Below are 61,460 nucleotides of genomic sequence, written 5' to 3'. Positions count from 1 at the left end.
CAGTCCATGGGACCAAAAAGAGTCAGACATGACTTAGCAACTGAACAATAAACAACAAGAAAATTTTAGAATCAAAAGGAAAAAAGTCTAAAATTCCAAAGTTTCCATGAGAAAAATGGAAATAGGACTTGCAGATTTCAAAACAGCCAGGAGAAAACTGAAGTGAAGAAAAATTGTGCCAACAAAAAGCCGAAAAGAGAAAAAAGATGATAAATGAGGAACACAAAATTAGATGACAGGAATAAACTCAAACATCTGAGTAATCAGAGACATGATGGAATTAAAATCATCTATTAAAACACAGAGACTCTCTAATTAGAATGTTGACACAGTTAAATACTAATTATGAGAAACACACCCCAAAAACGTCACCTAGATTGAAAATAAAAGGGTGGAAAACATGTATCATGCAACTTTTGTTCCTCAGAAGACCATAAGGAGAATGAAGAACTGAAAACTAGAAGATATTTGTGACACAAACACCTTGCAAATGATTCATATCCACAATAAAGAACCCTCCAAATCCATTAGAAAAGACAAGCCAAAAGAATGATGGGCACGTCTATCATCAGTCTCAGAGAAGATCATGGAAAAACCTCCCTGGCGATTTTGGAAATACAAACTAAAACCACACCAAATGAACACAAACCCTGCTGGCCAGAACTCCAGGTGACACAATTATCTTGTAAACGATGTGGCATTCTTCAAAGAAACTGGGTGTGTGCGTCAGCTAGCCATTGCCGCATAACAAACCACCCCCAAACTAGGAAGCTTCAAACAACAACAATCACTCCTTTCACTCAGGAATCTGCTACTTGTGAGAGATTTCAGCAGCACTGCTCCTTGCTGCACCCCTGGTGCCTCCTGGAACACCCAGCACCTGTGTGCCGGACAAGCTGGCTCCTGCTGTGGGCTGCCGGCCTGGGGGAACGCCCTCAGGGGAGGGTGGCCAGGTTCCAAGAGCAAGAGTCCCGAGAGAACCAGGGGGCCCCGTATCACTTTTCAGACGTCGTGTAGCATCCCTTCACAAAGCTGACCCGGTTCGGTAGATAGGGGGACAACGACCCCTACTTCCTGTGAAAATCAGTATCAGGGTCACATTTTAAGCAGAGCACGTGGCAGAGAGAAGTGACTGTGGCATTTGGGGAAATGCAAGCTGCCAGGGTATGCACACCTGTTCCCAGCGCTAGGGTTCAGTCAACAGATACTCCTAGGGACGTCCCATGCCTGGCCGCATGCCAGAGAAACCTGCACCAACCCATCAGGAGACCAGGCAACATTTTCAAAGCAGCACTAGTTTTAAGAGCAAAAACACTGCAAAGTGAAAGTGTTAGTCGCTCAGTCGTGTCCAGCTCCTTGCCACTCCATGGACTGTAGCCCATCAGGCTCCTCTGTCCATGAAATTCTCCAGGCAAGAGTACTGGAGTGGGTTGCCATTCTCTTCTCCAGGGGGTCTTCCCAACCCAGGGATCGAACCCAGGTCTCCTGTGTCTCCTGCATTGCAGGCACATTCCTTACTGCTGAGCCACCACGAAAGCCCAAGCCATCAGGGAAGCTCCCCATTAGACGCATCAAGCTCGGCTCAGCTCTGGGTACATCCCTGACCCTCCCGCTCCACAGCCCTCCCTCCCCACCCCACCCCATTCTATCTTTGCTGAAAGCTTAGGCCTGACAAAGGCAAGGAGATGGTATCCGTGTTACTCTGTAATGTTCTATCGACACTTTTTGGCAGGAGTAAGATTAAAATCCTTCTTCTTAATCTACCTCTAACCTTTCATTTAGTAGACTGTGCTTTTGCAAACAATATTCTTTAAATGATATTTTCTTACTTTGGAATTCAGGGAAAATCATTTTTACCCACAATTAAATTCTAAGAGAAATCTAGTTATTTGCATAGGTTCCATAGAAATCAGTTCTCTTTTTTACCAGGATGTAATTAGACAAATAGAGAAGGAAATGGCAACCACTCCAATGTTCTTGCCTGGAGAATCCCATGGACGGAGGAGCCTGGCGGGCTGCAGGCCATGGGGTCTCGAAGAGTCGGACCCGCCTGAGCGACCGACGCTAATTAGACAAAAGGACTGTGCCGCCATGGCCTGACACGGGTGTCACATTTGAGAACACGTCTCCTGTGATTCGGGATGACCTGTCCATCTCTGGAACCAGGGTTGTAGCCTCTGCGATGAACCAGTGCCCACAGGCCCACAGCAGGGCCTGAACGATGGTGTGCCTGGGTTCCGCTTCGGATGCAGTCAGGCAGACGGGAACTGTGCCCAACCCCTATGTCCTTGTGAAGAAAGAAACTCACCCACATACATGCACAGGTGTTGCAGGCAAGAGAAATTTGAATCTCAGGTGTACTAGAGACTCAACCCCACATTTCTGGTGAGGACATCTCCAGACAGAAGTGGATTTTCCAGCCTTGGTTGTTAGGTAACCCCGTGTGGCTTAGCTGTGCCAGCCCAGCAAGGAGGTGCAGATGTGTTAATTACCACTCCTTTCAGCACCTGTGTAGGTGAGTCAGGTCCAAACACAAAAAGACTGGCTTTCTGTGGAGAACCACCTTTGGAGAAGATGTATCCTCATGGCGGGGGGACTACTTAAAAATTTCCAAAACATGAATGAGCGAGAGGACGGCCGTGGGTCCTTTTGGTGGGAGGCTGAGTGTGTTCCAGCAGACCCGCCAAGGTACTTTTTGATTCTCTAGGGTGTGTATCTGTTTTACTTGCTGTTTACTATTGATTATGATTTTTAATAACTCAGAAAAGGTAGATTTTAACTGGCAGAAAATGGATGGGTAGGTATTGAGATTCTTGTCTGATAGCAATGCAAATGAATTTTCCCAGCGGTGATAGAATTTATTTCTGCAGAAAAGGTTAGTTGGAAGAGGTTGCAGTTTTACAGCCCCGTAGAACATTAACCAGGTTTTAATCTAAATCAGCGTGCTTACTCAAGCAAGCTTTTTTTCAGCCACTCACTACACATCCTTCTCTCCCTCCAGGGTTTTGAACCAGCCTCAGCATTACGCTGGTTTCCTCATTAACGAGGTAACTAAATCTTGGACACATCCTCACTTCAGAGCTGGGGAGTTGTATTCTTAACTTTTGAAAATCAGAGTTGGGCAGCTGCGTATCTCTTTGCGTCCTCGGCGTCTCCAATAAGACATGTAACAGATGCCCCTAACCAAACACGCCTGACGCCCGGCTCCTGGCCTCCGTCCCCAAACTGCTCCCCTGGTGTCCCCCCATCTGTTACGGGTTGAATTGTGTCCCCCCCACAGAGATAGACTGGCACCCTCACGCTCAGTACCTGTGGACGTGACCTTGCTTGGAAATAGGGTCCCTGCAGGCGATCGAGGCCACTGGGGGGCCCTGAGCCCATGAGTGGTGTCCCCACAAGCAGAGGGAACTGTGGACGCAGACTCCAGGGGCGAAGGCCACGAGACCACAGAGGCAGAGGCTGGAGGGATGCGGCTGCCCACCCAGGAACGCCAGGAGTGACCCCCCCCAGACAGGAAGAGGCAGGAAGGATGCTCCCGACGGGCTTCGGGGGGAGGCAGCCCCGACGTCTGACCTCAGACATCCCGCCTGCAGGGCTGGAAGACGACGCGTCTCTGGGGTCGAAGCCTCAGGGCCGCCGGGTCTGTGGCGCTTTGTCAGGGCGCCTGGCACACTAATGCACCTTCTCAGGTGGTGGTGACTCCACGCCTCCTGAGAGGCGCTCCTGCTGCTCACGTCTGTTGTTGTCCAGCTGCCAAGCAGTGTCTGACTCTGTGACCCCATGGACTGCAGCATGCCAGGCCTCCCTGAGCCATCCCCGAATCCTGCGAGCTGCCCTCGGAGGCATCCGGAACCAGCCCAGTGTCTCCGCCCCTGCTGCGACCCGGCGCCAGGCTTTCCTCTCTCCCCTGCCATCCAGGCGTCCTGCCGGGGCTCTCCGCCGCCCCAGCATCGCTGTAGCTCTTCTCTGCACAGAGCCCACGTGATGCTATCACCCCTGCGCTCGGAACCTCCCAGTGGCTCCGCAGTCTCTCTCAGAATAAAAGCCAAAGTCCTCAACTCGACAACCAAAAAATAACCAGATGAAAGAATGGACAAACGAACTGAATAAACACTTGCCTGGAGAAGCCCTGCAAATGGCCAATGAGCAGACGAGAAGATGCCCAGCGTCCCTGGCCGCCATGGAAAGCAGACCAGATCCACAGGGAGGAGCCCTCCGCTTGTGCAGGGGTGGGGCAAGCTTCCAGTGAGGGGGCACGGGCTCCATCGCTGGTCCCGGAATATTTCACATGCCCCGCACCGCTCCCGTGCCCACGCACCTCGATCCTATGCTCACAAGAGAAGCCACGGGAGTGAGAAGCCCGTGGCCACAGTGAGGAGCAGCCCCAACTCGCCCCAACTAGAGAAAGCCCGCATGCAGCAACCCAGACCCAGCACAGCCAAAGGAACAAAGTGATTAATCTGAAAAAGACGCAATGAGATACCCCCTCACACCCTCTAGGGTGCCCAGAATCAAAAAATTAGGGGACTCCCCTCACAGCCCAGTGGTTAGGACCCCAACCTTCCAGTGCTGGGGCCGGGGTTCAGTCCCTGATTGGGGAACTAGGATCCTGCAAGCCATGTGGCCAAAAAAAAAAAAAAAAAAAAATCAGATAATAACAAGTATTGGTGAGGATGTTGGAACCCTCTTGCATTGCTGATGGGAGTGAAAAATGCTACAGCTACTTTGGAAAACAGCTGGGCAGTACCTCAGTAATTCCGCTCCTAGGTATGTGCCCAAGAAAGAGGAAGGAAAACACAGGTACACACAGAACATGTACACATACATTCACAGCAGTGTTGCTCATAATAGCCAAGAGGTGAAACAAACCAAGTGTCCATCAGGGGATCAATGTATAAATGTGTCCCCATGCATGTTGCTGCTGTTGTTCACTCAGTCGTGTCCGACTCCTTGTGACCTCGTGGACTGCAGCACGCCAGGCGTCCCTGTCCTTCACCATCTCCTGGAGCTGGCTCAGACTCCACTGAGTAGGTGATGTCATCCAACCATCTCCTCCTCTGTCATCCCCTTCTCCTGCCTTCAATCGTTCCCAGCATCAGGGTCTTTTCCAATGAGTCAGTTCTTTGCATCAGGTGGCCAAACTATTGGAGCTTCAGCTTCAGCATCAGTCCTTCCAATGAATACTCAGGACTGATCTCCTTTAGGATGGACTGGGTGGATTACCTTGCAGTCCAAGGGACTCTCAAGAGTCTTCTCCAACACCACAGTTCAAAAGCATCAATTCTTCGGCACTCAGCTTTCTTTATGGTCCAACTCACATCCATACATGACTACTGGAAAAATCATAGCTTTGACTAGACGGACCTTTGTTGGCAAAGTAATGTCTCTGCTTTTTAATATGCTATCTAGGTTTGTTGTAGCTTTTCTTCTAAGGAATAAGTGTCTTTTAATTTCATGGCTGCAGTCACCGTCCACAGTGATTTTGGAGCCCAAAAAAATAAAGTCTCTCACTGTTTCCATTATTTCCCCATCTATTTGCCATGAAGTGATGGGACTGGATGCCATCTTATTTTCTTGAATGTGGAGTTTTGAGTTTTAAGTCAGTTTTTTCACTCTTCTCTTTCACCTTCATCAAGAGGCTCTTTAGTTACTCTTCACTTTCTGCCATAAGGAGGGTGTAGTGTGCATGTCTGAGGTTATTGATATTTCTCCCAGCAGTGTTGATTCCAGCTTGTGCTTCATCCAGCTTGGCGTACATGGAGTATTAGCTTATAGTGCTCAGTTACTGAGTTGTCTCCAACTCTTTGCAACCCCATGGACTGTACCACGCAAGGCTCCTCTGTCCATGGTAGTTTTTCAAGCAGGAAATACTTGAGTGGGTTGCCATTTCCTCCTGGAGGAACCAGGGATCAAATCCACATCTCCTGCATTGGCAGGCAGGTTCTGTACCACTGAGCCCCCAGGGAAGCCTGAATGGCGTCCTCTTCAGCAATAAAAAGGAATGAGGTACTGAAATGGGCCCCAACAGGGATGGACCTTTAATAACGTTCTGCAAAGTGGAAGAGACAAAACGTCACAGATCACATGACTCCATTCACATGAAATGTCCAGAACAGTCAAACTCATGGAAACAGAGGGCAGATTAGTTGTTGCCAGGGCCTGGGTCAGGCCGCGGGTGTGGGGTTTCTTGGGGGAAAGAAGTTTCTTCTAAAACTGACCGTGGTGAGGGTTGCACAACTTTGTGCATAAACTAAATACTCTTGTGTTTCACTTTTTTACCGCACCGTGTGGCTTGGAGGGTCGTAATTCCCCAGCCAGGGATGGGGCCTGGGCACAGCAGGGAAGGCACCGAGTCCCAGGCACCAGACCGCCAGGAAACGCCCTTGAACTGTACGTTTCAAATGAGTGAACTGTGGGGCATGTGAATTACATCTCAGTAAGGCTGTCTTCCCTGATGGCTCAGATGGTTAAGCATCCGTTTACAATGCAGGAGACTTGGGTTTGATCCCTGGGTCGGGAAGATCCCCTGGAGAAGGAAATGGCAACCCACTCCAGTACTTTTGCCTGGAAAATCCCATGGGTGGAGGAGCCTGGCAGGCTACAGTCCATGGGGTCACAAAGAGTCAAACACAACTGAGCAACTTCACTTTCACTTTTTTCACTTTCTTTCAAAGCTGTCTTAAAATACACTGAATAATCACATAAATTAAAAATCCTAACACTAGACAGTAGATGATGAAGACTTGTCTCTTCCTGCTCCTGAACTAAATATAACTTTAAAAATTGGGAAAAGGGCTTCCCGGGTGATTCACTGGTAAAGAATCTGTCTGCCAGTGCAGGAAACAGGTTCAATCCCCAATCCGGGAAGATCCCGCATGCCACAGTGGACTAAGTCCCCGCGCCATGACTCCTGAGCCTGTGCTCCAGAGCCTGGGAACTGAAACTACTGAGGCCCCACGCCCTAGAGCCTGTGCCCTGCAAGCGAAGCCGCCGCGGTGAGACGCCTGCGCACCACAGCGAGAGAGTGGCCCCTGCTCGCCGCAGCCAGAGGAAAGCCCAGCTCAGCCAAAATAAATAAATAAAAAGATTAAACATTAAAAAAGAAAGAACTTACAGGAGAGGAAAACGATCAACAGACACCAACAGTGAAATGAATCAGATGTTGTGATCATCTGACAGAGATTGTAAAGCAGCTGCCACAAAATGCCTCTATAACCGATTACAAATTATCTTGAAACAAGTCGAAAAATGGAAAATCTTCTTGCATAGAAACAAGCTATTAAAAAGTCAAATGGAATCACAGAACTGAAAAATACACCAAAATTTAAAACTCACTGAATGGGCTCAATAACACAATGAATATGACAGTTGAGTCTATGAACTAGAGAACAGAAGAGTAGAAATTACCCAATCTGAACAACCAAAAGAAAACAGGCTGAAGGAAAACAAACAAACAAAAATAAAAATAAAAACACAACCAAAAGCCTCTTGCAAGCAAACAGAAATGATACACTGCCTATAAGGGAAGAACAACTGGAATAACATTGGCTTTTTTTATCAGCAACCACAGAGGCCAGAAGGAAGTGCCCCATTTTTCAAATGCTGAAAGGAAAGGACTGTCAACCACGAATTGCATATCTAGCGAAAAGAACGAAGTGGGGCTTCCCTGGTGGCTCAGCGGTGAAGCGTCTGCCTGCGAACGCTGGAGACGCCGGTTCAGTCGCCGCTGCCGGAGACCCCACCGGCCGAAGAGCGGCCACAGTCCTTGAGCCGGTGCTCTGGAGTCATCCACAGCTGCGGAGCCGTCGGGCCCCCGAGCCCGCGCACGCGGAGCCGCTGCGGCGAGAAGCCCGCGCCCCGCAGCTGCAGCACAGCCCCGCCCACAGCGGCTGGAAAGAGCCCCCGCGGCAGCCAAGACCCAGCACAGCCAGGCAAGGAACACAGAGCGCCAAAGCCTGAGCTGGCGGAGAGGAGGAAGTTACACAAACGAACAGAAGAAGGAAGCAGAGGGACCTGACTGGCTGCCCAGCGGGGAGGCTTTGCACTTCACTGCCAGGGGCCCAGGTTTGATCCCTGGTCGGGGAACCGGGACCTCCCTGACGCACAGCACAGCCAAAAAGAGATGGAAGGGGAGACAAAGGCATCCACAGACAAGGAAAACGAAGAGAGCTTGTCACTGGCGGGACACCCCGAAAGCATCGCTAAAGGAAGTTCTTCAAACAGAGATGAGGCCACAAGGCTTAGACCCTCAGGAAGGTGAGGAAAACCACAGAACGGGTGACACAGAGGGACGTGTAGTGACTATTCTCATCATGACCCTCTTATGTCGCGCTGGGTGGCTGAAGCAACACTTGTAACACTGTCGGGTGTGGCGCTAGGTGTACATATAAGAAAGACTTGGGCACGTCGAGCTTTAAATGGGAATAGTAATGGGAGTTAAATGTAAGGTTTCCACACATCACTCAAAGGGCTGAGATTATATTCGCAGACTCTGATAACTTGTGTTTGTGTCCTGTAATACCCAGAGAGTTGAGGAAAACTGTACAAAATGTTATACTCAAAAACACTCTTAAAAAACCAAAATGGAATTCTAAACAGTGTTCAGTATCCCACGAGAAGGCAAGAAAAGCGAAAGAGAGGAATGATTAGAGAGGAAGCAAATAGGAAACAAATGATAAAATGGCAGAGTTCAGCCTTAATATATCAAAATTTTATACAAAAATGCTTTAAATACACTGAATAAAACACACAGATTGTTGGAGTGAATTAAAAAAACCCACAACCTGACTCTATGCTGCCTACAGGACAGCAAATATAACTACATAGTGGGATAAAAATAAAAGAATGTAAAGAGTATTAATTCAAATATTAGCCAAAAATGTTGGGGTGACCACAGTATATTATTTATTACATATTAATGCATTATTTATCATGTTATCATTTATTATATATTAAAATCACATAAAGTAGACTGCAGAGCAAAGAAAATTTCTAGAAACAAAGAGGAATACCACATAATGATAAAAGGATCAATCCAGTTGGAAGACATAATGATTGTAAGTACACACCAAACAACAGAGTTAAAAACATATAAAGTGGGACTTCCCTGGTGGTCCAGTGGTTAAGACTTTTCCCTTCTAACGCAGGGGGTGTGGGTTCGATTCCTGGGTGGACAACTAAGATACCATTTGCAACATGGTGTGGCCAAAAAAAATACATATATACATATGTGTGTGTGTGTGTGTGTGTGTGTGTGTGCGCGCGTGTGTAGCAAAATATAATAGAGCTGAAAGAAGAAATAGCCAAATCTAAAATTATAGCTTTTACTTAGGGACCTCCACACTCCACTGTCAGCAAATGATGGAATGTCTACACAAAGTCAGCGAAGATTTAGAAGAAGGCAGAACCGTCACCAAGCAACAGGGCCTAAAGGGTGTTTACAGAGCTGTCCATCAAACAGCAGCAGAATAAACACCCTTTTCAGGCATCCAGGGAGCACTGACCAAGACAGACCACATCCTGGGTCACAGAACAGACTTCAACACACTTGAGAGGATTGAAATCACGCACAATATGTTGTTGGATCACGCGTGCGTGTGCTGCCACTCAGCTGAGTCTGACTGTTTGCGACCCCGTGGACTGTAGCCCGCAGGCTCCTCTGTCCATGAGATTTCCAAGGCGAGAATACTGGAGTGGGTTGCCATTCCCTTCTCCAGGGGATCTTCCCGCCCCAGGGATTGAACCAGAGTCACCTGTATCTTTTGCATTGGCAGGCGGATTTGTTACCACTGAGCCACCTGGAAAGCCCCTGTCCAGTCAGTAGAAGACCAAACAGAACAAAGGCTGACCTCCTCCATGCACGAGTAACTTTTCCAGAAGACTGTCTTCTGATTTCATCTGCAGCATCAGTTCCTCCTGATTCCATGGCAGACTCTCTTTGGACTTGAACTTTGACTCTTTCCTGAGTCTCCAGCCACTCTGATCAGATCTTGGACCCACCAAGCCTCTGCAATCTCATGAGCCAATTGCTTAAAATAAACACACACACACACATTATTTGTTGTTTCTCTGGAGAACCCTCATATAAAACAGAAGGAAAAAAAGAAAGATAAATTAATAATATTAGGAAGAAAATAGGGGTGTTGCTACAAGCCCCACAGGCAGTAAAAGGATAACAAGCAAATATTACGAGCAACTCTGGGTCTTCCCTGGTGGCTCAGTGCTACAGAGTCTGCCTGCTGACACAGGAGACTCGGGTTCAGTTCCTGGTTGGGAAGATCCCCTGGAGGAGGAAATGGCAACCCACTCCAGTGTTCTTGCCTGGAGAATCCCATGGACAGAGGAGCCTGGCGGGCTACAGAGTCAGGAATGACTTAGTAGCTAAAAAACATGAGTAACTCTACAGACAAAATTTGACAACTGAGATGAAATGAACTAATCTCTTAAAAAACACAAACTACCACTATTCACTCAAAATAAAACAGATGACTTAAAGAATCATATAACTATTAATGAAGTTGAATTCATAATTTAAAACTCAAACAAGGACAGAAATCTCCAAACTTTCTGTGAAATCCCCATGGTTTCAGTGAAGACTTTTCCCAAATATTTAAACAAGAATTAAAACCAATTCTGCACAATCTCTTCCAGAAAATAGAAAAGAGGCACATCTCCAAATTCATTTTATGAAGCTAGAATCATCTAATACCAAAACCAAATAAAGACAGTATCAAAAAGAGCACTACAGACCAAAGTCCTTCATGAACATAGACACAAAAATCCTCAACAAAGTAATAGAATTCAGCAGTGTTTAAAAAGAAAAATTATACACCATGACCAAGTGGGATTTATTCCAAGGCTGCAAGGATGGTTCAATATTCAAAAGTAATGTGATCCACCATATTAACAGTCTAGAGTAGAAAAATTACATAATTATCATTCAATTCAGAAAAGGCAGTATTCAACATCCATACATGATAAAAAAAAAAAAAAAAAACCTCTCAGAAAATCAGTAGTAGAGGGGAATGATCTCAACTATAACTAACATATTTCATGGTGAAAGACTGAATGCGTTCTCCTGAGATCGGGAACAAGGGAAGCACGCTGCCCTCACCACCTTCACTCAGTCACGTTCAGGCTGGAAGCGTCAGCCAATGCAGTAACCCAAGAAGGGCCGTCTCTGGTGCTCCTGTGGTTAGAGTCTGCCTGCCAATGCAGGGGACACGGGTCCCGCCCCTGATGCAAGAAGACCCACACGCCTTGGGGCAACCATTTTTTTTAAATAAGATAAGAAAAGGGAAAAAATGCATTTATCTCTGAAATGAGGAAATAAAACCACCTGCATTTTATTTGCAGATGACATGATTATCTACGAGAAGATCCCAAGGAATCTATCAATAAAATTCCTAGAAATAATAAGTGAGTTCAGGCAGGTCTCAGAATACAATATAAGCAGTTTTTTTAAAAAAATCAGTTGTATTTCTACATATTAGCAATGAACACAAGGACACTGGAATTAAAAACATAACACTATTTACAATGTTTCAGAATGAAGTTAAAACTGTGAAAATAATATACTGCTGATTGAAAAACTCACAGATCTAAATAAATAGCGAGCCATACCATTTTCATGGTTAGAAGACTAAAAATAGTGAAAATGCTAATTCTCTCCAAATGGATATACAAGATAAAACAAATCCTATCAAAATTCCAGCAAGGTTTTTTTGTAGATACAGACAAGATTATCCTCAGATGTGTGCGGAATGGCAAAGCACTATAATAGCCGAAACAATGTTGAAAAGGAGCATAAAGTGGGGGACTCAGCCAGCCCAACGCTGACACCTGTGTGCTATGCCCGTGGACAACAGCCCCCCAGGCTCCTCTGCCCATGGGATTCTCCAGGCACGAATACTGGAGTGGGTTGTCATGCCCTCTTCTAAGGGATCTTCCCAATCCAGGGCTCAAACCCAGGTCTCCCACATTGCAGGCGGATTCTTTACCATCTGAGCCACCAGGGAAGCCCAAGAATACTGGAGTGGGGAGCCTATCCCTTCTCCAGGGGATCTTCCCAACCCGGGAATCGAACCCTGGTCTCCTTCAATTGCAGGCAGACTCTTTCCCAGCTGAGCTACCAGGGAAGCTATGGTAATCAAGACTGCGGTATTGGTGGAGGGAATAGACGCCCAGATCAACAGAACAAAACAGAAAACCCAGAAACAGGCCCATACAAATGTGTCCAAGTGATTTTTGACAAACGTGTAAAAGCATCTTGATGAAGGAAAGACAGACAGTCTTTTCAACCAGTTGTGCTGGAGCAATTAGATGTGCCTGGGCTTCCCAGGTGGCGAAGTGGTGAAGAATCCGCCTGGCAATGCAGGGGCTGCCGGATGTGGGTTCAGTCCCTGGGTCAGGAAGGTCCCCTGGAGGAGGGCACGGCAACCCACTCCAGTGTTCTTGCAGGAAAAATCCCATGGACAGAGGAGCCTGGAGAGCTATAATCCATGGGGTCACAAAAGAGTGGGAACAACAACAATTAGACATGCGCGGGTGGGGTAGGGGAAGGGAGGGGAGGGGAGGTGGGGGAGGGAGGAAGAAGGGAAGGAAACCCAAGGGTTTCACAATTCACACAAAACTCAGAATGGATCATGAGCTTTAACATAAAGCTAGAAAACATTTTGGAAAAGTGCAGTAGAAGATCTTTGGGATCTAGGGCAAGGCACAAAATTCTTAACTTGACACCAAAGGCAAAAACACAAAAAAGAAAGCATTGATAAAGTAGATCTCATCGAAATTTGAAACTTGCTCTGTAGGAGGAAAAGACAAGCTGCAGACTGGGAGAAAATATTTGCAAGCCGTCCATCTGACAGAGGACTAGCATACAGAACGTATAAAACCCTAAAAACTCAGCAGTAAAAAAATAAGTCATCCAACTTTAAAAATCAGCAAGAGATATGAAGAGACATTTTAAGGAAAACATACACAGATGTCAATTAAGCATCTGTAGGGGCTTCCCTGGCGGTCTCCCAGTGGTTAGGACTCCGAGCTTTCACTGCAGAGGGCAAGGGTTCAATCCCTGGTTGGGGGACCAAGATCTCGCATTAGCCTCTAAAGCACAGTGAGATATCACCCCCTATTACAGTGACAGAGGAAAAAGTTAGGACCACAGCTGATGCCGGCCAGGACGTGGAGAGACGAGATCACTGATGCCTGCTAGCGGGACGTGAAAAGGTAGAACTTGGCGGTTTCCTCAGAATCCAAACATGCAGGCCCATGTGACCCAGAAGGGACCCTCCGGGCATTTACCCCAGAGAACCGAAGACTTCTGTCCACACCCAAACACATACGCAAACATTCCTAGGATCTTTATTTGGAACAGACCCAAACAGGAATTAACACAGATGTCCTTCAGCTGGAGATGGCTGAGCCAACCGTGGATGCCAGAACAAAGAGTGGTCCATCCACCCCAGGGAACACTGCTGAGCAACACGGGAGATGGGCAGTGACACTCAGACCCGGCGCATGAGTCTCCAGGGAATTATCATGCTAAAGTCACTTCAGCGGTGTCAGACTCTTTGCGACCCCTGTGGACTGTGTCCCACCAGGCTCCTCTGTCCGTGGAATTCCCAGACAAGAATATAGGAGGATGCCCTCCTCCAGGGGATCTTCCAGACCCGGGGATTGAACCTGTGTCTCTTACATCTCCTGCGCTGGCAGGCAGGTTCTTTACCACTAGAACCACCTCAGAAATCCCATGCTGAGCAAAACAGCCAATCCCAAAATGTTCCTCACCCTGGATTCCAACTTTGTTGTTGTTGCTCAGTCATTAAGTTGTGTCTGACTCTTTGCAACCCCATGGACTGTAGCATGCCAGGCCTCCCTGTCTATCATTATCTCCCAGAGTTTTCTCAGACTCATGCCCATTGAGTCGGTGATGCCATCCAACCATCTCATCCTCTGTCATCCCCTTTTACTCCTGCCTTCAATCTTTCCCAGCATCAGGGTCTTTTCCAATGAGTCAGTTCTTCACATCAGGTGGCCAAAGTATTGGAGTTTCAGCCTCAGCATCAGTCCTTCCAATGAATATTCAGGACTGATTTCCTTTAGGATGGACTGGTTGGATCTCCTTGCTGTCCAAGGGACTCTCAAGAGTCTTCTCCAACACCACAGTTCAAAAGCATCAGTTCTTCGGCACTCAGCTTTCTTTATGGTCCAACTCACATCCATACACGACTACTGGAAAAAACATAGCTTTGACTAGATGGACCTTTGTTGGCAAAGTAATGTCTCTGCTTTTTAATATGCTGTTAGGGTGGTCATAGCTTTTCTTCCAAGGAGCAAGCATCTTTTAATTTCATGGCTACAGTCACCATCTGCAATGATTTTGGAGCCCAAGAAAATTAAGTCTGTCACTGTTTCCATTGTTTCCCCATCTATTTGCCATGAAGTGATGGGACCGGCTACCATGATCTTAGTTTTCTGAATGTTGAGTTTTAAGCCAGCTTTTTCACCCTCCTGTTTCACCTTCATCAAGAGACTCTTTAGTTCTTTGCTTTCTGCCAGAAGGGTGGTGTCATCTGCATGTCTGAGGTTGTTATTTCTCCCAGTCATCTTGATTCCAGCTTGTGCTTCATCCAGCCTGCATTTCTCATGATGTACTCTGCATATAAGTTAAATAAGAAGGGTGACAATATATAGCCTTGATGTATTCTTTTCCCAAATTGGAATCAGTCCATTGCTCCATGTCTGGTTTAACTGTTGCTGCTTTACCTGAATACAGGTTTCTCAGGAGGCAGGTGAGGTGATCTGGTATTCTTATCTCTTTAAGAATTTTCCACAGTTTGTTGTGATCCACAGTCAAAGGTTTTAGCGTAGTCAATGAAGCAGAAGTAGATGTTCTTCTGGAATTCTCTTTCTTTTTTGATGATCCAACAGATGTTGGCAGTTTGATCTAAGGAACACTAAAATGACAAGATTTTGGAAGGGAGTTCAGATCAGCAGTTGCCTTTCCTGGGTTTTGGGACGAGGTGGGGCAGTGTGGTTATGAAAGGACAAAAGAACAATCATCGGTGGGACTCTTCAGTGTCTTGATGGAGATTTCTCAAACCAACCTGGCTGATAAAACTGTATAGAATTTACCACACACACACACACACACACACACACACACACACACACACAAGTAAAACAAAACTAGGGAAACCGGAACACCATCACACACACACACACACACACACACACATACACACACACACACACACACGTAAAACAAAACTAGGGAAACCGGAACACCATCAGTGGCTGTACCAGCACCACCATCCCAGATGGGATCTTCACTTTCAGTTTATAAATGTTGCTTACTACTGGGGAGTCCTGGCTACGGCGTCCCAGGGCACCCCTGTATCATTTGTCAGAACTGCAAGTGGACCTCTAGTTATCTCAGTAACATTTTCATAAAAAATAAAACAAAACCCATTGCTAGCACTGTTTTCTGAAGAAATGACCAAAAGGCAAACAGCATGAGCACCCCATGCTCCTCAGAGAACTCTTGCCGCCCGGGGTCAGGACGGCTGGCCTCCTCCCACACCACGCTCAGCATTAACGTGACCTGCGCAGCGATCATCCATGTGTCCATGTGGAAGAAGCTGTTCTGTTAAGTGAAAACAGTAGACTTGAGAAGAGTACATATAGTCGTAAAATTTTAATCAACAGCCTTGTATGTAAAACCTGGGCCAGATATCTGTCTAATTGTTTTCAAAGTCATCCTTTGGAGGGGGTGTGATCATACACAGTTCTCCATTTTCCTTTCAGTGTTGGCTGGGCTGTTAACAGGGACGGCCCTCCTGTTAAGATTGGGCTTCTAGATGAAATACAGTTCACCCAGTTACATTTTAAATCAGATAAACACACCTTTTTAGATCTGCTAAATCTAGAAATCCTAGTTACCCACATAAACCCCGAATTGTTTCTGCCCTGGAAAATAAAACAGAGCCAGTCATCATGGACAGGTGCCTGACGTCTGGGGCCGGTGCCTGAGCCCACCCAAACCCTCCGCCCAGTCAGGGCCTGCTCCCACCTGGGCATGCCTCCCCAGGCCCCCCGTCCCACACACTCCCACCGAGGACGCCTGCTGGGACCGCCACAGCTCTAAAACCACAGCCTCTCCACGGGGCCTCTTCCTTCCTGGCCCGTGCCCACAGCCCCAGGGCCTTTGCACCTGAACTCCCCGCGTGCCCACCCCAGCCCACTGTTGCTTTTTCCTGACTGCGGCACTTACTGCCGCTATGTTTCCCTGCCCCCTCCCCACAAAAAAGGTAAGTCCAGTTCTGTTCCCCCCCGCACTCCAGTCTCAGCGTGGTCACCACCACCTGCGAGGAGCCCCACCTGCAGCTGCTCTCCAAGCCCTTCCTGAGTCCTGCCTCTCTCTCTCCTAAAGCCCTCGGGGCGCCTCCTGTAGAGGCCAGGGTCCCCTCACTGACTGCCCCGCACCCCGAGTGGTCTTGCTAACACAGCCATCCCAGCCCTTCAAGCCCCCTCTTCTGCAGCCCAGGAAGCGGCCAAACCCCAGTGGAGAGCCCCAGGAGCCCCTGCGCCTCAGCGGTGCGCCCTCGCCCTCACCTTCTCAGGAGCTGGGTGGTCCTACCCTTGGGCCCCCACCTGCGCGGGCCCCCACGGCCTTCGAGGCAGGAGTGCAGGACTGGGGGGGCACGTGGCAGACATGGCTCCCCACCCCCCCCCACCTCTGGGTCCCTCTCCGCCCCGTCCAGGGAAGCTGGCGCTGCCGTCACTCGGGAAGGGCAGCCAGGCCCCTGGCGATGCCGGCTCAGGGTGGGACGGGCCTCGGGCTGTCCCGCTGTCAGTGAGGCCTCGGGGTCAGCGTTCCCGGCGCAACCGCCCTGCGCTCAGGCCCCTGGACCACTCACTTCTGGCCGTCACTCCCCAGGCTGGCGGACCCACGACAGCAGCACGGCCTCCTGCGCAGAGTCAAGGACCACCCGGGGTCCCTGTAAGGTCCCGGGGGTTTGGCGCAGGCCCCGGAAGCTCCTCAGCACCAAAGGAGGACGGCCTCGCCCTGCCCTGGGCCCCCTCCGCCCAGAGGAAAACCACGGGAAGCCACCGACAGCAGGGCGCGAAGTGACGATGAAAAACGCCGAGGCGTGGAGAAGTGGAAGCCGCAGAGGTGCTTCCTTTCAGTCCCACTCCCGGCCTCGCCCACCCCAGGAGGCCACGGGGGTCCTGGGGGGTACCTGGTTGCTGGTTACCTGCGTGGGGGTGGTACCGGGACTTACCCCCTCCCCCTGGCTTCCTGGGGCGTGGAGCCTGGAGCAGGCGCGAGCCTGTGGGAAGGCAGGTAGGCGGGCTCCGGGCGGTGGGCATTAGACTCAGGTCTGCAGCCTTGACGGGCCTCCCACCCGTCTCGGTCCCTCGGCAGCCCAGACCCAAGCCTGGGGGCTCACTCTACCCCCCACCCCTCTTCCACCCCCCAGTTCCCACTGCCTCCCTTGCATCCCCCCTAAAACCCTGACAACATCACCCCCACTGGAACAGGCGACCACAAAAACCTCCCCACCCCAGGCTGCCCATTGCCCCCTGGCCCTCCAGTGCCCCCGCGCCCCTCCTCCCAAACTGCAAACGCGCCAACTCCTGGGGGGCTGGGGCGGGCGCAGGGTGGGGAGGGCCAAGGCCCCCCAGGTGAGGAGTGGGGTCAGTGTGCAGAGTGACTCCAGGGTCCAGTTCAGAAGAGCCATGTGGGGCCCCCAGGTGACCCGCTGATGCCTGCCTGGAGAGGGTGGTCCTCGGAGGGATGCCCAAGCCCCCGCCCACCCGGGCCCAGAGCAAATCCTGAGACCTGGACAAACTCCCCAGCGCCCTCCTGTCCGGGCCACTGTGTCCAGCAGCCCTGATCCACCTCTGACATGGGGGGCCGATGCTCAGCTCCCAGATCTTGTGTGACCCTGCTGTGCCCTGCCGGCTCCGCCCCCTCGGGGACGCCCCGCCTCCAGCTCCAGTCCTCCTCCCCAGAGGAGCAAGGATGTCACTGTCTGCCTGGGGTGGGGGTGGTGCTCCCAGGGACAATGGGGACAACGCGGACAACGCGGTGAGGGTCTGGTGGGTGCTCAGCACCCAGAGCCGCCTCCTGCAGCCGGACGGCTGCCCTTCCCCCTGGGCCCACCTGGGGTCTCCTCACCTGACGTGCTGGCAGTTTTCCCCTCCTGCACACACACACACACACACACACACTCACACACACACAGCATTCCTACTGCCCCAAAGGGAAGGCAGGGACATGTGCTGAGGACAACGGAGGGGGCCCATTTTCAAGGTCCCAGAGCCACAAAGACCCGCACCCCAGGAAGAGGGAACCGTGGACTCTGGGACTCAGCCGGAGACAGGCGGGTGTCTGCCCCAAACCCCTATGCAGATGGGGCTCCACGGCATAGCTGCCCTCACTTCAGGCCCAGCCATCAGGACCCTTGATGTGGTCACCAGGGCCGGGCACCCAGCAGCTTCCACACGTGACACCATCAACCTCCTGTCCCCTGAGCTGGGCTTGGAATCAGCGTGGGGTGAACCCCTTCCAAGGACCACAGTGCAGCCCGTGTGGGCAGAGAACCACCAGGGCGCCGCAGGCCAGCCCGTCCTCGGCCTCGCTGGCCTCAGAGCGGGTGGCTGGGCGCTCTTTATTCCACACGTTGCCTAAGCGTGGACTGCACACCGCGGCCAGCACCAGGCAGGAAACGTAACCCTCCCTCTTTCCTGGGGCTTCAAGTCTGTGCTCAGAACTCAAATAAAACACAGGCGCTCATGCTTCTCTTGTTTGAGTTAAAAATAAAGTCCAGCATCTTGGGCTCACAGAAAGTGCTCATCCAGGGTTTGGTACATGAATGGCCTGCAGCTGTTGACAGGGTCATGAGGTGGCCCGAGTCACTGGAACGGTCCGGTTTACGCTGGTGCCAGTCTCATGAGTGCCGTGCCCCATCTCAGGCCCACGGTGCCCCATCTGGGCATTTACGTTATGTTGTTGTTATTCAGCCCCTCAGTCATGTCTCTCTGTGACCCCACGGACTGTAGCACGCCAGGCTTTTCCGACCTCCGCTGTCTTACAGAGTTTTCTCAGATTCATGTCCATGGGGTCAGTGAGATATGAAACAAAAACCCTTCCTGGAAGAGGTCAGAGCAGGCACACCCGGCCAGGCTGCAGGTGGGAGAAGCGCACGCAGACAAAGGAGGGAGGGGGGAACTGGTGAGGCCCTTGGGGAAGGGTTGTCGTCACCGGCCAGGGGAACCTTTTACATCCATTTCAGATCAGTGCCAGGCCACACTGGGGTCGCAATCAGCCCACCCACCAAGATGCAGGGAACTGGGCACCGCCCATCATCACACAGGAAGAGCAGGCCCTGGCCCCTGGAGCACTCCTTCCACCCTGAGAGGCTGACCACAAACAGGTCAATGTCAGAGGAGAATGAGGCTGGGAGATGGGGGGGGTACTGCTCTGTAGGGAAAGACCAGAAAGAGCCACCCCTGCCCCAGATGACATCTGGGCAAAGATATGCAGAGGTAAAGGGTGAGACAGGCAGACGTGTGGGGAAGAGCATTCCAGTTCAGGAAGAGCCTGTGCAGAGGCCCTGAGGTGGGGCCCAGGAGACCACCTGGGCTGGAGCGGAGTCAGCGAGTGCGGGCAGGCGGCAGGAGCTGGGCAGTGTGGGCACCACCACCGAAGTTTTAAGATCCAGCATTGACCATGAGACAGCAACCCCCGTGAGACAGTCAGTGGAGGAATGACAAGCCATGGGACCAGGTAAGAGGCTGCCGGTTCATCTAGGGCACGAGCTGATGACTTCTTCCGCAAAGGGCCGGAGAGCAAATACTCCTAGCCTTGCCTGACACTGGGTCTGTGCCCCAGCTCCTCAATGTGGCCTGCGTGGTGAACACAGCTGGAGGTGGCCCGTGAAGCAGAGGTTTCCCCCTCTGTTCTGAGAAAACTCCGGTCAGGACACTGACATTTGAATTTCACAGAATTTTCATGTCATGAAATATTCTTTTTTCTTCCCAGCCATTGAAAACTGAAAAAACATGCTTAGCTTGGGGTCAAATAAAAAACGCTGGAGGCAGGATTTAGACCGCAGCCGTCCTTTACTGTCCACCCACCAGCCCCCAGCTTTACAACAGACCTCCACCACCGTCGTGGGCCAGACAGAACCCAGCAGCCGCTGGGGTAGGAGAACAAAAGGAACAAAACCTGCTGCGACTAACTTAAGATTTGATAATAATCAAATTAAAAGAGGGTGGGAGAAGGTCCTAAGTTCTCGCCTGCCTGTCGCAGAGAGGTCAGGCCTCTGGGGCTGGAGTGCGATCAGAGGCCAGACAGGCAGGCAGAGGGCGGGGGTCACGGACGGGCAGGCAGAGTTGGGGGGCGGGGGTCGTGGAGGCCGTTGTGGGGGCAGACACGGAGGGCTCCGGGCAGACGGAGACATGGCCAAGTGACCCCACTGAAGCGGACCAGTCATTGTTGAACCTAAGACGTCCTAACCGTTACAGTGAGACTTAGGGAATGAACCTGTGTCTCGTTCTCGTACCAAGTTGTAGTCTAGAACAGGGTGACAAAATCAGTTGCAGAATTTATTTGGTTAGTGAATTACTGTGAGTTAGGAAACTGAGTGTCCGGGACAGACACGGAGAGCGAGCCCTGCCCGCGGCTTTCCCGAGACGAAGGGCCCCCCGGTCCCCACACGTTAAGCTTTAATCCCTGCGCCCGGCGCACTCGCGCACGGCTGCACCTTATCGCCCTTGACTCCAGCGCCTAAACGCGCCCGGCGCGCACGCAGAGCCCCCTGGAGCCCCTCGGCGGGACGGACGCCGTCCGGGTAAGGCCCGCGCGCCTTTCCTGGCTCCGCGGCCGGGGGGCGCCGCGCACCTGCGCGCACCTGCAGGCGGAACCGGGCGCCCGTCGCGCCGCAGCTCCCGATGCCGCGGCCCGCGTGCGCCCGCCCTGCCGCCGAGTCACCAGGAAGGCCCCGGCGGCCCGCCCCGCCAACGCCCCCAGTCCCGCCAACGCCCCCAGTCCCGCCAGCGCCGAGTACCTCGCGGCCTCCCCACTGGCCGCCCGGGGGCGGGGCCGGCACGCGGGCACTGCGCCTGCGCGGCCGGCCCTCACGGTGATGGCTACGCTTGCGCAATCGGCCCACGCCGGCCCGGGGTCGGAGTGCGCCTGCGCGGTCACACACGCCGGCCCTGGGGGTGGGGCTACGCCTGCGCAGTCGGCCCAGACCCGCCCCATCAGCGGCGCCTCGGCACCTAGAGCCGCCCGTCCGGCCGGGCCCCGGGGAGAGGAGGGCGTGAGGGCACTGCGCCTGCGCGCGCCGGCCCCGCCCCCGGCCCCGCCCCGGCCGCGCGGGGCCCTGGGAGGGGTGCAGCGTCCGGCGGCGGCGGCGGCGGCGCGGGAGGGGCCGGGGGTGGACAAAGCCGAGGCCGATGAATGGGGCGCGTACGCCTCCGCGGCCGTGGGGTCCCCGCGGTGAGTGCGCGGCTCGCTTCCGGGGCCGGCCGTCCAGGCTAGCCGTCGGGGTCGGGGTCGGGGCCGGGGGGGCCGGGGGCCGAGGCCGGACCCAGGGGCCGGGGGCCGGGGCCGGAGGGCGAGGCCGGGGTCGGGCCGGGCGGGCGCGGGGTCGCCTGCGCGGGGCGGGGCGGGGGCGTCCTGCCGTCGCGGGGACCCCGCCCGGGCGGGGGACTCGGCCTCAGCGCCCGGACGCCGCTCCAGTTGCGCGCCCCGCAGCCGCCGGCCCGGCTGACAGCGGGGCACTCGGGGCGCCTCTTCCGGCCGCGCGGCCGGCGGAGCGAACGCGAGGCGGTGGAAGCGGGCGCGGACCCCGGGCCGGCCGCGGGCGAGCACGGGGACAGGCGTGCCGGCCGGCGTGGGCTCTCCGGCTGACCACGCGGCAGACCCCGGGCCGCAGTCGCCCTGGGGCGGGGGTCGCCGGCCGACAGACAGGTGCCTGGTGAGTATCTGTCCTGATGGCCTCTGCCCTCCGCCACCGCCACGGATCGCCTTACACGCTGTGCTTTTCGGGTGTCCCCCCACCCCGGTACAGTATTTCATTTTCTGTGCGCTTCCAGGAAGGAGCAACCGGGGCCTCGTTTACACGTCTCAGGGAGCACACGAGACGCTTCTCATCTCTGCACGGTTCTGATGCTTCTCGGTTACCGTGCGTGTTTCTGGGTATGACATTCAAGTGTAAGTAGTGAAAGCCCGAATCAAACTGCAGAGCAGAATTTCGAGCGTTTTTCCAGTTGTGGTTTTTTGTTGTTTTTTTTTAAGACCCAAGTAACGATGGAGTCATTTGTGTATCTTCTTTTATCTTTTTTTCTGTGACCCACACCATCCTGCTTGCTTAAGAGAATTGCCAGACCCCTAGACTCTCCTTGCATTTTGGGTGACTGTCCATAGACACACATACATGCACCTCTCTGCAAGCAAACCCCTGCCCAGCTGGGCCATCAGAAGCTTCTGTGGGCATTCTCAAGTTTGTAAAAAAGGGAAGTTATTTGTTTTGAAGTTAACTCTGATGAGATCAAGTCCATAGTTTTGAAAAACGCCATCTCAGACTTGCATGAGACCAGTTTGCTAAGGCATTTTTGTGACTTTTTATATTAGTTTCTGATGTCTTCTCTACATCACGGTGTTAAAATTAGGAGAGGAGGAAGGATTTAGTTGGAGTTTTTAAAAAGTGCTCTGAACAAGCCAAATTGCAGTTATGACTTAATTTCCATGCAGAGTTATCTCGTGAGAGGAGACTGCTCTCACCAGTTCATACTCGGGGCCTGCCACAGGCTGTCCGTGCAGGGATGCGCGCTTCCTGTGATCCTTAAACAGATGGTATCTGCTTGTGGTGGTTTACATTTTCTCAGGAAAAGATGTAGCACAAGTTAAGAGATTCTATGAGTCTTCAGGAAGTTAACCTCCTGTACTGGAAAGAAGCACAGACTTTGAGTCCACGTCACCCCACACGTACTGTTAATTCCCGATGTTTCCGGGCGTGATACATCTGCTCTGTTTTTGTGTCACCACACACAGAAGGAGGTTTGTGAGTGGCTCGCTCTGTGCCGGGAGTGCTCCTGAAGCGCTGGGAAAGGCTGGAGGGGAAGCGTCAGGGCCGTGGATCGGACCCTGCGTCTGTGCAGAGGCACCGAGGCCGCTGTGCTCAGTGCGTGGGGAGGGCGTGTGTGTTGTCTTTCAGGTCCTGGGCTGCGGGAACACGGGGCGCTGTGACCGTGGTCAGTCTGCCCTCCCTGCCACACTCGTCTGCGTGTCCCTGCCCGGCCTCAGTTCCTCGTTCCCAGCTCTGCTCTCATTCATTCCCTCCTTCAGTGGGAGGACCGCCGGGCGCAGGCACAGGGGGGCGCCTCCGACTGTCCCTCAGCAGCGCTGTTTCCTCCTAAGCTTCTCTGCACGAGGCATGCAGCTGAGAGGTGACGATCATGCTCCTGGTTACCGCTCCATGTTTAAGGCCCTGTTTAAATCCCAGGACTTGACGTAAGCTGTAGGAGGCATCGTTTCTGCTTACGGTTGGTGTCTCACTGAATTCAGCTGCACGGAATCCCGCCCCGACCACCCCGCAGCCTCCCGGCTGGCCTCCCTGCAGTGTCCAGTGACGGCAGACTTCCTGTCAGAGCCTCGGCCCCTTCCACTTCCCTGTCTTTCCCTCCCTTCTCCCTTAGGCTTCGTCACCGCCTGATTTTCATCACTCGGGGGTATTTAGGCCACTTCTAGCTAACTATCTGATGTGTGCTTTTGGCAGCTGGTATCCTGGAAGGCATCGTGAGGAATGAAAGAAAGTCATTTCTTCTCCTTCCCCCTGTTTCCGAGGTAGAGGGCCCAGGAGATCTGGAGATGCCTGCCTCTGCGGAGGTTCCTCACCTCTCTCCTCTCACCTGGCGCTGTTCTACCTGCTGGGGCCACGCTGCAGGGTCGTGGTGGGGATGGACAGAGAAGAAGGCAGAGTGCGCTCTCCAAGGAAGAGCACAGGCAGGCATGGGCAAGGGTGATGGGCAGTGTGAGAAGTGCGCTCTCGGAAGACCGCTTGGAGAGGAAAGGACCTTTGCGTCCCGTGCCGAGGGGTCCGGGGGTGGCGGAGCGGAGACCTTGCATGAGAAGCGGCAGTGAGGCGCGGAGCCCGGCCCCGGCGTTCGGGCCATGTCCTGTCATAAGGCCCGTCACCCGCCTTGCTCAGGTGTTTACCCTGCTCGTGTTCCGCTCTCCTCCGGGTGCAGGCCTTGCAGCAGCCACCTGCCCCCCCCAGCGAAGTCCGTGCACCCCAGAAACCGGAGATGCTGGGCCTGGGCAGGGCGTCCCCTGCTGACCTTGGGCACTGCCCGCCATGGCTCCTCCATCCGATCGGCCCTGCCCTGCCCTGCCCGCCCCAAGCCCGTAGGCCTAAACGGAGGGCCCATCCTCACCCAGGGCCCAGTGACTGAGCCTGCCCCGCGGTCGGCCTGCCAGGAGGGGGCAGCCCGGGGCGTGTGCCATTTGGAGTGGGAGTTCAGGTGCCACGTGGACGCACGCGGACACTTGAACCACGTCCAGCGGCAGCCCGTCAGACTTGTGGCTGGTGGGACCGCCCAGAGTAGGCACTGGCACAGCGTGGAGGGCCCTCGAAGCCAGAGTGGAGCCAGCCCGGCGGCCCTGGTCTGACCCGGAGCGCCTCTGAGTGGACAGGGGCCGCAGTCCTGCACGGAGCCCATGTGCTGCTCGGGCCGCATCAGGGTGCCCCGCCGCGTCTCCAGGAGGTAGCTGCGGGCCTGGGTCTCTGAGTTCGGCCCTCACAGTGTGCTCTGGCCTCCATCCGGCTCTCGGGCTCCGCCCGGCCAGTCCTGGGTGATGGCTTCTCTGCACGTGAGGCAGCTCCTCCCCGGGAACGTGTCAGCCGTGGCTCTGCACCCTCCGCAGGTGCGGCTCGCTCTCAGTGGGACCGGCTCTGCACCAGTAGCCTTGGTGGGAAGGCTGCCACGTCCGAGGGCGAGGCCGCCCAGGTGCGGGGTGGCGCCGGTGCCCGAGCTGTGCCTGGCAGCTCCCGGGAGCCCGGGGCTCGGGCTGCAGGCCGGTGTGCGTGTGTCCTGAAGGCTGGGTGGTGGGTTGGGAGCAGGTCCAGGTGCCGCTGCTCCGGCCCTGAGCTGGAGCGCTGGCGCGTGTCCCCCACCCGTGCTTTCGGACTCTCCGAGGAGACAGCAGGGGTCACAGCATGTTGCCACTGAGCGTCCTTTTTTTCTCAGAAGAGGCAGTCCAGTGGTTTGGACTCACGCTTCAGCACATTGCCTGCGAAGGCCCGGGTTCAGTCCCTGGTCAGAGACCCAAGGTCCTGTGGGCTGCATGCCACCCACCGCCCCCCCACGGAAGAAGAGAGACACAGAGGCACGTTCTCGCCCCAGCACTACAGCCGTGGAGGGAGTGAGCGGTCATCCTCGTGGCATTTAGCGGCCAAGCTGCAGTCCGGTTTCCCCACTCGGGACATTGACTTTTTGAAGAGACTAGGCCAGTTGTCTTGCAGAAATGTCCCTGTGTTCTGGGTCTGTTTGCCATTTTCTGCTTTGCTGTTAACAGTTGGCCCTTGAACAACACGGCGGGCAGTTGGGGGCCGCCCTCCGCAGGCTCGGCCGTCTGAGGATAAGTTGCAGCTGGCCCCCGAGGCCCGGCTACTCCCACCCGCGGGCGCCACCCGCCGGGGACCCTGCGTCTTCAGGCGGCGGTGCTGGGCGTCCTGTGCGCCGCCCTGACTGTCCTGTCGGGAGGGGCCCCGCTCTGTCGGGCTGTTCCTCCCCCTGCCTTTCACGTGCGTTTCCCTCGCCTGTGACACGCGAGGAAGGCGGGACGCTGCGTCTTCTCCCCTCATCACCCCTTTCCGGAGGCAGGGACTGCAGCATCCCCCCTCCGCGGCAGATGTTTTCATTTTTCCTTTGATTCTTTGAGTATCAGTGCAGACTAGCAGATTTATCAGTTACCTCGTAGTCCGCTGAAATCTCCTCTCTTTGTCATAGCGCTCAGATTGTCATGGCCTACTTGTGGGAGCCCCGCGGAGCTGGCTCCTGGCACGTCCTGGCGGCATGTCCGTTCTGCAGCCGTGCTCTCCATTTGCAGAGCTGCAGGCGGCTCCTTCTGTGGGCGCTGTGGTCCCCTCCCGGCAGGAGGGTGTTTAGAAACCAGAATCCAGGGCCCAGGTGTGTTCAGCGTGCTTGTGTGTGACTGCGGCTTTAAGCACTGGTCTCGTGCACAGAGCTAGGAGATAAAGTTTTAAAACATCCAGAGTTCATACTGATATTTTCAAAGCAAATTTAAAATTATACGGTTTTACTTAATTTGTCTTTTTTTTTATTATATCTTTTTCCTGAAAATTTTGATTCTTAATGGCATTGACATAGTTACATTTTGTTTTGTGCTAAAGTACATGTAACACAGGCAAAATGAAAATATTATGTTGCCACTGCTAGTGAAATCACTCAGCAGAATTTAAGGTGTTTTTTCGTTTTTAGTTCGTATTCTGCTTCAGGTGAATAAAGTCCCTTGGTGAACATTCTTTGTTTGCAGTATGGTCGCTCATTTGATATGCCTTTAGGTTTCACACTTAAAATTTTTTACATTTTAATGTAAAGGTAATCACACCGCTCAAAAGTCAATATTATATAAAAGATACAATCGGAAAGCTTATTTGCCTTCATATCTCCTCCACTCTTTATAGGCAACCATCTTTATTTCTGCTTTATACTGCAAAATAAGCGTGTAAGTCACTTCAGTTGTGTCCAACTCTTTGTGACCCCATGGACTGTAGCCCACCAGGCTCCTCTGTCCATGGGATTCTCCAGGCAAGAATACTGGAGAGGGTAGCACGCTCTCCTCCAGGGGATTTTACCAACCCAGGGATCAAACCTGCGTCTCTTATGTCTCCTGCATTGGTTGACAGGCTCTTTACCACCAGCACCAACGGAGAAGCGCCAAAATAAGCACTTCACACATACATTAATACTTGTAACTTAACCTTGTTTTCCCTCCTGTCTGTTAAATCATAAAAATGTAACGAGCACTGCTGACCCTGTCTTGCTTTTTTTCAGTGGTCTGTGTATATATTGCGCTTCCCCGGTGGCTCAGCTGGTAAAGAATCCTCCCGCAACGCAGGAGACCTGGGTTTGATCCCTGGTTTGGGACAATCCCCTGGAGAAGGGAAGGGCAACCCACTCCAGTATCCTTGGCTAGAGAATCCCATGGACAGAGGAGCCTAGCGGGCTACAGTCCATGGGGTCGCAAGAGTTGGACGAGACTGAAGCGCCTGGGATGCACGTATGTATCAGGCCTTACTGGGGGGGTGTGAGTGGTTTTGCAGCCTGGCTGTGGAACTGCAGCGCCTGACCTGGGGCAAGTGTTGCTATGTGTCTGATGAGGTGGTCTTCAGAGTCTGTCCCTGGACATGGGGTTACTGGGCCCTCGGGTGAATGTGACTTGGTAGGGGTCTCCAGGGTCCTCACTGGGGGTGCTGCCAAACTTTGGGGCCTTTCCTCTGATTGGGTGAGATGACTTAAAGTGTTTTCCTTTAATCTGCTGCATCTGCAGCGTGAGGAGTGGAGAAGCATGCGTTATCTGGTCGGGGCCTGCACGAAAGCTGGTCGCTGTGTTAGGAAGCCGCTGAGTCCGCGTGGCCGCTGCAGGGCGGGAACTGGGGCGCGTGCGCGTGGGATCCTGCTCTGACAGGCACTCCCGTGTTACAGCAGCCTGGAAGGTGCTTGCTTTAATTCTTAAGATGAAAAATAACTGTATGTTCCCCAAGTCAGAACACACGCCTGGAATTGAGACGGTATTTTTTCCAGCCCATGGAAAGAGCCTCTGATGGGCTGCCTCTGCCCTCAGGTGTTTTGCTGTGGAAGCTGAAACACGTGCAGTCGGTCTCGGCAGACCTGGGCTCTGGATCCATCCTCTCTGCTCCTCCTCCCTCCTGTCTCTGGTCAGTTTAGGGGGCTGTGCTCCCTGCTGGGCGGAGCCCCACACTCCTCGTCACCAGCTTCAGAGTGACCCTCTGGCTGTCGGGGGTGGGGGGCGGGGGCTGCCTGGCCCCGCGCAGGGAGGCCCACCACGTCTGTCGTAGGAGGAGGCTGTTTCACCCGCCGCCCATGACCACCGTTTGACAGTCGTGTTGATGATTTCCCTCTGGGCTAGTTCTTACTTGCTGGACATGGAAGCCGTACCACAGGACAGCTGGTTCTGGGTGCCACCCAGGCCCCGTGACCAGGTGGCCCTCACCTTCAAGGCCAGAGGAGCATCTCCAGAGCTCTCGGATGGGTGGCCTCCCACCCGTATAGAATTACCCACAGTGCCTCAGGCACAGAATCCTTCTGCGGTGTGAGAACTAAAGCCAACATCCATTTGCCTTTCTAAGTACTTGGTGCAAAAATAGAAAAAGTAGTAGCTGCTAGAGCCAACGACAGCATTTTTCCTAAAACAGAAGCGTCAGGGGCTCCCTGGTGGTCCAGTAGTCGGGCTCTGGCTCCACCGCAGGGGGTGTGAGTTTCATCCCTGCTCAGGGAACTGAGATCCCCGTGCAGCCAAAAGGAAAAAAAGTAGAAACATCACACTTAGGACTTTGAGATAGTGTGTAGAGAACTGGTCCAGCAGTAGAGGAAGACATAAACTGGAAGACAGCTGCCTCCCCGAGAGCCCCGTGCCAGGTGCGTACTGGCGTTACCCCGGGCGCCGGCCCTGGGCCTGGCTGGGGTGGTGTTGGCATTACCAGGCCCTCGGGTCTGGCCGGAGCAGTGCTGGCGTTAGCCCAGGCGCCGGCCCTGGGCCTGGTGGGGCAGTGCTGGCGTTACCAGGCCCTCGGGTCTGGCCGGAGCGGTGCTGGCGTTACCCAGGCATACCCCGGGCGCCGGCCCTCAGGTATGGCTGGCGTGGTGTTGGCATTACCAGGCCCTGGGTCTGGCCGGGGCGGTGGTGGCAGGCCCCCTCCGGCTGGGGCGGTCCCCGCTGGTGGCACCGTGGTCCTGTGAGTCTTCCCTGCCCTTGGCTTCCTTGGGGTGGGCGGTGGGCTCGGGTTTGCTCTCTGGGGAGACTGCTTCCGGCAGCTGTGTTGCCCCCTCTGGAGGCGCCTCGTGTGTGGGCCCCCCGCAGCGCTGCCCGCAGGGTGCACCCAGTGCGGGCGTTGATGAGCGCTCGGTGCGAGGTGGAGCCGTTCCCCTGAGCTCCTGTGTCTGTCCAGGAGCTGGACATGGAGTGGGAGCCCTGCCCTGGCTCTCTGGTGCTGTAGCTCATGTAAGGAGCCGAGGGTGGATTTCTCTGTCACTTCTCGAAGTAGTGAATCATTTGCCTTCCATCATCCTCCAGATGTGACTGATTGAGGATTTTATTGGGGAATTAGGCATTAACAGACTTAAACATTTGATGAGTTTTGATGTGTAATGCTGACCCTTCTTTACGTTCAGATTATCTCATTTTTGGACAGGGGGAGCCCTTCAGGTTGACGCCTGGACCCTTCCCGCACCGCCCTCGTCTGCTCACAGAGGTCCTGGCTCCCTGGTTCCCCAGAGCATCCTCGGCTCACTTCCTGTTCTTCCCGCCCCTGGACCTCGTGGTCCTCAGAAACCCTCGGCTCCTTTAGTGGGAGACGTGTTTGAGAGCTGTGTCTGGAGGTTGCGGGGGTCGCTGCTCTCGGGACTTGGCACCGAGCAGAGCTGGGCGGGTCCCACTCCCAGGACTGCGGGATGCACGTCTGGCCTTCCCGGTCCGTCTCTGCGAGGACAGGGGGACCGGAGCCTGCCTCCCCCGCTCTGCGTGTGGCCCTGTCCTTGCTGAAGGCAGCCCAGTGTCTCTGGCCCAGCGACCCGCGTGTCATCCAGCCCCCTCCCTCGGGCTCAGGGCCAGCGCTGGAGCGCTGCACGGCGCCCGCCTTCTCTCCCGGGACCCTCGCTCAGGGCATCCTTCCGGGAAGATCCCTTGAGCACTCCTCCAGGCTTCTGGGTTGAGGTTTGTTCTCCGGTTGGCTTCTCAGGAAGGACTCAAGGAAAAACGCCTCCTGAATTCTCTTGCTCGTTGATAATAATTTCTCCACGTCCTTTGTCTTGAATGTCAGGTTGACTGGATGTAAAACGCTTGTCTCGCGTGTTTTTTCCTTGAATATCTTAAACATGTTTTTCTGTTGTCTTACAGCATAAAACCTTGACGGTTTCCTTTCCCTCGCGAGTGACCGTGGTCTTTGCCTGAACGGCCTTCTCGAGCCCGGAGGTTTTCCTGGGCTGTTCCTGCGTGCTCACTGTCACGGTGCGTTGTCTCCGCTCCGCGCGGCGCTCTTCCTGTGTGTTCGGTGACCGTGTGTGCGTGCTGAACGCCACTCCGGGCTGTGCGGGTCTCTGCTGCTGCACGGGCCTTGGTCCAGCCGCTCTGAGCAGGCGCTGCTCTCGTTCTGACATGCAGGCTTCTCGTGCCGAGCACGTGCTCTGGAGTTCGTGGGCTCAGGAGTTGCGGTTCCCGGGCTCGAGAGACAGGCTCGGTGGTTCCGGCGCACGGGCTTAGCTGCCCTGTGGCATGTGGAATCTTCCTGGATCGGGGATCAAACCAGTCCCCTGCATTGGCAGGATTCTTCACCACGGAGCCGCTAGGGAAGCCCAGCATGCTCCTTCAATACACCTTTTTATTGCAGAGTTTTCAGTAATCTGTTCTCTTGCCCTGTCCCCCTTTTTTGTGGGGAAACACCTTGATTGTACATATGTTGGATTTTCATTACCTAAGCTTTAAATTGGTCAGCTTCTTCTCAGTCTTTTTGTAATCTGTTTATTTCTTTTTCATTAAAATTTTTTCTTTCCTAAACTCTTCTGTTGATCTTAAGCAATCCTCTGTGGAGTTTATTTGTTCTTTTGTTGCTTGTAACTTAGTCTTTATTCTAAAATGACATCTTACTTTTATTTGTAATAGTTTCCTGGGATCTGTAATCTCATCTCAGTGTTTTTCTGTCTTGATTTATTTGGTTTTTCTGTAGCTTCTTTTGAAAGAAGTTACTCAATTTCACTTAATCTATGTTTTTATTTTTCTAGTGCGCTTTCATTATCTATAGAGATGTTTTTTCACTTTCAACACTTTTTCTCTTATTCTTATGTAGGATTTAATCTTAACCCTTTTCTGTTGTTCACTGTATTAGTTTTCTATTGTTGCTTTAACAAATCATCAGACTTGGTGGTTGAAGACAGCATACGTTTGGAGGCCAGCAGTCTGAGCTCGGTGCCCTGGGCTTCAGTCATGGTGCTGGCAGGCTTCCGTCCTGGCGGCCTGGCAAAGCCCTTCACTTCAGAGGCCCCTGCGTCCCTGCGTCCCTCCCCCCTATCTTCAAAGCCAGCGACGCTGCATCTCTCACCTTCCACAGTCATATTTTCATGTCTCTCCTCTGCCTCTTTCTTTCACTTTTGGAGACCCATGTGACAGCACTGGGTCTACCCAGATAATCCAGGGTAGTCTTCTCATCATCCTGGATCAGTAACCTCTATTCCATCTGCATCCTTGCTGACAGTCCTCCTTTGCTGTGTAACTTAACGTAGCCATAGGTCTGAGAATTCAGGCGTGGTCTTGTCTGAGGGCCCTTTATTCTGTCTGCCACACTCACGTTATCAGATACTAGTTGTCTTTACATCTGAGGAGGAGAGGTGACTTAGGAAAACTTTCCCTGACTTCCTGGTGCTTCCTCTTCTGCAGACTTTTGTTGTTGTTTAGTCCTTAAGTCGTGTCCGATTCTCTGTGACCCCGTGGACTGCAGCATGCCAGGCTTCTCTTTCCTCCACCATCTCCTGCTCAAATTCATGTCCACTGAGTCGGTGATGCCATCCAACCATCTCATTCTCAGCTGCCCCCTTCTCCTCCAGCCCCCAATCTTTCCCAGCACCAGGGTCTTTTCCAGTGAGTCAGCTCTTCACATCAGGTGGCCAAAGGATTGGAGCTTCAGCTTCAGCATCAGTCCTTCCAAAGAATACTCAGGGTTGATTTCCTTTAGGACTGACTGGTTTGATTGCCTTGCTGTCCAAGGGATTCTCTATAGTCTTCTCCAGCACCACAGGTTGAAAGCATCAGTTCTTCGGTGCTCAGCCCTTTTTATGGTCCAGCTCTCACATCTGTACATGACTACTGGGAAAATCATAGCTTTGACTATACGGACCTTTGTTGGCAAAGTAATGTCTCTGCTTTTTAATACAGAGAGATCACTAACACACAAGGCTTCCCTTATGGCTCAGCTGGTAAAGAGACCACCTGCAAAAAAAAAAAAAAAAAAGAGTCCACCTGCAATGCAGGAGACCCTGGTTTGATCCCTGGGTCAGGAAGATCTGCTGGAGAAGGGATAGGCTACCCACCCCAGTATTCTTGGGTTTCCCTTGTGGCTCAGCTGGTAAAGACTCCGCCTGCAGTGTGGAGACCTGGGTTCGATCCCTGGGTAGGGAAGATCCCCTGGGGAAGGGAAAAGCTACCCACTCCACAGTTCTGGCCTGGACAATTCCATGGACTTTACAGCCCATGGGGTCACAAAGAGTCGGACATGACTGAGTGACCTTCATTTTCATCGCTAAAAATGTGGTGGTCTCCACGACTACATTTTACGTTGTGTGTCTGGGAGGGTTGTGGTTTCCTTTTCTTGTTGTCTTTGACTTTGGTACCCAGGTGACCCTGGCCTCTTACAATGAACTGGAACATATGCTGCCCTCTTTTCAAAGATTTTGTGGAGTAACGATGGCATTTCTTCTGTAAGTATTTGATAAAATTCACCAGTGGAACCGTCTGGGCCTGTGTTTTTGTTTGTAGAAATTTTTAAGATACTGATTCAATGTCTTTATTTGTCATAGGTCTGTTCTTACTTTCTATTACTTCCTTGAATCACTTTTATTAACTACTTTCTAGAAATTTTTCCATTTCACCTAAGTTGTTGAATTTGTTGGTAGAAAATTGTTCATAGTGCTCTTACATTTTGTTCAGCTTCTGAGGACGCAGTGGACATGTTCCCACGTTTTTGCAACCTATGTCTTCTTTTTTGTTGGCTACTCTAGGGATTCGGCAGTTTTGTTGATGTTTTCAAAGAGCCAACTTTCGGTTTCATTGATGTTCTGTATCACTTTTCTGTTTTCTATTTCATTAATATGAAGTCTAATTTTTATTATCTCCTTTTTTCTGTGTTGGTTTTTTTTTTCATGTATTTTTATTAGTTGGAGGCTAATTACAATGTTGTAGTGGTTCTGTGTTGGTTTTGTTTGCTCTTTTTCTAGTTTACTTTTGTTCTCTTTTCAATCTGGAGGTGAATGCATACATTGATTTGAGGTATCTCTTCTTTTCTGAATACAGATATTTGAAGCCATAAATTTCTCTCTGCGCACCACACTAGTTGCATCTCACATATTTTGGTTTGTTGTGTCTTTATTTTCATTCAGATGAAAATATTTTCTAACTTCTTCTTTCTCTTGTACTTTTTCTTTAACCGTGGATTATTTAGAAATGTGTTATTATTTCCAAGTATTCATTGACCTCTCAAGTTTCCTTCTGTTGTCTAGTCCCCAAGTCGTATCTGACTCTTCATGACCCCCTGGGCAGTAGCCCACTGTTTTATAATTCAGTGTCATTGTGGTTGAAGGATGTACTCACACAGTTTCAGCTTTTTCACTTACTGACGCTTGTTTCCGGGCTCAGCCTGTGGCCTGGCCGTGGAGCGTGCTGTGTCCAGTTGGACGGGGCCCTGTGAGGAGCCGCAGGTTCGGGCTGGCTAATGAACAGCGTTGTCGCGGCGTCTGCCCCTCGCTGACCCCGCCTCCGGCTGTTCTAGTTGATGTCTCTTCAAGCCTCCTGGTCCTCTGCCAGCTGCGGAGCCTCTGGCGACGGTGTGCTTGCAGTTCAGATCCATCATGCTGACGTCATAGTTGGTTCTCTTTCATCGTTTTTCTCTGTGTGCTGACACTTGGCAAGGCATTGTCCTGCCCTCCTGAAGTTTCTTTATATGCGGTTTCTTGTAGTTCTTTCAGCATGTTATAGTAGCTGACTAAAGTCTTTGTCTAGTGAGTCTAACCTCTGAACACCCTCAAGGACAGTTTCTTGGTTTATTTCCCCCCACAATCCTGGTTTTTTGCACGTCTTGTAAACTTCTTGTTTCGGTTGAAAGCTGGACGTTGTTTGCTGTTCTTGTTGGGGCTTTGTTTCGCTTTCGCCGGCTTGCCCCTTGAGTTCCGTGCGGGGCTGGTTTGCAGAGTCTGCCCCCCCCCCCCCCCCCCCCCCCCCCCCGTAGTGGTGGCCCCTGCGGTCTGCGTGCCTGCTGGTGCAGCGGGCCGTCTCTGCTTCCGTGGACAGGTGTGTGTGTGCTGGGGCCCGCCTTCCCATTCTGCTTGCTCAGGGCGTCAGGTCACCGGCGGCGGGAGATTGGGTCCCGCAGGTCTTTCCTGGGCTTCTCCTGCTGCAGCCGCAGAACTGCCAGAGCCTTTCCCAGCTCCCTCCTCTGCCTGCTGGAGCTGGAGTGGCTCCGGTGTTGCGGGATTCCTGGGAGAGGGCTTTTCAACTGCGGCTCTGAATCAGATGAACTAAACGCCATGCGCTGTGACGGGGGCTTTTCCAGGGACCTGGGATGCACGTCCGGCGGTGACCGTGCTGTGGAGAGCGGGCTTTCTGCGGGACGCAGGCCGAGGCTGCCCCTCTGCGGGCTGCTGTCCGTCACAGCGGCCGCGGTCGTGCGGTTCCCCGGGGGAGGCAGGCTGGGGGTGAAGTGCAGGGCAGAGCCCCCAGGGTCTCTCCTGAGCCGTGCTCCTCGGGCGGCTGCGAGCCTTGGCTTGGCCCGGAGCTGCGAGCAGGGTGGGGTTGACACCCGCCGGACAGGTGTGGGGGGTCCTCTCTGACCTCGCTGAGCAGGCCGTGGCCTGAGCTTTCCCCTCCCTCCTCTGCCTGCCTTCCGTGTTTTGTCCCTGAGGCACTGTTTAGAGTCTGTTCCCGGCAGTTCCTCTGACATGGTCTCTGCCCTGGGGGTCGCCCGGGCAGGGGCTGGGGCGCTTCGGCCTCTGGGCCTTCCCTGGCCCGCCGGGCATCGCAGCTGTCGGCGGAGGGATCTGCCGGCGCATGCGCCCGCGGCTGCCCGTGAGCGGGCACTGGGTGGCCCTCGGGGCGCGTCTGTCCCGCTCGCAGGCTGCCTGCTGGGTCCCCTGGCAGAGCTGACAGCACAGGGGCCGCGTGGGCCGCCTCGGTCTGTCCTGCTGGCGGATGTCTTGGAGCTGAGGAAACCCCTTCCCAGTTTCGTCTCATTCTTGATGTGGTTCATGAGCTTGTGGGTTTGCTCTTCTAGTTCTGTGCTGTTACCAACCGGAACATGAACCTAACTGTAGTTCAAATGAATAAAATAGCTAGGCTTGAGAGAGAAAAGTGACCTGGGAAACCCTTGGATGTGGTGCTTCCTTATATACCCTCAAGCCCACGGACAAAAACGGATCCGCTCACATCTCTAGTTCTGAAGCTTTTTTTGCCTTGGTGGTGTGGGTTTGCATTCTGAAGCTACTTCCTGAATATCATAAATTGAGCAAATGAGCAAATCTTTTGAGCCTAGTGGGAGCCAAATTTCCCACTATTAGACGAAAAAGTTGCAAATGTGGAAAAGGGGAAGCTAGGGTGCTCCTGTGATGTTGGATTGAAATCGGAGCTATCAGTGTGAATGTGTGGTTTTCATCCACCTGTGCATGTATGTGTCTGTGTGTATGAGTCTTCATTCAGTCCAGTCGCTCAGTCGTGTCCAACTCTTTGCCAACCCCATGGACTGCAGAATGCCAAGCCTCCCTGTGCATCACCAACTCCCAGAGTTTGCGCAAGCTCGTGTCTGTTGAGTCAGTGATGCCATCCAGCCATCTCATCCTCTGTTGTCCCCTTCTCCTGCCTTTAATCTCTCCCAGCATCAGGGTCTCTTCCAATGAGTCAGCTCTTCTCATCAGGTGGCCAAAGTATTGGAGTTTCAGCTTCAACATCAGTCCTTCCAATGAACACTCAGGACTGATTTCCTTTAGGAAGGACTGGTTGGATCTCCTTGCAGTCCAAGGGACTCTCAAGAGTCTTCTCCAACACCACAGTTCAAAAGCATTAATTCTTCGGTGCTCAGCTTTCTTCACAGTCCAACTCTCACATCCATACATGACCACTGGAAAAACCATAGCTTTGACCAGATGGACCTTTGTTGGCAAAGTAATGTCTCTGCTTTTTAGTATGCTGTCTAGGTTGGTCATAACTTTTGTTCCAAGGAGCAAGTGTCTTTTAATTTCATGGCTGCAGTCACCATCTGCAGTGATTTTGGAGCCCAAAAAATAAAGTCTGTCACTGTTCCCACTCTTTCCCCATCTGTTTGCCATGAAGTGATGGGACCAGATGCCATGATCTTAGTTTTCTGAATGTTGAGTTTAAAGCCAACTTCTTCATTCTCCTCTTTCACTTTCATCAAGAGGCTCTTTAGTTCTTTTTTGTTTTCTGCCATAAGGGTGGTGTCATCTGTATATCTGAGGTCATTGATATTTCTCCCAGAAATCTTGAGTCCAACTTGTGCTTAATCCAGCCCAGCGTTTCTCATGATGTACTCTGCATATAAGTTAAATAAGCAGGTGACAATATACAGCCTTCATGTACTCCTTTCCTGATCTGGAACCAGTCTGTTGTTCCATGTCCAGTTCTAACTTGCTTCTTGACCTGCATACAGATTTCTCAAGAGGCAGGTCAGGTGGTCTGGTATTCCCATCTCTTTCAGAATCTTCCACAGTTTGTTGTGATCCACACAGTCAAAGGCTTTGGCGTAGTCAATAAAGCAGAAATATATGTTTTTCTGGAACTCTCTTGCTTTTTCAATGATCCAGCGGACGTTGGAAATTTGATCTCTGGTTCCTCTGCCTCTTCTAAAACCAGCTTGAACAACTGGAAGTTCACAGTTCACATACTGTTGAAGCCTGGCTTGGAGAATTTTGAGCATTGCTTTGCTAGCACGTGAGATGAGTGCAATTGTGCAGTAGTCTGAGCATTCTTTGGCATTGCCTTTCTTTGGGACTGGAATGAAAACTGACCTTTTCCAGTGCTCTGGCCACTGATGAGTTTTCCAAATTTGCTGGCATATTGAGTGCAACACTTTGACAGCATCATCCTTTAGGATTTGAAATAGCTCAGCTGGAATTCCATCACCTCCACTAGCTTTGTTCATAGTGATGCTTCCTAAGTCCCATTGACATCACATTCCAGGATGTCTGGTTCTAGGTGAGTGATCACACGATCATGATTATCTGGGTCGTGAAGATCTTTTTTGTACAGTTCTTCTGTGTATCCTTGCCACCTCTTCTTAATATCTTCTGATTCTGTTAGAAGCATACCATTTCTGTCCTTTATTGAGCCCATCTTCGCATGAAATATTCCCTTGGTATCTCTAATTTTCTTCAAGAGATCTCTAGTCTTTCCCATTCTATTGTTTTCCTCTATTTCTTTGCATTGATTGCTGAGGAAGGCTTTCTTATCTCTCCTTGCTATTCTTTGGAACTCTGCATTCAAATGGATACATCTTTCCTTTTTCCTTTACCTTTAGCTTCTCTTCTTTTCTCAACTATTTGTAAGGCCTCCTCAGACAACCATTTTGCTTTTTTGCATTTCTTTTTCTTGGGGATGGTCTTGATCCCTGTCTCCTGTACAATGTCACAAACCTCCATCCATAGTTCTTCAGGCTCTCTATCAGATCTAGTCCCTTAAATCTATTTCTCACTTCCACTGTATAGTCAGTAGGGATTTGATTTAGGTCATACCTGAATGGTCTAGTGGTTTTCCCCGCTTTCTTCAATTTAAGTCTGAATTAATAAGGAGTTCATGATCTGAGCCACAGTCAGCTCCCGGTCTTGTTTTTGCTGACTGTATAGCGTTTCTCCATCTTTGGCTGCAAACAATATAATCAATCTGATTTCGGTGTTGACCATCTGGTGATGTCCATGTATAGAGCCTTCTCTTGTGTTGTTGGAAGAGGGTGTTTGCTGTGACCAGTGCGTTCTCTTGGCAGAACTCTATTAGCCTTTGCCCTGCTTCATTCTGTACTCCAGGGCCAAATTTGCCTGTTACTCCAGGTGTTTCTTGACTTCCTACTTTTGCATTCCAGTCCCCTATGATGAAAAGGACATCTCTTTGGGGTGTTAGTTCTAGAAGGTCTTGAAGGTCTTCATAGAACTGTTCAACTTCAGCTCTTCAGTGTTACTGGTCTGGGCATAGGCTTGGATTACCGTGATATTGAATCGTTTGCCTTGGAAATGAGCAGAGACCACCTGTCCCTGGGAGCGCATGGACCACAGCCTTGTGTGGCTCCGTGAGCCGTCCTCAGTCAGCCCACTGGGCGGGCCCAGAGCAGAGGCCCAGCGGGTGCCTGGCCTCTCCGCCGCGCCGCCGTGTGTTGCTGTGTGTCTGTGTGTCGCTGAATTCCTGTGTGGAATCACTCGGCCACGAGGACGTCCTCTTGCCCTTCCTCCAGTAGAAGTCGCGTGCTGACCCACTCTGTGTATAGTTTGGCCGGCAGTGTTTTTATCTCATATTAATTCTTGTAGGAGTATTTTTGCTGAGTATTGAATTCTGGTTTGGCTTTTTTTTCCCCCCACAACTCTGAAGACATACTTCTTTTGTCTCCTGGTTTGCATTGCTTCTCTTTAAAAGTCAGTACTCTATCTAGTTATTTTTTCTTGAAACAGTTCCTGGGGCTGTTGTTGCAGTGTGTGTTAGAAGGTGAGTTAAGAAGCGCATGCCCTCATCACCCAGCTGTAACAGACAGACAGACAGATGCACGGCCATGCCTGTTCTGTGTCCCCCCACTCGGTTATTTCAAAGCAGACACCAGAAGTCGTATTTCATCTGGACATTTTCCAGTCAGTGTCTTGGAAAGACGGGATCCTTTAAAAAGGATTCTTTAAAAAGTCTTATCCACAGTATCTTTATACCTTAATAAACTAAGAATTACTTTGTATCAGATGTTAAATCAGTACCCAGGTCTCCCTCCTTGTCTAAGGAATGCTCTTATGTAGTTTGCTAATTCACACTGGGATTCAAGTAGTTTGTTATGGAAGCTGGGTTGTTTGTCCTACTGTAGAAGCCCCGTAATCTGGATTCTGCCGATTTCATCCTCCTGGCGGTATTGAGCCAGGTTCCTCCATCCCTCCTCGTTTTTATCTCTCTGCTTTTTCTTATTTTTAGCACTTTTTTTTTTCTCATTAAATCTTGCTTGGGGTTTGTAGGGATTCTTGGATCTGTGGTGTGAAGTCTTTGATCAGAACTGTGCTTTCTTTTCTTACGCTTTCTTTCCTTCTTCCCTTCCATGATGGTCATCAGAGCGTGTCTGACGGAGGTGCTGGTTGTCGACGCCTCCTGCGGATCCTGGTCTGTGTCTGCCCCCCGCAGACTCTGCTCCTGCCCCCCGCTGCAGCCACGCGTCTCACCTCTTTGTGAGTCTGTCTGTTTCATAGGTGAGTTTGCCTGTGTCGTATCTCAGGTTCCACATGTGAGTGAGTGTCCTGGTCCCTGTCCCTCTCTCTGACTTCACTTAGTGTGATCCTTTCCAGGTCCATCCGTGTCCCCGTGTTCATAGCCACATCCCTTCCCGCACGCGTGTCTTCTGTCCACCGCCCCCAGCCCCTCGGACCCCCAGCGCTCCAGGAACAGCGGCCGGTTTGCCCCTTGTGCCTCAGACACGTTTCTCACCCTCTCTGTGCCCGTGTCCTTTGGAGTAAAAGGAGACACGTCGCACTAAACCTTCCTTGAAAGATTGTCACGTGGCTCAAGTGAGCCCCCGCGGGCTGAGCAGGCAAAAGCGGGCCGCAGGAAGCAGTCCACGCCATCACCCCAGGCTCTAGCCCCAAGAGTCTTCAGAGAGCCTCAGGGTCAACCGAGAATGGGACGTTCGCCTTGAAGGGAAAAGAGCTGGTTCCTCCCAGACCAGAGAGGAACAGGACAGAGGTGGTGTCCGGGCCAGCCGGATGGCAGGGAGCTCAAGGCCGCCGACCTTGCCCAGTGACCTTTCCATGGAGGCCTGAAGACCTCTGTCACACAGACGCCCGTGGCTTGCCCTTCAGCCTTGCGGAGCGTCTCATCAGGAGTAGGAGCAGAGAAGATACTAAATGCATTTCCTCATCCAGTGACCTACGGTTTTCCTCCCGTTTTCTGTGAACCTGGTGCATTCTGTTGGTTGAGGTTTTAACGTTAAACCAAACGTTCTTCTGATACAGCCCACTTACTCGTGGCCTGTTACCTTCGGTGTGGTGCTGAATGTGATTGGTTAACTTTCTAAGAACTCGCTGCATTTTCTTACGGCTCTTCTGTGATCACGGGGCTGTGACTCTGGTTCTTCTCCCATGACATCTCTGTGGCCGCATGGCTCCACCTCGTTAAAAGAGTTGGGGAGTGTTTCACCTTTTATTTTCTGGAAGAGTGTGTTTCACCAGTAATTTTTTTTTTTCTCTAACGTTTGGTGAAATTCACCAGTGGAACCATCTTGACCTGGAGTTTTAAGAGAAGGGTTTTAACTTCATGTTTAGCTTTTGGACTAGGTAGAGAGCCGTTGAGGCTGTCCCTTCAGTGTGAGGCCAACGTCATGACCGCCGCATGACCGCCGCCTGTCTCTGGAGTGAGTCTCTGTTGTGCGTCTTTTCAGATTTTACCCATTTCATCTGAGCTGCTGAGCTTCTCGTCATAAAGTCACTCGGCTGTCTCCTTACTGTCTTTTGTGTCTGTAAGGTCTGTGGTGGTAATACCCACTTTCATTCTTGCTATCGGTAGTTTCTGTCTTTTCCTTTTTTTTTTCTCTTATTAATCAGTGTAGAGGTTCGCCTGTTTTTTTGATTGGTCCAAAAAACCAGTGTTTTTTTTTTTTTTTTTTTTTTTTTCAGGTAACACTAGGAGGTTGAGTATTTTTATTTCCCTTTCCTTCAAGATTCTTTTTTTTTTTTTTCATTTATTTTTATTAGTTGGAGGCTAATTACTTTACAATATAGTAGTGGATCAAAAAACCAGTGTTAGGTTTCATTGATTTCCGGCCCACCCACCCCCAACCTCTTCCCCGCTCCCCCCCAATTTAATTGATTTCAAATCTTTTCTTTTATTGTTTTCTTCAGGATTAAATTTGCTGTACTTTTCCTTGGGACTTTTTCCTTACCCCTTGGCTTCATACATATAGAAGTTTTACTTACTTAAAGATAGTTCAAATTTTTCCAGGTGTCGTTCTAATGTTGATTTCTCATTCAGTTTCCTTTTCAGAGACCGTTCTTTGATTTCATTTCTTGTAAATTTATTGAGATTTGCTTTATTGCCCAGAGAACAGTCTATCTTGATGAACACTCTGTGCCCACCTTTAAGCGATATGTATTCCATTTATTTGGACTGTTCCATAAATGTCATTTAGGCCAAGTTTGATGGTAATGTTTTCATATCTTCTGTTACCTTTACTGATTTTCTGTCCGCTTGTTCAGTTAGCTGTGAGTAGGGATATGCGATCCCACCTCCCTCCAGGCCTGCGGGGTCTGCTCCGTGCACGTGGAAGGTCGGAAGGCACCCTCTGGTCCACTGTGTTCACGCCCCCTCGCCGCCACTGCCACGGCCCCCCCAGGCCTGGGTTGGACTTGCACGCTGCACCCATCCTGTCTTTTTGCTTTGAACCTCTCTTTGTTTTAGCACGTAGCATGTTTTTGTAGGCGGTGTAGAGGTAGCCTTCCTTCTGCCCCAGTCTGCCAGGCCCTGCCCTTCCTCAGCTGCAGCCGCATGGCCCGTGAGCAGAGGCGCTCTCCGTGTCCCCCCGCCGGCTCTGCACAGAGCGCCTCGCGTCTGGTCGCCATGTGTGCCCGGCGCCCCACGCTGGCTGCTGTCCGGCACCAGCCGGCCGTCCTTCCGTCCGCTCCTGACATCGCTGCCCGGAGTCGTGCTCAGAGCCACGGGGTCTGGGCGGCCCAGGAGACTGCTCCCACTCAACGGCAGGCCCACTGTCACCTGTGTTTCTGACTGAGAGGCTTAAAAGCCGAGGTTCCCGCAGTGAAGTGCCGGGGCGGCTCCCGCAGCAAGGGCGCACTTACTCACATTTACAGGTTTATTATATGGGAAGGGGCTTCCCTCATAGCTCGGACGGTAAAGAGTCTGCCTGCAGTGCAGGAGATGTGGGTTCGATCCCCGGGTTGGGAAGATCCCCTGGAAAAGGAAACAGCAACCCACTCCAGTACCCTTGCCTGGAGAACCCTATGGACAGAGGAGTCTGGCAGGGTACAATCCATGGGGTCACAGAGAGATGGACACGATTGAGCAACTTTCACTACATGAAAAAGGACACAGATGAACGGCCAGATGAGGACGCACAGGCTCCTGAGTGCAGGGGCGTCTGTCCTCATGGAGTTGGGGTGCGTCACCCTCCGGACCCGTGAGTGTCTTTGCTAGCCTGGCAGTTCCCCAAACCCCGAGCTGTTGGAATTCTGCTGGGGTTTCGTGATGTGGGCCTGAGGAGTGTTAGCTCAGTCTGCAGGCAGTCCTGGGGGTCGGGGGCTGAGAGTTGGTTTTTGACCGTGGCGTGGTCTTTCTGGCGAGGAGCCTCCGTCATCAGCTCACTAGAACGAAAGGTGTTCCTGTCACTCGGGAGCTTCCGAGAGCCTCAGGAGCCCTGTGTCAGGACCTGCAGGCACAGACCGGCACACGCTGACGTAGAGTGAGCTGCACTTACTCAAAGGGCGGGACGTGCTGAACACACACTTCCCCCGTGTTTGTACACGTAAGCAGCGGCCACGCAGAGGCATCTTCACACACAGGGAGCCTTAACAGTTACAAAGGCGTTCTTTTGTTGAGAAGGATGATCTTTTCACCTTAATTGTATTTGAACAATTAAGATATTCATATACTAAACAATGAATTTGAGTTTTTCAAAGATCTAAATATAAAACAAACAGAAGAGAAAATCTTTCTTAGATACAGCTCCCAAAGCATAATCCATAAACAAATCCATTGCCAGGGACTTCCCTGATGGTCTGGTGGTTAAGAAGCTGCCGTGCAGTGCAGGGAACTCGGGTTCGGTCCCTGGTCTGGGCCCTGAGGTCCCACATGCCGAGAAGCACCTCAGGCTGAGAGCCGCAGCTCCGGGCCCGCACACCACAGCCAATGTGCACCGGCGCGCATGCTGCAGCTGAGACCCCACGGGCCAATAAATATGTCTTTTTCTTTTTAAAGAACATTTGATTCTTAAAAAAAAAGCAAACTGGTAAATTGGATTTGATTAAAATTAAGAGCATTTCCTTTCAGAAAACACCTAAAAGCATGAAAAGACAAGCTACAGACTGGAATTACATACCTCATAAAGGGCTTCTCTCCAAACATGAAGGACTCGGAGAACTCAGTGATAAGGAAACACACAGTCCATGAAAACATGGGCAAAATACGTGCACGATGCCTCAGCAGTGGAGAGACGCAAACAGCAAATGAAGACGTCAAATGTTCGGTGTTACCAGTCGTTAGGAGATTACCTCATCGGTTACTTGCTAAGTCATGTCTGACTCTTTGTGACCCCACGGACTGTAGCCCTCCAGGCTGCTCTGTCCATGGGATTCTCCCGGCACGAATACTGGGGTGGGTTGCCATGCCCTCCTCCAGGGGATCTTCCCGACCCAGGGATTGAACTGGGGGCTCCTACATTTTCAAGCAGATTCTTTACCACTGCGCCAGCAGGGAAGCCCACCTATTAATTAGAAGAGCTGCAATTGCAGTGATGGACCTTACCAAGTCTTGGTATTTTCTCTTTTTAAAAAAGACTTTATTTTCGGCTGTGCCGGGCCTGGCGCTGCACGTGGGCTTTCTCCAGTCTTGGAGAGCAGGGGCTTCTGCTGGTTGCAGTGAGTGGGCTTCTCAGTGCGGTGGCCTCTTCTGTTGCAGACCACAGGCTCTAGACCCGTGGGCTTCAGTGGTTGCCGTGTGCAGGCTCAGGAGCTGTGGTCCAAGGACTTAGGTGCTTAGAGCCACGTGGGATCTTCTTGACCAGGAATCGAACGCATCCCCTGCGCTGGCAGGCAGATTCTGTGCCACTGAGCCGCCATGGACATCCCTCGCTGTTTTCTCTCTGTGATCTTTCCTGACGTTTTCGGGTGCATGGCACCGTGTGTGTGTCGCCCCCGAACTCCTGGTCCCTCCCTCTCCCCATCTCTCACCTCTGGGACCATAAGTTTGTTTTGTATGTCTGTCAGTCTGTTTCTGTTTTGTAAGTAAGTTTATTATGTTTTTTTTTAGATTCCACATGTAATTGATACCACATTTTTTTGTCTGACTTCGTTTAGTATGTTAATGTCTAGGTCCATTTGTGTTGCTGCAGTAGCATTATTTCATTCTTTCTAATGGCCGAGCAGTCCTCCGTTATATCGTATCACACCTTCTTTGTCCATTCATCTGCTGACGGAGGTCCGGGTTGCTTCCACGTGTTGGCTGCTGCGGATGGCGCTGCTGTGGGCACTGGGGTGCTTGTGTCTTTTCAGGTTGGTGTTTTCTCCGGATGTGTGCCCAGGAGTGGGATTGTCGGGTCACGTGGTAGCTCTGTTGGTAGATTTTTGAGGAGCCTCCATACTGTTGCCCGTAGTGCCTGCACCAGTTTACATCCCGCCAGCAGTGGAGCCGGGCTCCCTTTCCCCACACCTCCCACCTCGGATCATTTGTGGACTTTTGGGTGATGGCCCTGTGACCAGCGTGAGGTCGTACCTCACTGTCATTTTGTATTTCTCTGATTATTAGCAATGTTGAGCATCTTTTCATGTGCCTTTTGGCCCACCTGTATGTCTTCTTTGGGGAAATGTCTATTTAGAGGATATTTTCTTTTTTTTTTTTTTTTTACCACCACCAGGATTTTATTCTTAAATAAATGCTCAGCCTCAGGCCTGGTTAGGCAGACATCAGAAGAAGGCAGATCGCAGGCCCCTCGTCCGTGGGAGCAGTGGGATGGCCCAGGGAGGCAGAGACTCCAAGAAGGTAAGCAGGGCGCTCGGGGCAGCAGGGGTCACCGGAGAGGGTGTTTCATCCTGTGACTAGGTTGTAAAGGCAAGGAACAAGCTTTCCTGTTTCACCTGACCAGTGTGGAATTTTTCTCACACATACTGAAGCTGACATATCCATGACTGTGGATCTGAAATGTGAGCAAGGCCTTTGTCTTACTTGGTTCCATCTGTTGTAGATGATGCAGAAGGAGCACCGTGCCATAGAGTCATCAGCGTTCCTGCGTCTGAGACCAGCAGGTCCACCCCGCGTGAGCGCACGTCTGCCCCGAGATGCATTTAGCAGGAGAACTCCGGGAGCACTACGGTCTGCGCCGTGAGGGGACACGCTCATGAGTTTGTCCGTCCACTGCTCAGTGAGATTCATGCTTATCCATATTCATAAACACCCCAAGAGATAAGAGTTCTTTGGCCAGAACTGAATAGTTATGGTCAGTCATGGAGAACCGCTGGGAGCCTCGTCCCCAAGGGGCAGGTGATTCGGAGAATACAAACTTGAAAATAGAGGAAGATGACCCTCAAACCCCTAGTCACAGTGTGGAGAGAATGGACTTTGGAAGTGAGCTGGAGGACGGGAGGCAGGCGGGCCGCAGCGAGGAGCCGGCGGCGGGCTGTGCGGGCCAGCCCCCCGGGCGGGGCGCCTCCCCCGAGCCTGAGGACGACTACGGGGCGCTGCTGGCGCAGTACGGCAGCACCCTCTACAGTGTGGCCATGGAGGCCGTGACGCAGAGCCTGCTCTCCGGCCGCGGCCTGGGCTCCAGGAAGAAGTCCCCGGCCTGGAAGCACTTTTTCATCTCGCCGCGGGACAGCACCAAGGCCGTGTGCACCTACTGCATGAAGGAGTTCAGCCGCGGCAAGAACGAGAAGGACCTGAGCACCAGCTGCCTCATGCGGCACGTGCGGAGGGCGCACCCCACCGCGCTGGCGGGGGACCCCGCCCCTGCGCCACGCCCCGCTCCCACGCCCACCGACCCCGAGGGCCCGTGCCCCGGCTTCTCAACGGGCCCGCTGGTCCCCCGGGCGGCCTCCAAGGGCTCGGCTCCCCTCCAACTAAAGGAGGAGGCCAGCTCTGCGGTTTCTTCCGAGGAGGCTGCCTCCGATAAGCTGGCCTCGGAGAGGTACGGCCGGGACGAGCGCCCTCCGGGGCAGCCCCCACACGCGCCCCCGCTGCACTGCCGCGAGCCTGCCGAGAACGGAGCAGAGAAGAACCCGCCGCTGCCGCGGAGCGCGTGCGGGTCCCGCCGCAGGTCGGCCGTCTGGAAGCACTTCTACCTGTCGCCGCTGGACAGCTCCAAGGCCGTGTGCATCCACTGCATGAACGAGTTCAGCCGCGGTAAGAACGGGAAGGACCTGGGCACCAGCTGCCTCATCAGGCACATGTGGCGGGCGCACCGCGCCATCGTGCTGCGGGAGAGCGGCGGGGGGGCTGGCGCACAGCCTCCCGGCCCCGCGCCGCCGCCCCTGGGGCCCGCCCCGCCGCCTCCCGACACGGAGCCCGGCCCCCTGCCGGCGTCTCCGGGGAGGGCGCTCCAGGACCCCGCCTCCGCAGCCTCCTCCCCCGACCGGCCTGCGGAGGAGCCGCCCTCGATCTGGGGCCCTGGCGGCGCGCCGTCCCCCTCCTCTGACGCGGGCGAGGCCTCCTGGGGGTCGTCTCCCGAGACGCAGCCGGGCGGCGCACCGAGCCCGCGGCCGCGGGAGCCGGGCGCCGTGTTCCAGCAGAACAAGAGGGTGATGAAGAGGCTGAAGTCGGAGGTGTGGCATCACTTCTCGCTGGCGCCCACGGACAGCCTCAAGGCCGTGTGCAGGCACTGTGGCTGCGCCATCAGCCGCGGGAAGCGGGGCGACGTGGGCACCAGCTGCCTCATGCGGCACCTCTACAGGCGCCACCCCGAAGTGTCCGGGGGCCAGAAGGGCTTCCTGGGGGCCGGCCTGGCCGGCTCACCCTACGCCACCCTGGCTTCCGCCGAAACATCTTCCCGGTTGACGGACCTGCCGACCATGGTCGCCAAAAACCATCAAGCTGTGTTTCCCGTCAACAGCAAGAAGACCTCCAAGCTGTGGAACCATTTTTCTATCTGCTCGGCAGACCCCACGAAGGTGGTGTGCCTGCACTGCGGCCGGACCATCAGCCGGGGCAAGAAGCCGACGAACCTGGGCACCAGCTGTCTCCTGCGGCACCTGCAGCGCTTCCACGGCGGCGCGCTGAAGCCCGAGGGCGCCTGGGCCGCCCCGCCCTCCTCGCCCGGCGGCCAGGCGCCCCTGGGCCCGCCTTCCGCAGGCGCCGCCGCCTCTGACGAAGGCAGCGAGAAGTTTTACGAGTCTCACCCGGTTGCTAAGAAAATCACGAGTCTCATTGCTGAGATGATCGCCCTTGACCTCCAGCCGTATTCGCTGGTGGACAACGTTGGCTTCAACAGGCTGCTGGCATACTTGAAACCTCAGTACTCCCTGCCCCCGCCGGCCTACTTCTCCAGGACGGCCATCCCAGGCATGTACGAGGACGTGAAGCACGTTATCATGGCCCACCTGCAGGAAGCCGAGAGCGGCGTGGTCCACTTCACGTCGGGCATCTGGATGAGCAGCCAGACGCGGGAGTACCTGACCCTCACGGCCCACTGGGTCACCTTCGAGCCCTCGGCCCGGCCGCACTGCGAGGACCACCACTGCTCAGCGCTGCTGGACGTGTCGCAGGTGGACTGTGACTGCAGCAGCAGCAGCATCCAGGAGCAGCTGGAGTGTTGGTGGGAGGCCTGGGTGACGTCCAGTGGCCTGCAGGTGGGCATCACCGTCACCGACAACCCCAGCATCGGGAAGACGCTGAACGAGGGGGCGCGCTCCAGCGTGCCGTGCTTCAGCCACACGGTCAACCTCATTGTCAGCGAGGCCATCAAGAGCCAGAGGATGGTCCAGAACCTGCTGAGCACTGCCCGGAAGATCTGCGAGCGGGTGCAACGCTCACCCCGCGCCAAGGCCAAGCTGGCGGAGCTGCAGCGGGAGTACGGGCTGCCGCCCCACCACCTGCTGCAGGACGTGCCGTCCAAGTGGAGCACGTCCTTCCACATGCTGGAGCGGCTGCTCGAGCAGAAGCGGGCGGTGAACGCGCTGTCCGTCGAGTGCGACTTCCGGGAGCTGCTGAGCTGCGACCAGTGGGAGGTGATGCAGTCCGTGTGCCACGCCCTGACGCCCTTCGCCGCTGCCAGCCGGGAGATGAGCGCGCATGTGTCCACGCTGAGCCAGGTCATCCCCATGATCCACATCCTCAGCCGCAGGGTGGAGATGCTGTTCCAGGAGACCACGGGCATCGACGCCATGCTCCGCGCCCTCAGGGAGGCCATGGTGAGCCGCCTGTCCGCCTCGCTGCACGACCCCAGGTACGTGCTGGCCACCCTGCTGGACCCGCGCTACAAGGCCTCGCTGTTCTCCGAGGAGGAGGCAGAGCAGTACAAGCAGGACTTGATCAGGGAGCTGGAAACGCTGGATCCTACCTCAGAGCCCGCGCCCGTCCCCAACGGCTGCGAGCCGGGCTCCCCGCCCCGAGACTGCGCTGGCGAGGAGAGCCTCTGGGCGCTCATGGCCAAGCTGAAGAAGAGCGAGCGCGGAGGGCGGCCCAAGGTCCCCGAGGACGTGGTGCTCGCCTACCTGGAGGAGGAGGTGCTGGAGCACAGCTGCGACCCGCTCGCCTACTGGAGCCTCAAGAGGGCCGCCTGGCCCGGCCTCTCCGCCTTGGCCGTGCGCTTCCTGGGCTGCCCCCCGAGCATCGTCCCCTCCGAGCGGCTGTTCAGCACGCCCCCCGAGAACGGCAGCTTCGGCCAGTCCAGGCTCCTGATGGAGCATTTTGAGAAACTCATCTTTCTGAAAGTGAACCTTCCCTTAATATGCTTCCAGTACTGAAGAGCCCGCCGGAGCCACCCGGCGAGAACCGGCGTCTGCCCAGGCTGGCGCTCGCCGCAGCTGGCCCTGCGGGACGGCAGGCCAGGCGCTCAGGTCCACGGCCGCGGGAGGGGCTGCCCGGCCCTCGCCGTCGCGGCCACACGTGCCTTAACCAGTCCTTCAGGCCAGGTACCACGGTGTGTGTTTTCAGAAGTCCACTAGAAGCAGCTTGTCTCGTCAATGATGAAATAACGATGATTAGGTTTTCATTCGTAACCGTGAAGTTTTTTACAAGTTGGGGATCAGTAGTTTGTTTCAGTAGAATGGCAGAGGAGAGGTGAGCAGTTTTATTCTGTAGGCTTTTTATTCGATTATGTAAAAATCAGATCAGGTACTGTACTTTAGTTAAAAATTGCTTTAATTGCAACAGAACAGCCTTTGTAGCTGTCAGGTAAAATCTGTAAATAGGAGGTGGAGTTGAAGCCATCTTGACCCAGCAGTTCCTACTGCGGCTCTAAAGGGCGTTGAGGGGGAGAGTGTTCTGGGAGGAAACTGTTGACCATGACGGAGACGTGGCATCGGCGACAAGCCCAAGCTGATACGTGACGCAGGGTCGGTCGCGTAGGGTTTCCGCAGAGAGAGCGCTCCCATTTCAGGGGTTTGCCCTGGCGCCACGTGGGCGGCTAGCTTGGACACACACCCACGTCCACGGTGCGCGCGGTGGGGCCGCTGTCGGCCAGTGCGCGGCCTGACACGTTTACAGCACCCTGTTGGTGAATCTCCAAGCCTATGACTCAGTGGCTCTACACCATGAAGCTGTCTTGAAATTTGTGCACTGACCCCCAAATTGATCCAATTATGTACACAGTTCTTTTTAGAAGAGGTGGCTTATTAACAGGGAAGAAGATTGCTATGTTATGGTTGTAAGAATAGCCTTAGGCATTTAGATTTTCTTTTATAAAATAGGGAAGATTCAGCCATCAGTGGGGTATTTTAGGATCCCAAGGACATCAGAATGGATTATCAGTCATCAGGTTTTTTTTTAACAGTAATATGTCTTCAAAGTTTTTGTCTCAGCGTCTAGAAAAGAGTTCATTTTCTTATTTCAAACCAGTTAAATATTCTGGGTGAAACGAGTCACTGATTTGCCTATGACCTTTTAGAAAAGTTGTTGTTTTGTTAAAATACTGTACTTATTATTAATCTGAATTTGCATTGACTGTTTTTAGTGTATTTATAAATGGTGAACTCAGTTTCTGAAATTAAACTTTTTATTTGCAATTTTCTACTGCTGGAGGACACTGGCTTTTTATTCTGAGGATGATAAACCGTCCTACCCTTGGGGCAGTGCGCACAGAAACTGCCCTCAGCACGCCTGCAGGTCCTCACATCAGCCGCAGACGGGACCTGGGGGGAGTGGAGGAGTCATTTTTTTTTTGGAGGAGTAATTCTTAAGCAGCATTTCTCATAGTGGCAGTGACGTCCGAGAACCTTCCAGGGCGTGTGTTCCGAGTGGGCACCGTGGCCCCCGTGCTGCTGGAGGGAAGGGCAGCCAGTGTGGCCTCAGAGCTAGACTGCGGCCGCCGTGCGGGCCTCGGGGTCAGGACCGCGGCCGCCGTGCAGTCCAGCAGCCTCACTCCCGGTTGTTTTCCTGAAGAAAGCAAAAACACTCATTTGAAAAGATACGTGCACCCCTATGTTCACAGTAGCATTATTCACAATAGCTAAGATGTGGAACCAACCAAAGTGTCCACCCACAGATGAGTGGGTAAAGAAAATGCCTTGTGTATTTATACAGTGGAATGTTAGCCGTGAAAAAAGAAATCTTGTCATTTGCACCAACATGGATGGATCTGGAGGGTATTATGCTCAGTGAAATAAGTCACAGAAAGACAAATACTGCATCATTTCATGTTTATGTGGAACCTAAAAACAGTGAACCAGGAACACACTCACAGATACAGAGAACAGACGTCGTCTCCAGAGGGAGAGGGTGAGGGCCGAGGGGAGGAGGTGTGAGAGGAGCAGGGGGCAGACCGCCGCGCCAAGTCTGGGCTGCGACGCGGGGGCGCCTCAGCGGCAGCGCCTGGAGCCGCGGTGACGCAGGGCGCCTTGGCATCGGGTCACCCCTCGGTCAGCGTGAAGCAGCCGAGTCACTGTGGCATGTGCGTGCACGTACACCACGGTACATACACGGCCCTGTATGTACGTCAGCGGTACTTCCTTAGGGAAAGTCGGGATGAGAGGCGATCTGGGAAGACGGTGCAGCGGGAAGCCCCAGGAGTGCCTGTCCCTCCCAGCAGCAGGCGCCAGCAGGCTCTGACTCGGGGGGCTCTGGAGAACGCAGGAGGTGAGGCTTCAGGGCGCGACTGGGCTGGGGGCGGGGGAGGTGCGGCGCGGAGCACAGACGCCGCTGCCGTGCAGCAATTGCATGCATGCGTCCCGGAGCAGCTCGCAGAGCTGGCAGCGGCCGGCGCGGGGAAGGGTCCTGCCCTCCAGCTGCTGAGGCCCTGTGTGTGCTCTGACGGCGCCTCACTGCGGCTGGCCTCACGGGGGCAGACGGGGTGGGGGGGCGGCCGCCACCGCTGCTGTAGTCCCCCGCCATTGCTGCAACTTGCCACCCCCTTCTGAAGTGACTGCTAAAGACTCCAACAGAGTACATAATTGCATATATGGGGAGAATTTGAACGTGACTGCTTATGCCCAGGGAATCCATTAAGTTTACACCTCAAACTGATCCTGGCACAAAGACCGCCTACAATAATCAAAAGCAAAACAAGCACAAAGCTGGGGGAAGAGAGACTCTGATTTCTGGGATTGCCAGATTGTTAGATTGAAATATCCAGCGAACAACAAAAAAAATCACAGGGCATACAAAAAAAAGTATGGTTCTCTCAAAGGAAAAAAGTAATACAGCAGAGTCTGTCCCTGAAAAAAGACCTGATGGTGAATATACTAGACACAGACTTTAAAACAGCAGTCTTAAAAATACTCAAAAAACTAAAAAAGACATGGAGAAAGTCAATAATGTATGAACAAAAATGGGAATATCGGTACTTCACCTGATGGTCCAGTAGCTAAGACTCCACGGTCTCAATGCTGGGGGCCTGGGTTCAATCCCTTGTCAGGGAACTAGATCCCACATGCCACAACTAAAGTTTGCACACAAATTTGGTAACCTCAATAAAATGGGCCAATTTCTTGAAAGACACAATCTGCCAAAAGTCACACAAGAAACAGACCATTTGAACAGGCCGGTAGCAATTAAATTGAATCAAGAATTAATAATCTTCCCAAAGAGAAAGTTTCAGGCCCTGATGAGTTCACTGGTGAATTATATCAAACATTTAAGGAGAAAGTACACGAATTCTCTACAGTCTCTTTCAGAGGATAGAAGCAAAGGGTTACTGCCTAACACTTCCTATGAGGCCAGTATTATCCTAAAACCAAAACCAGACAAAAACATTGCAAGAAAAGAAAACTGCAGGCCCATATGCCTTAAAGAAACTCTCCTTGAATATAACAGGAGAAAACCCCTAGATGACCCTGGGTGTGGTGATGACTTTTTAGATACAACTTGAAAGGATTGATCCACGGATGAAATAATCACTAGTTAGACTTTGTCAGAATTAAAAACTTCTGTTGACAGTGTCAAGAGAGAAAACAAGCCACAGACCAGGAGAAAACATTTGCAAAAGACATCTGAAAAAAAGACTTACTCAAAATATACAAAGAACTCTTAAAACCAACAGGAAGAAAACAAGGAACCTGACTGAAGACTTAAAGACCTCAACAGATTCCTCACAAAGAAGATACATAGATACCAACCTGATATGAAGAGCCAACTCACTGGAAAAGACCCTGATACTGGGAAAGATTGAAGGCAGGAGGAGAAGGGGACGACAGAGGACGAGGTGGTTGGATGGCATCCCCGACTCAATGGGTGTGCGTTCAGGTAAGCTCTGGGAGTTGGTGATGGACAGAGAGGCCTGGTGTGCTGCAGTCCATGGGGTCGCAAAGAGTCGGACATGACTGAGCAACTGAATTGAACTGAACTGAACCCTATGAAGACATTCAGCTCCACTCACAGGACAGGGAATCTTCCAGTGGATCTTCCCGACCCAAGCATTGAACCCAGGTCTCCTGCATTTCAGGCAGATTCTGAAATTCCGTCTGAGCCACCAGAAAGCCCCAGAAAGAACAGAAAAGTAGAAGTAAACCCTCTGCCTCAAGTCGACGAGGAAGAAGTACACTGCACAGTGCTGTCCTCTGCCCTTGGCAAAAACCCTGAAGATCTCAGAATTCATACAATTATAAATTAGAAGGTAAAGTCACATGATATAACTTCCCAACTTTTAAAATAAAAATTGCTTTTGAAAAAAATCTGTGTTTAACATCGGGAGAGAGTCTTCACTTTTTAAAAAATGCTAACTGTAAGGAAACTACTGTATGTCCTAAAACTTATCTCATTGTAAAAACAGAAAAGGAACTCTGTGAAGCTGCAGCTACACCAGCAGGCATGAAAATCAGGCACTTCTTGTGAAATACTCTTGTTTTTACTTGAAAAAGCAGCTTTTATGCGGGTGCAGCCTTGCCAGCAAACTAAAATGGACTGGAATGGGTGAATTTAACTCAGATGACCATTATGTCTACTACCGTGGGCCGGAATCCCTTAGAAGAAATGGAGTAGCCAGCATGGTCAACAAGAGTCCAAAATGCAGTACTTGGATACAATCTCAAAGACGACAGAATGATCTCTGTTCGTTTCCAAGGCAGACCATTCAATATCACAGTAATCCAAGTCTATGACCCAACCTGTAATGCTGAAGAAGCTGAATGGTTCTATGAAGATCTACAAGACCTTCTAGAACTAACACCCAAAAAAGATGTCCTTTTCATCATAGGGGACTGGAATGCAAAAGTAGGAAGTCAAGAGATAACCTGGAATAACAGGCAAGTTTGGCCTTGGAGTACAAAATGAATCAGGGCAAAGGCTAATCAGGGCAAAGAGTTTTGCCAAGAGAACGCACTGGTCATAGCAAACACCCTCTTCCAACAACACAAGAGAAGACTCTACACATGGACATCACCAGATGGCCAACAGCGAAATCAGATTGATTATATTGTTTGCAGCCAAAGATGGAGAAGCTCTATACAGTCAGCAAAAACAAGACCAGGAACTGACTGTGGCTCAGATCATGAACTCCTTATTGCCAAATTCAGACTTAAATTGAAGAAAGCGGGGAAAACCACTAGACCATTCAGGTATCACCTAAGTCAAATTCCTCACGATTATACCGTGAAAGTGACAAATAGATTCAAGGGATTAGATCTGATAGAGTGTCTGAAGAACTATGGAAGGAGGTTCGGGATGTTGTACAGGAGGCAGTGATCAAGACCATCCCCAAGGAAAAAAAAAATGCAAAAAGACAAAATGGCTGTCTGAGGAGGCCTTACAAATAGCTGAGAAAAGAAGAGAAGCTAAAGGTAAAGGAGAAAAGGAAAGATACACCTATTTGAATGCAGAGTTCCAAAGAACAGCAAGGAGAGAGAAGAAAGCCTTCCTCAGCGATCAATGCAAAGAAATAGAGGAAAACAATAGAATGGGAAAGACTAGCGATTGCTTCAAGAAAATTAGAGATACCAAGGGAATATTTCATGCAAAGATGGGCTCAATAAAGGACAGAAATGGTATGGATGTAACAGAAGCAGAAGATATTAAGAAGAGGTGGCAAGAATACACAGAAGAACTGTACAAAAAAGATCTTCATGACCCAGATAATCAGAATGGTGTGATCACTCACCTAGAACCAGACATCCTGGAATGCGAAGTCAACTGGGTCTTAGGAAGATCACAACGAACAAAGCTAGTGGAGGTGATGGAATTCCAGTTGAGCTATTTCAAATCCTAAAGGATGATGCTGTGAAAGTGCTGCACTCAATATGCCAGCAAATTTGGAAAACTCAGCAGTGGCCACATGACTGGAAAAGGTCAGTTTTCATTCCAATCCAAAGAAAGGCAATCCCAAAGAATGCTCAAACTACTGCACAATTGCACTCATCTCACACGCTAGTAAAGTAATGCTCAAAATTCTCCAGGCCAGGCTTCAACAATACTTGAACCGTGAACTTGCAGATGTTCAAGCTGGTTTTAGAAGAGGCAGAGGAACCAGAGATCAAACTGCCAACATCCTCTGGATCATTGATAAAGCAAGAGAGTTCCAGAAAAACATCTACTTCTGCTTTATTGACTATACCAAAGCCTTTGACTGTGTGAATCACAACAAACTGTGGAAAATTCTTGAAGAGGTGGGAATACCAGACCATCTGACCTGCCTCCTGAGGAATCTGTATGCAGGCCGAGAAACAACAGTTAGAACTGGCCATAGAACAACAGATGTGAGGCAACACCATGGCAGGCAGCTTAGATTAGGAGTAGGCCTTCCTACTTCTGGGTGGTAAGATTATCAGGCCACCTGGATACAATCAATCAGCTTACACTGACCACTGTTTGCCAATTAGGAAATTAGGAACGGGGCGGAAACCCCCCCCCCCCCCCCGGGAACGTCCCGCACGCGTGAAAGTTTTGACCAATGAAATTGCTTTGCAAACTTGTAACCAATCCGCTTAAACCAACTACCAACGGCGTGTGCTCACCCTATAAATTTGTGTAACAGCTTGGGCTCGGGGCTCTCTGACCCTGCACCACTGCCTTGGTTGCGGCAGGAGCCCTGACTCGAGTCAGCAATAAACTTCCCTTTTTGCGAGTTGCATTGTCTTGGAGGCCTTCTCTCTTCCCACTCGGGGATTCGGACATCAGGCATAACATTTGGGGGCTCGTCTGGGATCCCTTGACCCAGGGAAGAGAACACTTCCAGGACAGAGGGGAAGGATAGATAATAGCACCGGTGCTCAGGCAAGACAGGAAAGTCCAGTGTAAATCCGAGGCCCTGCTGTGAAGCGGGAAGGTATCTGGCGCAGGAGAAAGCTTTCTATAAAGGGGGGAAAGGATTAAACGTTCCAGCCAGCGTAAGGCCAAGGCCAGCGAGCGCGCTGGAAGGCAGCTGGCTCTGCAGGAAGGAGAGTTTCTCTCCTGATCCCGAGTCTGGTGAGCAGTGGACGAAAACTCAGGGGGCCCGAAAACCCAGCACTGTGTTGTCGGCCAACGTTTGTCAGTCCGTGTGTTTGTCTTCGGCTCTCCGTGTTTGGGTATGTGTTGGCATTGTCTCTGGTCTCATTCTCTTCTGGTGCATCGTTCTCTTCTCTCTCTTCTGACTTATTCTCTTTCTCCCCTTCTTCTCTGATCTGCCCTCAACTCCTACTTTTTCAGGAGTTTCAGTGAACAGGCGAACGGTTGTGGGGGCAATTGATGAGTCCCGGCCAGGGCTACACTCTGGCGGACTCTGAAGGCCCTACAATAAGTGAGCCTCAGTAACTAGAGCCCGACCGGGTGAAACTCTCCTTTAACATCCTTAACTGAGGACGTGGCCTAAAATTCTTTGTGTGGGCACGGGTCAGGCACTTAAAGGCCATTAGGGCGCCTGCCACTTGAAGGCTCCCGTGAGAGGATAAGGGGGTCATGGAACAGGCTAGAAACCCCTAGGGTGCCCGCCCCCAGCAAGAAAACTTCCGTGCAATGACACAGGCACATAAACAGTTAAGCATACCATAAGCCCAACCTCTTGGCCGCCACCACTCCCAGTAGGATTTTTGGTGGTCGTTCTCAGTGACTTCCTCTCTCCCTCTCTCTTCCCACTCACAACCCCACCTGGGACGATTATCAGCAGCTGTTGCAGGTGCTCTTCACCACAGAAGAACGGGAGCAAAATTTTGGCAGAGGTGTGGAAACGGGTCCTGGGGGCCGACAGGAGGCCAACAGCCCAGCCTCATCTCGTGGACGAGGGGTTTCCTCTGTTGCAGCCTAACTGGGATTTTGAGTGAGCGGAAGGTAGGGAGCGTCTCCGAGTGTACTGCCAGACTCTGATGGCTGTCCTGCGGGTCACAGCAAGAAAGCCGACAAATTTGGCAAAGGTAAATTTAGTAAGGCAAGAGCCCACTGAGAGCCCGGCAGCCTTCCTAGAAAGGCTGGTGGAAGCTTTCAAGCAATATACACCTATGGACCCCCAGGCTGAGGAGTCATGCACTGCAGTTCTGTTAGCGTTTGTAAATCAGGCAGCCCCAGATATTAGGAGGAAATTACAAAAGATAGAGGGATTGGGAGAACAGACGATACAGGATTTACTGAAAGCAGCTGAAAAGGTATTTAATAATAGGGAGACCCCAGAAGAAAGGGAAGAACGAATTCAATGGGAGGAAAGGGAATTAGCTGAGAGGATCAGGAAGGAAGATAGAGAACATAGAGCGAGGGAAAACCGGAAGAACCAGAGGGAGCTAGCCCAGATTCTTTTTGTGGGTATAAAGGCCGGAACAGAACTGAGGGAACCTTGAGACCCCCAGACGAGAGAAAAAGAGAAACCAAAAAGGCAGGCCCTAAAGAAAGATCAGTGCACCTACTGCAAAGAACAGGGGCACTGGAAAAACGAGTGCCCTAAGAGGGCCCCGAGGAGAGGAACGACCCAGAGAGAGAAAATCTCCCCTAGAACTCGAGTTCTATATACAGGGGAAGACAGTGACTAGGGGAGTCAAGACTCGGCACCCCTCCCCGAGTCCTGGGTAACCATACATGTGGAGGGGAACCCCGTTGGCTTCATGGTAGATACTGGTGCCCAACACTCTGTTTTAAATCAAAAACTGGGACCAATGTCTAAGAAAACCAGCTTGGTGCAAGGAGCCACGGGGACAAAAAGATATTGTTGGACCACAGAACGAAAAGTAGATTTGGGGACCCACCAGGTGTCCCATTCGTTTTTGGTAATACCAGAATGCACAGCCCCTCTACTTGGAAGAGACTTGTTGACTAAAGTTAATGCTCAGATTCATTTTGACCCTGGGAGAATGACAGTCACAGATGGACTTGGACAGCCGATATATGTCATCCCTAGCCTTAAGAGATGAATACAGACTTTTTGCGCCTAAGCCCTCAGAGACCATAGCACCGGATGTACAACCGTGGGTCCATAAATACCTGTTGGCCTGGGCTGAAACGGCAGGGATGGGATTGGCCAAACAGAGACATCCAGTCGTCATCGAGCTAAAGGCCAGGGCAACTCCTGTGAGGGTGAGACAGTACCCCATGAGCCAGGAAGCTCGGCGGGGGATCACTCCCCACATTCGATGTCTCATGGATGCCGGAATTCTCAAGCGGTGTCAATCCCCTTGGAACACCCCCTTACTGCCGGTGAAGAAGCAAGGGGGGATAGATTACAGACCTGTCCAAGACCTGCGAGAAGTCAACAAACCGGTAAGTGACATACACCCCACTGTCCCTAACCCGTATACCCTCCTGAGCAGTTTGCTGCCTGAGTACACTTGGTACACTGTGTTGGACTTGAAAGATGCCTTTTTCAGCCTACCCCTGGCGGCCCAGAGCCAGGAGATATTTGCCTTTGAGTGGACTGAGGGGGAAGGCCAACCGGTAGTACAATTAACTTGGACCCGCCTCCCACAGGGGTTCAAGAACTCCCCTACCTTGTTTAATGAGGCTTTGAGTGAGGACCTCTATGAATATCGGACTTGCCACCCAGAGGTCATCCTGCTGCAATATGTGGATGACCTTATGTTGGCTGGAACCACAGAGGAGGCATGCAGCCGTGCCACCGGTGACCTCTTACAGACTCTAGGCACCTTGGGGTATCGCGCTAGCGCAAAGAAGGCACAAATAGCCCGGCAAGAGGTCACCTACTTGGGGTATAAGATCAGGCAGGGGCAAAGGTGGCTAACTCAGGCCATGAAGGAAACAATATTGCAGATACCAGAGCCCAAGACCCCCCGCCAGGTGAGAGAGTTTCTGGGGACTGTTGGATATTGCAGACTGTGGATCATGGGGTTTGCCGAGAAGGCCCGGCCCTTGTATGAGGGAAGTAAAGAGACCCCAAACTGGACTTGGACTGAGCCAATGAAACGGGCTTTCTAGCAACCCAGAGAAAGACCACCCTCTCCATGATTGCAGTGAGATACTGGCTGAGGCCCTGGTGGCTCGAAAAGACTTAACTGATGTACCCCTAGACAACAGTGAGCTAGTATGGTTCACCGATGGGAGCAGCTATGTAAAAGACGGGCAAAGGAAAGCGGGAGCCACCATAGTTGATGATTCAGGACAGACGATATGGGCTGAGACACTTCCCCCAAACACTTCTGCGCAGAAAGCAGAACTGATTGCCCTAATACAGGCTCTGGAGCTAGCCAAAGGGAAGAGAGTTATCATTTTTACTGACAGCCGATCAAAAATTTGCCCGAGATTCGCAGGCTCCTGGAAGCTGTCCAGCTGCCCCGGGCAGTAGCAATAGTACATGTCCCCGGTCACCAGAAAGGAGAAGACCCTAAAGGGCGGGGCAATTGGGCTGCTGATGCAGCTGCTCGAGAAGCAGCTAGCCAGGACTACGCCGCCCCCATATTAGCCGTGGGACTTCCACCTCCTGGTATGGGGAGTCTGCCGCCAGTCCCCGACTATTCCCTCCCTGACCTCGTTTGGATCAACAAGGATACCACCCTCCAGAAGGATGACAAAGATGGATGGTACCGAGATCAAAACAACAACCTGATATTGCCTGCCATCCTGGGTTGTCACCTATGTGAACACCTGCACACAACTACACACTTGGGAGAGAAAAAGATCCTAACACTTCTCCAGACGGCCTGCCTGAGGTTCCCTCGACAAAATGCAACTGGACAAGAGATAATACAGGCTTGCAAAGCATGCCAGCTGATGAGGACAGGGAAGAAGCAGCACACAGGAACGAGGTACCGAGGGGAAAAGCCAGGGCAACACTGGGAGATAGATTTCACTGAGGTAAGGCCAGGCAAGTACGGGTATCGCTATCTGTTGGTTCTGGTAGATACCTTCTCGGGGTGGGTGGAAGCCTTCCCCGCTAAGGGAGAGACAGCAATGGTGGTTGTTAAAAAGATCTTAGAGGAGATAGTGCCTAGGTACGGGCTGCCAGTGACTATGGGCTCTGATAACGGACCTGCCTTTGTGAGCCAGATTGTACAAGGGCTGGCCCAAGCTCTGGGGATGAAATGGAAGTTACATTGTGAATATAATCCCCAGAGCTCAGGACAGGTTGAGAGAATGAATCGGACCCTAAAAGAAACTTTGACAAAGTTGGCAATAGAGACTGGCGGGGACTGGGTGACCCTCCTCCCCTTTGCACTCTTTTGGGCGCGCAACACCCCTTATAAGCTGAATCTTACCCCTTTTGAGATTCTGTATGGAAGACCCCCTCCTGTGTGTCCTATTTTCGAAGGAAAATGCCTGCCACCCCCTCTGTGTCTTGGTTGCTGTAATGCCAAAAATCTTATACCACTCTGAAGAGGTTATGTACTCACATTGGGACCGGGAAATGCTAAGACAAAAGAGAGAGCCAATCAGTGCGATCACCATAGCAACCTTGTTCAGTCTTGGGCTGGCAGGAGCAGGACTTTGGGACAATTCCAGCAAACTCTGATGGCATTAAGTAAGGTGCATAACCATGTTTGGAAATTGATTTGAGAGATACACGAGGGTCAAAATAAGGGGGCCATCCCCTCACATAATATTGGCCCAGGTGATTGGGTTTAGGTAAAACGGCACCAATCTAAAGTATTAGAACCTAGATGGAAAGGCCCTTATGTTGTTCTCCTTACCACTCCTACCGCTGTCAAGGTCGACGGGATTGGACCCTGGGTTCACTGCAATCACGTGCGGCAAGCCACACCGGAAGAACAAGAAAAAGCGCAAGCAGAATGGAAGGCGAGTCCTCACCCGTCAAATCCTTTGAAACTGAAACTCGTCCGCCGGGAGGCCTCCTAACTCTCCTGTTGATGGCTGCCCTTATCAACCCAGGAGCGACTAGTCGCAACCCCCATCAACCTGCCAAGATCACCTGGAAACTCAGCGATGGGCAGACCCGTGAGCTGCTCAACGAAACCTCAGGAGTCCACCCTTCGAACACCTGGTGGCCAGCCCTTTACTTTGATCTGAGGGGAGTCTTCCCCGGGGAAGGACCCCGGGGGAAATACCCACAATTCAGGCCATGGGGGGCCATAGGGACTGGGAGAAAACTCGGCCAAGAGGGGTTCTTCGCGTGCCCGGGCAACATAAGAAATAACTGGAAAACCTGTGGTGGCATGGAAAGCTTATTGCAGGAGCTGGAGCTGTGTAACCTCTTGTGATGGGCCCCAGCAATGGGGCGTAGGAAACAGATTTGGTAGCCGCGAGTGTGGCTCAATCCCCAGGGCCAAGTACCTCAGATACGGGTGCAATTTAACCAAGCTTCACTATCTCTGCAAGGCCAAGGGCTTTCCTCCCTACGAGCCGCTGTAGATGCAATCAGTCACTTTGAGAAGTCTTTGACTTCCTTGTCTGAGGTGGTCTTGCAGAATAAGAGAGGATTAGACTTGATTTTTCTCCAACAGGGTGGGGTCTGCGAGGTTCTGGGAAAAGAATGTTGTTTCTATGCAGACCATACAAGAGTGGTAAGAGAATCTAT

The 61,460-nt window shown here is 52.3% G+C and overlaps 1 protein-coding gene across 10 annotated transcripts; it reads left to right on the top strand.

The window, feature by feature from the left end:
* The first annotated feature begins 21,348 nt into the window (after positions 1–21,348).
* ZBED4 (zinc finger BED-type containing 4) lies at positions 21,349–50,161 on the top strand. Of its 10 annotated transcripts, none has more exons than XM_043881249.1 (5): positions 21,349–21,511; positions 22,111–22,228; positions 39,338–39,471; positions 44,856–44,980; positions 45,183–50,161. In XM_043881249.1, exon 5 carries the CDS (start codon positions 45,442–45,444, stop codon positions 48,892–48,894), a length of 3,453 nt encoding a protein of 1,150 aa, XP_043737184.1. In that variant the 5' UTR covers positions 21,349–21,511; positions 22,111–22,228; positions 39,338–39,471; positions 44,856–44,980; positions 45,183–45,441; the 3' UTR covers positions 48,895–50,161. The 10 variants fall into 10 exon arrangements, with proteins under 10 accessions (XP_043737184.1, XP_043737186.1, XP_043737187.1 ...); XM_043881253.1 differs by lacking the exon at positions 21,349–21,511 and adding an exon at positions 21,627–21,992; XM_043881251.1 differs by lacking the exon at positions 22,111–22,228.
* Positions 50,162–61,460: the final 11,299 nt, after the last annotated feature.

Source organism: Cervus elaphus, chromosome 22 (genome assembly GCF_910594005.1).
Source record: "Cervus elaphus chromosome 22, mCerEla1.1, whole genome shotgun sequence".
Classification (NCBI taxonomy): Eukaryota; Metazoa; Chordata; class Mammalia; order Artiodactyla; family Cervidae; genus Cervus; species Cervus elaphus.
Note: the sequence above shows the minus strand (reverse complement) of the source record. Positions and strands in the feature narration are given on the sequence as shown.

Coding starts and splice junctions, on each gene's coding strand:
- ZBED4 (XM_043881246.1), top strand. CDS start 45,442: ATGGAGAACCGCTGGGAGCCTCGTCCCCAAGGGGCAGGTGATTCGGAG.